Source organism: Gymnoscopelus microlampas (genome assembly GCF_963454915.1).
Source record: "Gymnoscopelus microlampas genome assembly, chromosome: 12".
Classification (NCBI taxonomy): domain Eukaryota; kingdom Metazoa; phylum Chordata; class Actinopteri; order Myctophiformes; family Myctophidae; genus Gymnoscopelus; species Gymnoscopelus microlampas.
Genome location: NC_139949.1, coordinates 38,973,559 through 39,045,647, shown reverse-complemented (window position 1 = coordinate 39,045,647; position 72,089 = coordinate 38,973,559). Strand labels below are relative to the sequence as shown.

At 41.7% G+C, this 72,089-nt stretch overlaps 3 protein-coding genes and 1 long non-coding RNA gene across 8 annotated transcripts in view; 1 reads left to right on the top strand and 3 right to left on the bottom strand.

Annotated features, from left to right (window-relative positions):
- Positions 1-6,165: 6,165 nt before the first annotated feature.
- LOC311057573 (uncharacterized protein) lies at positions 6,166-11,406 on the bottom strand. 2 transcript variants are annotated; one of them, XM_084074560.1, is made up of 4 exons: positions 11,268-11,406; positions 9,061-9,165; positions 7,797-8,063; positions 6,166-7,522 (listed from the first exon to the last, which is right to left on the bottom strand). In XM_084074560.1, exons 2-4 carry the CDS (start codon positions 9,128-9,130, stop codon positions 6,567-6,569), a joined length of 1,293 nt encoding a protein of 430 aa, XP_083930686.1. In that variant the 5' UTR covers positions 9,131-9,165; positions 11,268-11,406; the 3' UTR covers positions 6,166-6,566. The 2 variants fall into 2 exon arrangements, with proteins under 2 accessions (XP_083930686.1, XP_083930687.1); XM_084074561.1 differs by having other exon boundaries at positions 6,166-7,519.
- Positions 11,407-23,575: 12,169 nt separating this feature from the next.
- LOC311057609 lies at positions 23,576-28,633 on the bottom strand. The gene is made up of 3 exons (XR_014601975.1): positions 28,494-28,633; positions 25,117-25,210; positions 23,576-24,924 (listed from the first exon to the last, which is right to left on the bottom strand). It is a non-coding gene; the product is annotated as an uncharacterized lncRNA (long non-coding RNA).
- Positions 28,634-34,074: 5,441 nt separating this feature from the next.
- Positions 34,075-59,710, bottom strand: LOC311056958 (arf-GAP with Rho-GAP domain, ANK repeat and PH domain-containing protein 1). 2 transcript variants are annotated; one of them, XM_084073821.1, is made up of 28 exons: positions 59,508-59,710; positions 58,152-58,231; positions 57,798-57,856; positions 53,685-54,111; positions 53,449-53,603; positions 53,242-53,358; positions 52,290-52,497; positions 51,597-51,719; positions 50,597-50,707; positions 49,646-49,706; positions 49,013-49,133; positions 48,330-48,487; positions 47,915-48,021; positions 45,561-45,760; positions 44,898-44,983; positions 42,968-43,150; positions 42,577-42,645; positions 42,013-42,115; positions 41,748-41,798; positions 41,346-41,475; positions 40,395-40,494; positions 38,907-39,108; positions 38,077-38,122; positions 37,756-37,967; positions 37,431-37,640; positions 36,804-36,909; positions 35,844-35,991; positions 34,075-35,580 (listed from the first exon to the last, which is right to left on the bottom strand). In XM_084073821.1, exons 2-28 carry the CDS (start codon positions 58,229-58,231, stop codon positions 35,527-35,529), a joined length of 3,627 nt encoding a protein of 1,208 aa, XP_083929947.1. In that variant the 5' UTR covers positions 59,508-59,710; the 3' UTR covers positions 34,075-35,526. The 2 variants fall into 2 exon arrangements, with proteins under 2 accessions (XP_083929947.1, XP_083929946.1); XM_084073820.1 differs by having other exon boundaries at positions 53,449-54,111.
- Positions 59,711-65,920: 6,210 nt separating this feature from the next.
- The window catches only part of LOC311057698 (platelet-derived growth factor receptor beta-like), a 33,488-nt gene continuing 27,319 nt past the window's right edge, over positions 65,921-72,089 (top strand). For 2 of the 3 annotated variants that reach the window (XM_084074732.1, XM_084074730.1), the window contains exons 1-2: positions 65,921-66,401; positions 66,783-66,889. The gene's annotated coding sequence lies outside the window, so the exon portion shown is untranslated. The remainder of the gene's footprint in view (positions 66,402-66,782; positions 66,890-72,089) is intronic. The other variant, XM_084074731.1, reaches the window with a different exon arrangement.

Sequence of the window (72,089 nt, the reverse complement as noted above, 5' to 3'; positions counted from 1 at the left end):
AGATAGATAGATAGATAGATAATATAAATATATTATACTGTAGGCTACACGGTTATAACCAAAGATAATTATGATAGGCTATATTATTATATTAGGCTATTAACATTATGCAAGCTAATTATATTTACCATGGTTACGTCAATAAGAAGACAGACAGATCTGTCTGTCTGTCTGTCTGTCTGTCTGTCTGTCTGTCTGGACGGACGGACTTACGGACAGATTGATAAGTAGACTTGATTATAGCCAATATATTATTTTATTTTCATTTACACATGCGCCTTTTCATCCAAATTGTGTGTTATATTATTTACTTGTAGCATGGTTAATTAATAGTCCCTGTTTGCATAGCCCCCAAATCGGGCTCCCCAAGTTTTGCTCGCTGTGTGAACTGTTCAAAGACGCAACAACAAGCTCCATACTAGCATATCTGCGCCAGAAGAGCGCAGATATGGTCGATGGATCGGATGGCGGACCCTACGTGGCGCTCGCGGCGCTTGGGGCGGTTTTCACGGCGGTCGTGGCGTTCGCCACAACCGCCGCGGCGCCCGCCAACGCCACATTTTGGAAGATCTGGCGGACGCGGCGGTTATGGCTGAAAATCTGACGGACGCGGCGCCGGCGGCGGAGGCGGCGGTTATGGCGGAAGATCTGGCAGACGCGGCGGTTATGGCGGAGGATCTGGCGGACGCGGCGGTTGCCACGGCGGTTGTGGCGGCCGCCACGACGGCCGCCACCCGCCGTGGCGGTCGTGGCGGACGCGGCGGCCGCCGCGGCGCACGCCACTGCCACATTTGGATCTCGCCCCTCCTGCATAATTTTGCAATGCCACGTAGCGTCTCAAACGTTTACTTATTCTTGCAAGCATGAACAGAGCGCCTGAACAGGGACTTGAACCCTGGACCCTCAGATTAAAAGTCTGATGCTCTACCGTCTGAGCTATCCAGGCCCTGCTTGGTCATTACAGCAATGAAATATGGAGCCACATCAAGAAAGAAAATTTGACAGCCAATGACATGGCATTTTTTCTTGAAGCCTTGTATTGTACAGTACAGAAAACGCACTTGTTAGTGCATGGCATTAACTGCAAGTGTAGAGGCGAAGGATCAGAATAGCCGAAGTTCTTTTCATTTTCATATTAAATCACTTGGTCAGAGGGAAGATTCCACTTAACATTTCCCTCGTGCAACTCACAGACGTAAGGGGAATTAGCTCATATGGTAGAGCGTTCGCTTTGCATGCGAGAGGTGGCGGCACCGATGCCCGCATTCTCCAGACAAGAATACACTTGACGGATGTCTGCTTTTACTCTTCAGTTGAACCAGTCAAAGACTAGATTATATTTGCAAAGTTGTCAGCGCTGTGCAGCTTACCTCAAAGACGCAACAAGTTCAGGCCAACTTTACATGATTGTAATTTTGAGCAGGCGCTAACAGCTCCCTCTGGAATCTGACTGCAACATAATTTTGCAATGCCACGTAGCATCTCAAACGTTTACATATTCTTGCAAGCATGAACAGAGCGCCTGAACAGGGACTTGAACCCTGGACCCTCAGATTAAAAGTCTGATGCTCTACCGTCTGAGCTATCCAGGCCCTGCTTGAGCATTACAGCAATGAAATTTGGAGCCACATCAAGAAAGCACATTTGACAGCCAATGACATGGCATGCTGTTGCTGAGCTACCAACCTGCTACTACCAGTCTTAAATAAATGATATTTAAAGAACCCAAGTGTCTTCATTGCTAGAAAGAAACATTACAAGCACCACATGATGCCAGAAATGTTGAATATTCAAGGCTTGCAGCAAAGACATACGTTGTGAGACCGTGAGCTCTGCGCCACTTTTTGGAATAACTGAAAGCAAGAGCAGCTCACCATTTGCTATACGTTTTCTTTCACGATATAACGTTTAAAACATGTCCTGCTTCGAGCCGAAATTGAACCAGCGAATTAAGGATATCCGTTACTCAACTACAGTCCTCCCTCTACAAGAATTATGTTGCTCTATATTTTCTACTGAGCAGCAACTGATGCCAGAAAAATTGAATATTCAAGGCCTCCAGCAATGAACTATCTTGTGTGGCCGTGAGCTATGTGCTGCTTTTTGGAATAGCTGAAAGCAAGAGCAGCTCACCATTTGCTATATCTTTCCTAGGTCGGAGCAATGCAATTCTTGAAGGACTGTGGAAATCCTCACTATCAATTCTACCAAGATCCCTCAACCTTCCAACACAGGTGTGACCAGGGAGACCCAACAGAATCACGACTGCTCTACGTGAATGTTGAGGCAGTTATTGATTAAATTATTGATGACGTTATTGATGAAATTATTTATGATGCTATTGATGACATATCCATCACTGAACAGAACAACACATATCACATGATATCACACACAACAGCGAGGACATCAATGAGGACAATATACTGACACAGCAGACAAACATGCAGTACAAAATCATGATGAAAAGGAAGAACAATAACACAGGGAGAATGTCCCAATCAGAAAGTTCCAAATAGATTATGATCAGTGTAGTGATTGAACTAAATTTGACCCAATACTGCCTTCAGTTCGGTCACGGTGGCGTTCGGACTCACCAAAAGTTTGTTTCTTGACGCGCTCGCCTTGCTCACTCCAGCCTGGCTCCTTTCAGCAGCACTTGTATTGGCAATAATAATAACACCCTTGTGTGTGTATTTCCTAATTCCTTTTGTTTCTATGTTTGTTTCCTTAATTCCTAAATGTGTGTCTGTGCTATAACGTGCGGTAAGAACTGTTGCTTCTCTCCGAGTCCAAACACACCGGGAATCGCACACGTGTGTTCATTATATCATTGAGTAGCCTAGGTGACGTGAACCACCACCAATGCGCCATAAGCTCCCTTGTGGCTTGGCAGTGCAATGACACCACCAAATAAGGAATATAAATCAAAAACACCCATATTGGCTCTTACAATCAGTCAGTCTGTGCAACAGCAAGATTCCCAGAAGCATTTCATGATGAAAACAAGCACACAGATTCTCATGTAATCACATTTGCACCTGGTGAAGGAAAAACTCCTTCACAGTAAAGATTAGGATGCCATGAAATGAAGCATCCTGATGGAAAATGCAACTTACACCATCCAAGACAAGCCTACCTGACTGATCAGTACTACTTCATTCAAGACTGAGAAATGTGGATTCAGAGATGATCCTAGCTATCTTTTTGCAGGACTTCCTATATTGAAAAGAAACAGCTTCAGAGGAATACAAATATTTCCTTCATGAGAGGAAAAAAGTCCACCTCAATATCGGGAGAAACTACATACAACCTTGAGAATGCGTTCTGTTTGATAGTAGGGCCTACCTCCAACACTCCTAGCTACCACAAGAAAGGCAAATTTGAAATGATGCCAAACTTCAACATTCCAGTTCTTCTTCACAGTCATCTGTGCAGACATGCGCTGGGAAGAATATATCACTGCTATTCTAAGATAAAAGGGTTTGAAGATTGAATATGTACTGCAAAATATGACCAAAGATAATGATGGAGGAGGAGGAGACGAAGAAGAAATAACAATATTATTGTCCATTTCAATGGAGATCAGTCTGCTCTTCCTTTACATGAATATTTGCAAACACAGGAAGCTCAGTCAATCCATGAGATTCTCAGAAACAATGTTGTGACTGCCACAAGAAATTACAAGCACAGAGTGCAGACCTTCATTAGAGAAATTATGCTGAATCCTCACAATCCAATGTCCGTGGAATACTACTCATCCAAGCTGGAGTTCCAAGGCAGAGGAGCCGGTCACAACCATAGAGTTCTCTGGGTGGATATGGACAAAATGGAAGCGAAAATTCATGATGGAATGAACCTTTGCAACATTGAAGATTTGCTTGCCAAGAACGAAGGCAAGGACGTGCAGAAAACAATCAAAGACGTTCTTCACATGTCAGATTTAGAGGTGGTACGCAGTATGTCAAATAAAAAAAAGTGCTCTTTTGGACAGTTTCAGAACCCCAATAGTTTTTGAAAACGTGTTTTTCAAAAGAGCTAAATGTGTTTATTAAGAAGAAAGATTTTCAGAACAACATTGACATTGGACATCACAAAACAATACCTGCAGCACATTCTGCAGGTGCTGCTCACTCTTTGCTGCTGACACGAAGTTGGTTGTGAGTTTGACAGTCAATCACTTCTGCAGCGCACACAGTGCGTTTAGCACATAACTTGCCCAGGAACAGTTGTTCAGTGTTGGCAAGAATGTAGCAGGACAATGGTATATGGTGTCCACTGATTGTGGTGTTCTTTACTGATGGCCCCTCCAGCACTTAGCATTGGTAAGAGCCATTCAAGGAGTTACATCACCTCCGTCCACTTCTTCGGGCCAGGTCTTCTACATAGCCTTCTATTGGCAAATAGTGACAAAGTTTACGGAATGCATTGGAGTCTATGGGCGTTTGTAACTATTTCCAGTTTACATGAACCACGTGACCGACGCCGTTTCTGCCCCCTCAATGGCGGAACTCTCTAATATAAGGCTCTGGCATTGGTCTGCTGTCGCATAGGATGCCGAGATATTTGCACAATTGCCGCCAGACTCTTCAACCGGGTAGCTCCTGTTAAATATGCAAAAGCACAACTCGTATGACAATGACCCGTAATAATAGTACATGCCAACACAAAAAAAGAGTAGATTACCTCAGTTTTCTTCAGATCAGGGTGCAGTCTTTTTACCTCACAGCATTGTGCTTCATTAGCATCTTTCATTCTTTCAGGTTAGTATGGCTACTACTTAAACATTAAACATTGTGTACAATGTTGAGATGGAAGTTGTAGATACTGTGCATAATGCACAATGTCATTATGATGACAGTATCATTAAATAAAAGCAATTAAATAAAAACAATTAAGGTAAAGATGCATACGTTTTCAGGTTACCCCCTTTAGCCATAGAAGCTGATGGCCGTTCCACCTCTAAATCACCACGTATTACAAAGATATTGTACATGTGTTGTAACAACATGGAACGGAACGGAATGGAACACTTTTATCACACAGACAGATCTGTAGGCTACAAATATTTTCTTTTTTGTTTTAAACTTTATTGAGTCAAAACATGTTAAGACAACACCTCATCAACTTATTTTTTGTGTGCATATTTTGTGCATGTAAAAACCCTTCACCTATACATAGAAAGGGGATAAACTAAATTAAATGATTTTATTCATGTATATGTATACATATCCTTTATGAGGGAACATATATAAAAAAATATAATAACAATAAACAAAAAAATCACACCCTGTGTGAAGGAAGCGGTGCCTTTGGGGCGGGGCTTAACTCATTTCAGTTCGTCCCTATTGGTGGTCTGAGTCCACTTACCAAATTTGTACTTGGTAGCATGCTGCAAACTGGAATGATGGCTGTTTAAAGCCCAGCCAATGGGCAGACAGAGGGGGCGGGGCTTAACTAATTACAGTTCGTCCCTATCTGTGGTTTTAGTCCATGTACAAAATTTGTACTCCGTAGCATGCTGCAAACTTGAGTTATGGCTGTTTAAAGGCCAGCCAATGGGAAGACAGAGGGGGCGGGGCTTCAGCAATTCATGCTCGTCCCTATTGGTGGTCTAAGTCCACATACCAAATTTGGACTTGGTGGCATGCTGCAAACTGGAGTTATAGCTGTTTAAAATCCCGTGCTCATCCCGTGCTCATACGGGCGGACGGACATAACATACGCTGGGGGTCCCTGGACCCCTCTTTGATAACTTCAGCAATTCATGCTCGTCCCTATTGGTGGTCTAAGTCCACATACCACATTTGGAGTTGGTGGCATGCTGCAAACTGGAGTTATAGCTGTTTAAAATCCCGTGCTCATCCCGTGCTCATACGGGCGGACGGACATAACATACGCTGGGGGTCCCTGGACCCCCTTTGATAACCAGTGCCACGTGTGGCCAATGAGAGGAGAGATGGCATAGGCAATCTCCAAGTCTGTGTGTGTGTGTGTGTGTGTGTGTGTGTGTGTGTGTGTGTGTGTGTGTGTGTGTGTGTGTGTGTGTGTGTGTGTTTGTATGTGTTGCTTCTTTGCCGTGCTCATCCCGGGCTCAAACAAACAGACGGACACGCAGACAGAGTCAAACGTAGAGCGGTTGGCACCACTAAAAAGACCTGGTGGCAATTTTAAGATGCGCAAAATAGGGCCCTGAGAGTCTGCAGTGCCTGCAAATGACATCATCTGAGACCTTGCAGATCTCTTCAATCAAACAGCGCATCACATCAAGCAAACAATTGCATTACAATTTTTGCACGCCACTCCGTACTAGTTTGTTAGTGTGCACGCAGATGAACTGTGTCCTCGCACAGTACCTGATCAAATTAAATGTAGCACATGCACACATGAGGCCGAATTCTAAAACGTTAGCAGAAAGTCAATGTTTGTTTTATGTGTAACAGTGATTTCTTTTTTTTTAATGAAATTTGAATGAATTCATTGTTTATTCAATTGTGTCAGGCCAGTCACTATCCACCTCCCTACCAACAAACGGGTGTTTAATTTGATTCTCCCAGTCAGCTAATTTATAGTGTAACGTTACTTCCCTTGGTGTGAATAAACAAGTGTCTTTTCAAATTACCTGAATTATTGAAACTTGTGCCACAATGTTTACAGTGGAAAGGTTTTTCTCCAGTGTGGATACGCTGGTGTGTCTTCAGTTGACCTGAGTTTTTGAAACTCTTGCTACAATGTTTACAGTGGAAAGGTTTTTCTCCAGTGTGGTTACGCTGGTGTGTCGTCAGGTGACCCGACTGATTGAAACTCTTGTTACACAGTTTACAGTGGAAAGGTTTTTCTCCAGTGTGGACACGCTGGTGTTTCATCAGGCTACCTGACTCACGGAAACTCTTGTCACAATGTTTACATTGGAAAGGTTTTTCTCCAGTGTGGATACGCTGGTGTGCATTCAGAGAACCTGACTGACTGAAACTCTTGTCACAATGTTTACATTGGAATGGTTTTTCTCCAGTGTGGATACGCTGGTGTGCCTTTAGAGAACCTGACTCACTGAAACTCTTGTCACAATGTTTACAGTGGAAAGGTTTTTCTCCGGTGTGGACACGCTCGTGTGTCTTCAGGTCAGATGAAGCAAAGAAACTCTTGTTACAGTATGCACAGTGGAGAGATTTTATACCAGCGTGGATACGCTGGTGTTTTTTCAGGTGACCAGACTCACTGAAACTCTCGTCACAATATTTACAGTGGAAAGGTTTTTCTCCACCTGGTTTAGTTAAAGTCTTGGTAAACTGTTGATGACTGTAAGATCTCAGGTCATCAGTGTCTCCTTGTTTCTGGCTGGTTGTAGAGCTGGCGATTTGCTGACAGGCTGATGAGGTGATCTGCCCATTCCTCAGCATTTGGTAGTAGGGATCATTGTGTCTCCTCCTGATGTGTTTGTGGAGCGAGACCTGAGATGTGAAGGAGTATGGACATTCAGAACAGGAGAAGAACTCAGTCTGGGAGGAGTGGGACATCACTTCTGAGGCGAGGGGGGGGGGGGGGGGGGTAGGGAGAGAGAGAGAGAGTAGAAGAGAGAGGGGGAGAGAAGGGGAGAGGCAGGTTAGAACTGGTGAGTACAGATACAACTTGATCAAACAAGTCCGTTGATTAGGAGCACAACGGCTGCCTTGTTAATATTTCTGACTCAATTGTTATTTTCATCTTCCTCTTTTATTCCTCAATTGAATCAATAAGCCAGCTCCCAATTTTCCCCACACATGTAAGTCCTGTCCCTGTGCTTAACATTGACTGACCTCCACTGGTCTCCTCCCAATCATCACTGTCTTCAGTGTCAGATTCCAGCTTGACTTCAACTTCATAGCAGTGTGAAGAGATGTCTTCATCATCAACTTCACTTTTCACTGCTAGTAATGTCAACATTGATCCACCAGGCTCCTCTGGTCTTTGAAGCAGCTCTTCCTGTTCCCCTTTAATCTGTGGAGGGTCTGGTTCCTCCTGGAGCAGACTGGGGCTCCCCTCCTGTATTGGAGAAACCTCCTCTTTACACACAACCACGATGTCTAGGAGCAGAAAAATAACATGATAGTGAATACTGTATTCCTAAAATGTACATCTATTTTTCTACCGTCTATGTTCCCTGTCCAAATTGAGCTATTAACTTTGATTGACCAAACATTTACTAACTACGGGTTACTACAGGTGTTTCTGAAAACAGGAATTCCGAAAAATCATGTTTTAGCAAAATAAATCATTTGAAATGTAATTTGAATTTAAAGATTGAGTTACTTTACCAAGCAAGTGAATGTTGTTACAGCAAATTTGAATCATTCAATTATGAAACAATATTAAACCACGTCAGCTCTGATTTGGGAAAATTAGGCTGTAGGTCAAGCGTTGTAAAACACAGGGTTCACCTGTACGTACAGTAAGTACTGTATGTATTTCCCCTCAAAAGTAGACCAATCACAGCTCATGCCTTCACCGGCATGACATCATGAAACAGAAACTTCTCCACCCATGTAGTTGGTTCATAGTTTAAAATCTAGAAATGGTTCTGTGAGTCTTTGAATCTGTTTGTCTGTGTGTTCAGGGCGAACTTGACAAACCGCTGTACCGATCAGCGCCAAATGTCTGCACAATGCCAGTAGTCCAAAGAAGTATTTTTTCACATCTGATAGAATGACTATAGTTAGTGAGCTAACCCTCTATTGTTCCACCCAGAAAAGAGATGCTAGCGTTCAAGCGGTTGAACCTTAGATCAAGAGGCAGAGAAAAAGCCTGTCAAAGGCAAAGCCCTAAAGTCGTATGCTGCCTTTTTTCCTCTTTTCTTTTTTACATTGATTCACACACAAGAGGATGTGCTTTTGGATATTAGAGATATTATAAACATGTTTTAGAGGTATTGTAATGATGGCTATACATATTGGGATATTATCATTGTCAAGAGGTTTTGTGCTATGAGCTATGATTATCGTATAGTGAAAATAAGACATTGTAGCAGCTCTACAACAGAACAGAAAAAAAGAAAACGAAAGAAAGAGAGCCTATGAAACTTACTGAGGTGTGGGTGGTCTTCAGGTTCCTCCTGTTTAATAGAAATGTCCCTGGCGGAGTCTGGAGAGTCCATCTTCACTGGCTGCAGTCTGGACTCCACACACTGGTCTGAAATTAAGCAATTGAATAAGGACTTCAATAACTGGAGACCCAGTGGTGTCAAAAATAGCAATAATATTTGCAGAATGTAAAGGCAATAAGGCCTAAGACCAACTCTCCAACATATGAATCTCGGGTGCAAAGATTATGAGGTTTATACAGCATATTAGTGATGAATAATAATAATGATTTAAATTAAAGATAATAAGTTGAAAGTAGCCCATCTGTATTTAACGTTTCTGCAGCCAAGCATCCTTATACGCCCACCTCATCACCAAGAATGATTACTATAGGACAGTTATATGGACCTTTGATGTGTCAGAGTTGTAGAAATGGATTAAACACTGAAAACGTAGGGTGCAAACACAGTTGTAAGTTATGATTACTTCATCAGTACTGAGGACAATGCGTCCAACAATTATAAAAACATATTTAAACTAGAAAACAGGGACGAGATGTGTTGTTAAAATGTTTCAAGATTCTTTTGAAAATACCAGATCTACAAGCTCACACGTTGTGAGCTTGTAGATCGGCTATTTTCAAATATCCGATGCATATAGGTTTAATGTGACCTAGTCAGTAAGAATACCTTGATGATTCTTGCAGGGGCCCTCATACAAGGTCATTTTGATTATGCATGCTCCTCATGGTATCACAACACCACCAAGGCCTTAAAAACAAGGCTCCAAACATCCAAAAACAAACTAGTAAGGCTACTTCTTGGCCTCAAACAGACAACCCATCTAACCCCTGCTCATTTTGCTAGGATTGGATGGCTTAGGGTTGAGGACAGAGTACAGCAACGTACAATGGGCGTGGTCTACAAGATACACCAAAACATTGGGATCCCCCTGTATTTGTCAAAATACCAAAACATAAATGAAGTCCACGATCACAACACCAGAGGCAGCTCCACGGATCATGTTCAACCCAGATTTGTCTCAACAAAGGGAATGACCTCGTTCTCATGCTATTCAACAAAAATGTGGAATGCCCTAGTAACCTGTAAGCTGATTGTATGACATTCTGTATAGTAGTGTGTATATCTGTCTGTCTCTTATATGTCATCATGATGTGTGTGCGTGGGAACTCATTGTAAACAAGCTTAGTGCTTTATGAGTTATCCAGTTTAGTAAACATGGTATTGTGAATTGTACTTTCGTGTACTGTTTCTCATGTCTTACTAAATAAAGTACATAAATCAATCAATCAGTCGCTTCTTTTAGGCTTGTTTTCAGACCTGGTTGCTTATTTCTCTTGCAAAATCTGGCAACACTGTACAGCATGACAAATACCTAGAAATGTTTAACTTCACTTAACAATCACATTAACATTACTGTGGACAGAGTAAAGATCCTACGCAGGTACTAGCCTTGATAAAAGACTGTCATATTATCTGACAGTCTTGGAGTAGGTTCAAAATAGTCTTTGCACTTTGCACTCTTTGCACGTACATCTACATAAAAGGCTCAGATTTCAAATATAAAGTGCTTACCTCATGGCCACGAATGTTACAATTATGTACGGGCCCTCACAAGTACCAATATTGCTCAATAAAAAGCATTTTAATCCTGATCAGTGGCCATTTTCCTCAGAGAGTTATAATGTATTAGAGTGCAATACACCTTTCAACCGATAGGGGCACGCAGTTGAAAGCGGAGAACATCTGACACAGATCGGATTAAAATGCTATTTATTGAAAAATACGGAAGATATGGGTACTTCTGAGGGCCCGAACATAATTGCAACATCCGTGGCCATTAGGTAAGCACTTTATATTTGAAACCTGAACGTTTAAGTAGATGTGCGGACCCCAAGTGCGAAATGGCAAAGACTATTTTGAAATAACTCCAAGACATATCATTATGACCGATGACCGTCTTGATCTAAGGCTGCCTACTACTCATGTACAAGCGACGTTTGCACCGCATTGCTTATATGGAGATTAACCATTACTTTGATAATAGTGAAATCAACAACATATGTAGCAACACAATGTATGAATACTGCTTTGAGTACTGGTTGTTATGTGTTTATGATCACATGAATTATAATATAAGTAACAGTCAATAAATACAAATGAAACACAACCTGAATGAGTTCATCTTTACCTGCTCTGTTTCAGTGGTTGAGCTGCTAACAAACGTCCTGCTGCTGCTTAACGACGACACAGTTTAGAAACGACACGTTTTAGTTTTCTTTTTATTCTACTTTGATATAACTCTATGGTATTCTAAAGTGTCAACAACAGTCTAGCTGTCCAACACCATGTTGTTTTCACTACTGCATTGTGGGTCTGTTCTTCTGACGACCACTTTGTCTAGACGCCAGTTGGTGTATTGCTGCCCCCTACTGTTGGTCTCGGGTACTGTCCATTGTTTATATACACTTATACCGTAACAGTACTATGTGACCTTCCAGGCCTGTAGAAAAGAGAACATCCATCACAGCTTTCATCAGTGCACATTGATGCTGCACAGGTCTGATCACATGTCTCACAGAAATTCAGGTACAACAAATACTGTACTGGCATGTATTAAACTTCATATCATTTTCAAATCAATGCAAATCACCAATTACTGAGAATAGGTGATTTAATTTATGTTTTACTCTTGGCTATTAAACCCTCTAACGGGCCATATTTTGTTATTTAGAGGTCAACTCCATAAGATGGCAGTTCCTCCAAATTATCTTATGGAGTTGACAACATATTATATTTGTTTCATTCATCAGCACAGTCATAGTGAGTAGCCAATTTAGTTCTCTTAATGCTAATAAAATGACCCATTTTAAATCATCATTTTTATTTAGTTTGGGCTAAGAAGGACTTACAGAGTTGAGGACAGACCTGATAGCAATATTATTTAATGCATTTAAAAAAGAAAAAGCTTATCAGAGCTTCAGCAGATGTCCTGCCTTTTATTTTTAAAACCAGGAACTGTGACAGGGGGCCTTAGGATACAATTTAGCTAAGCCTGTTTATGCCTGATTAAATTACAGTATGTTTTTGTAGAAATCTGACCAGGGCCAATATTTTACAACAAATATATTTTTAAACAAAGATTATAATGCGAATACATTCTTCTCCAGGAATAATAGTTGTTGCCAGGTGTAACAGCTAATGCGGATCCTAAATTAACTCAAACGTACAGCCTGTTACTTGTTCCGTGTTCCTTTCTTCTCTATTCTTTATTTTTCTAACTCTTCCTGTAACTGCAAACGTTGAGCAAGTAAAAAAAAAAATCTCACCCACTTACATTTGTAATGGTGTTATGTGACTATAAAAGGTGATTCTGATTCCTGCCTCCAGACAAATGGAGTAATGTTAAGACATCATAGCTCATGTTTAACCTAATAAACCATCAGACTTATAGCATAATAACACATCTTGCACAGCATCGTGAACATTGTGTGTGTGTGTGTGTGTGTGTGTGTGTGTGTGTGTGTGTGTGTGTGTGTGTGTGTGTGTGTGTGTGTGTGTGTGTGTGTGTGTGTGTGTGTGTGTGTGTACACTACGGTGCTTTTTGCATAGCCTTTAATTTGCAATCACATCACGCTCTAATAATGTAATACGGCAAGATTACATTAAACCATAAGATAAAAACTGTAACATTCTAGAGAAAAAAAAAAAGTTTTATCATATCAAATGTATATGGTTTACATCATTTATAGTATAAATGAATAGCAACAAAATAATTAGCAATACATGTAATGGCATCCTCTAGCTAAAAACAATTCAACCTGGTTGTCTGTCTGTGAGAATGATCTCCCCGCTCGGTAATGTTACATCGCAATCTGTAAATTGAACTGTTTGTTGACTCAAATGTAGCATTTTGTGCAAAACGGGCCACTTGACGGGTCTTGATCAAATGACTATAGAGATAATATGTACGGTACACATAGTAATAACAAATCTCTGCCTCATGGTGGTGTTATAACAAACATATTGATTGAATTATTAATAATGCAGTTAGTAATGACGAACAAATTGTGTTAACTAATTCAGTGCCAATGACGTGTAACACGTCAAAACGGTGTTTTCAGTGTTTACGCTAGATGGCACTCTTCGCCAACCTATGAGTGATCCTATGACTTCCAGAGAAGAGTATACCCAGAAATAACGTGATCACAACAAACCCAGCCCTGTCCGATCTAATGTTAAAGGATTCTTCTCTGCTTTCTTGTTTCTTTCTGCGTATTTGTCGGGAACAAGCTATATTCAACAGCCAATCACTAAAGAACGGAGGGTTGCGGTGACGCACTTTTTTTACCTGATGGAAACAGAGACACTCCTCTGTCTTTTGCGACACTCGGTGTGTCGATCGTCCTGGAGCGATATATTCTGTGGCTCTTGAAAGGTCGGTAAAAATGCTCAAAAACGCTAGCACTGGCTGACTTAATAATAATTAATGAATTACTCACTCAATGAGTTTTGATGATGTATGGACACATTGGTGTGTCTTCAGGTGGCCTGGATCACGGAAACTCTTGTCACAATGTTTACAATGGAAAGGTTTTTCTCCAGTGTGGATACGCTGGTGTGTCTTCAGGTAATATGACCGACTGAAACTCTTGTCACAATCTTTACAATGAAAACAACGTTTTTCTCCAGTGTGGACACGCTGGTGTGTCTTCAGGTGTTTCTTCAGGTGGCCTGGCTCACGGAAACTCTTGTCACAATGTTTACAATGGAAAGGTTTTTCTCCAGTGTGGATACGCTGGTGTGCCTTCAGGTAATATGACAGACTGAAACTCTTGTCACAATCTTTACAATGAAAACAAGGTTTTTCTCCAGTGTGGTTACACTGGTGTCTCTTCAGGTGAGATGACTGACTGAAACTCTTGTTACACAATTCACAATGGAAAGGTTTTTCTCCTATGTGGAGAAGCTGGTGTGTCTTCAGGGCAGACGATTGATTGAAACTCTTGTCACACTGTTGACAGTGGAAAGGTTTTTCTCCAGTGTGGACACGCTGGTGTCTCTTCAGAGAACCTGACTGACTGAAACTCTTGTCACAATGTTTACAATGGAAAGGTTTTTCGCCAGTGTGGATACGCTGGTGTGTCTTCAGGTAATATGACCGACTGAAACTCTTGTCACAATCTTTACAATGAAAACGACGTTTTTCTCCAGTGTGGACACGCTGGTGTCTCTGTAGAGAATCAAACACACTGAAACTCTTGTTACACAGTTCACACTGGAAAGGTTTTTCTCCATTGTGGACACCTCCACTTGTCTCCCCCCAATCATCACTGTCTTCAGTGTCTGGTTCAAGTTCAAGTTCAACGTCAGAGCAGTGTGAAGACATGTCTTCATCAAGTTCACTTTTCACTGCTAGTAATGTCAACATTGACCCAACAGGCTCCTCTTTAAGTAGCTCCTCCTGTTCCTTTTTAATGTGTGGAGGCTCTGGTTCCTCCTGGAGCAGACTGGGGCTCCTCTCCTGTTCAGGGGAAACCTCCTCTTTACACACAACCATGTGCAGGATGTCTATGAGCAGAAACATGTACATTCATTTTGCTATCTTCCATGTTTCATGTACAAAGCTATTACCTACTAAGACTGACCAAACTGTTACTAAATAAGTACAGATTGTTACAGGTGGTTCTGGAAAATTAAAACTAGGCATAAACGTTTTAGCAAGATTATAGCAAAATGCATATTTTAAGAAGTAACCTAAATCGATATATGTCTATATTTAGTTATATTACCCAACAAATTAATTATGGTGATGGAACAAATATTGAATTTGAATCATTAAAACAGTCATGAAACAGAAGCACCTCCAAACATGAAAGCTTCACCTGTAGTTAATGGGTCATAGTTTAAAATCTAGGGTTAGGGTGATTTTTATGACCTGGCCCTGTATGTCTAGAAATGTGTGTGTGAATATGTGTGTGTCTTGGGCTAATTTGAACCACAAACCACTGTACCAATCAGTGCCACATTTCTTGTGCATGCTGCCAGTAGGCCAAGCAAGTATTTTTTCTAATATAATGTACTGCAAGTTATGGTCATTATTCAGTTTTGTACATATTATTTAATTGCAGACTGTAAGCTTTCAAGTGACGTGTCATGCAATGAAATATGGAAATAGTTGAAGAATATATACTTATTTGAATGTTGTTAAACACTTGTTGTGACAAACTAAATTTGGCCCAATACCGCCTTCAGTTCATTCACGGTGGTGTTTGGACTCTAACACTTTTGGACCAAAAGTATTTCTTGACACGCTTGTGTTCCTTCCAGCAGCACTTGTTTGTGTATAATAATACCCCAACATCACCCTTGTGCCTATAATTATATTGTGTATTTCCTAATTCCATTTGTGTTTCTATGTGTCCTATGTTCTTAAGTTACGTGTGCTCACTCGTGTGTCCATTAAATCACTGAGTAGGTGAGGTGACCCACCACCAATGCGCCAACTGCCCCCTTGTGGCTTGGCGGTGCAATAACACCACCATATAAGGAATAATATTCAAATAAATCAAAACACCCATATTGGCTCCTACACCACTTAAAGACCAGCTGAAATGGCTGTTTGCAACCATGCAACCAACTTAATTCCCAGTGAAACAGGGGCTGGGTGGCTCACAGAGTTTTCCAGCTCAATTTATCCAACAGTGATTTAAAGTATGTGATCTAAAATCGTTGTGTTGCACACTGCAACAAGGCAGTGCCAAATTAATTGTATGTTACTGCATTGGCTATTTCTCACCTCAACATGTTTTTGGAAACATTTAATGTAACGTTTATAACATAATTAATAATGCACCATTCAGCCACCCTCTTTGTTTAGATTCAACAGAGTAGTACTGCCCTCCAGTATCTAGCATAAGATAATGAATCATAGCCGTTTGGACACAAATTGGACCTAGGTTGGATTGGGGTAAATCCCCCCAGCATAGGGATGCTAGGGTTCAAAGTGGTCAAACCTCAAATCAAGAAGCTCATAAAAAGCCTGTCAAATATCTGTGTTATCTCACACAGATCAGACTCACAGACCCATTTCTAGACCTCTGACCTCTTACAGAGACGCCATACAAATACGTTTTCATAGTTTTCAACTACTACCAAACTTTAACCAGGTATTTCTGCCGTTCATTCATGACATCATGCACTTGGCGGCTTGAGCTGTGTGACAGACAAGCCCTGCTTTGCTTTGGTCTACGGCCACTCTGTAGAAAAATATACAATGTGGTGCAGTTTTTCTTTTATATTGCATATGCAGATTGATTGATTGATTACTTTATTAGTAAAAAAAATAAAAAATAGCACAGAAGTACTGCGTAAAAAGACATTTGGCTAAAATGATCAAAACTAAAAGTCCTGGGGACTTCCATTTCCATTGTGGTCCTGACCTATAATATCCGCATATTATAATTGTCATGATATTTTTTTGCCAAGATTATTGTATAGTGAAAAAGAGAACATACTGAGGTGTGGGTGGTCTTCAGGTTCCTCCTGTTTAATAGAAATGTCCCTGGCTGAGTCTGGAGAGTTCATCTTCACCTGCAGTCTGGACTCCACACACTGGTCTGAAATGAACAAAGTGAATAATGACTTTAATTACTGAGAACCAGCAGTGATGTCAAGAATAACTATTTGCAGAATGTAAAGGCAAAATGGCCTACGCCAACTTTCCAAAATATGGATTCTGGGAGTAAAGATTGAGACTTTATTCTATGGAAATAATCACGCGTAACTTAAGATTACACAAGGAAAAATGGGTAACAGGAAGAGTGGGCACCTCTATATAAAATTGGCTATTTTGTCCAAAATGTTAATAATTGTAATATTTGGAAAATGGTCTTAAGTAATGTAAAGTATACATGATTAGAACACAATTGAACATTTGACAATTAAGGTCTAATATTTCTACAATTTCTACAAATTGCTACAAAACCTGTATATCCAATCATTTTGGGCATAAACACAAAGTTGAAGGGTAAATATAAGTCTGATAATGATGTACCATTGCATGCATGTTCACATCGTGTATACTTGACATTACTTAAGACCATTTTTTTTGTGTTGGATGAAATGGCAATTATCAAAGCGCCGACTCCTCCTTAGTGCCCACTCTTCTTGTATCCAGAAAACATTATCAAAAGATGGACTCCTGCAATGCAAATAATGGTCTTAAGTGAATACGGTGAAAGTAGCCAATCTGTATTTAATGTTTCTGCCGCCATGCACCCCATCCTTCTGCACCCACCCCACCCTCCCACCAATGGATGCAGACAGATTATCATTTTAGTGCCCTGTTCTATTTATTTTAACAGTATAGGCTACAATATTTTTTCCAATCATTTTATAGTGTACTTGTTACGAACATTCAGGGCATACTTAGGAAACATTCAGGGCATAGTTGCCAGCAATAGCCTATATATGGAGATCCCCATAGATGGAGATAATAGACCTGCAAAGTCGTCATAGAGACCCAAACGTGCCATATGTACGGAGTCTGACATCAGCGAACCCTTCCCCGAAACTCCATGTATAGACATAGCCATCACGTCCAGGGCTGAAGTCTTGATCCCATATTTGACCATAACTAACATCGGCAGCTCCATATATGGAGACGTCTGACACTATCTGACATCATCATAGTGATGTCAGGACCGCAAGCCAGCATTATAAGAAGAGGCTCGAAACCTCTGAGATTGGGACATTCCAGAGCGATTCCGAGAGACATCTTAACTCTCTCCCGAGTACCAGGAGATTGGCTGGCCTTACAACCCAGTTAATCACAGATTGCATATTCAGGACGACTAGCTGGCCTTACAACCCAACTAGGCCTTCAAAGTAGCTCTTGAGTCCGGTTCTAAAGAACCAGTCGATTATCATTGTTATATTTGGTCCCTCGTGGAGAGCCGGATTCAAAAGCTTACTGTGAAGGAGCAATATGCCAAAAGCCACAAAGAAAAGGAAACAGGCAAGAGAAGGCAGAGTTCCAGTTCCTCCGCGACCGATCAGGGTTCGGCACGCAGGAGACGCTGCTCGAAGCCTAAACGACGGTCCCATAGGGCGACCCGTTCAAGGCAGAGCTCATCGGCGACCGATCAGAGTTCGGCACGCAGGGTAAATTCCTCCTCAACCGATCAGGGTTCGGCACGCAGGAGACGCTGCTCGAAGCCTAAACGACGGTCCCGTATGGTGACCCGTTCAAGGCAGAGCTCATCGGCGACCGATCAGAGTTCGGCACGCAGGGTAAATTCCTCCTCAACCGATCAGGGTTCGGCACGCAGGAGACGCTGCTCGAAGCCTAAACGACGGTCCCGTATGGTGACCCGTTCAAGGCAGAGCTCATCAGCGACCGATCAGAGTTCGGCACGCAGGGTAAATTCCTCCTCAACCGATCAGGGTTCGGCACGCAGGAGACGCTGCTCGAAGCCTAAACGACGGTCCCATAGGGCGACCCGTTCAAGGCAGAGCTCATCAGCGACCGATCAGAGTTCGGCACGCAGGAGACGCTGCTCGAAGCCTAAACGACGGTCCCATAGGGCGACCCGTTCAAGGCAGAGCTCATCAGCGACCGATCAGGGTTCGGCACGCAGGGTAAGTTCCGCATTGAAGAGACACTTATTTACTCAAGCGTTTGGCAATTAATGTGTTTATTGTGTGTACTGTAAAGCGTCCTTGGGTTTCTGAAAGGCGCTATATAAATCCAAGTTATTATTATTAAGTTCCTCCAGCGACCGATCAGAGTTCGGCACGCAGTAGACGACACTCGAGGCGCGAACGGCAGTTCCAGAGGGCGACCCGTTCCAGGCAGAGTTCTTCTTCAACCAATTGGGGTTTGGCAAGGAGGCACCGGTCGAGAACTCCCGTTAAGCGGCGACATGGCCCTCCAGGGGAGACTTTCTATCGGGGACCGGTACCCATCATACCGGTGTTCGCCTCTCCGGATCCTAGAGAATTCACAAGATTGAAGGGAGCATTGAATGATGCATTCCCTCCCAACACCTCAGAACGATTCAGGTTCCGCATTTTATGCGACCATCTGAAGCTGGAAGAAGCCCTCCTGGTGGCAGAGACCTACGTAGATCTCACCGGGCCAGGGATTGCGGCCTACTCAAGAAATGCTCACAATGCAACCTAACCCATCTGGACATTCTCCATGACGTACGATCTCGAGAATGGACGAAAGAAGGACAGGGGCCTGGAGAGGATGAACACCCGCAGGTCTAGAGACAACCGCAGGTCGAGAGCCGTGACAATCAACCAACGACCAACGACGGATCACGACCTGTCACCAAGATCATGCATACCACCGATGGGTTCCTTTACGTGGACCATTCTCCCAGAGGATGGTTTTTTGTCTGGACAGCCTGAGGTATGACGTCTCAGAACTGTGAGGGAGCTCCAAGTTCTGCACGGGGCGGCAAAATATCCTCCTCATGGGGCGGCGGGACGCATCTCTACTGCAAGTACTGCATGATGAGTCAGAAATGATGAGCAGACGAAGATGGAGACACAGCAAAATCCTCGCCGACCAGTTCTGGAAACATTTCTGGAGGTATTACCGATCAAACCTCCAAGTACGGCCGAAATGGCAGACCGAGATGGCAGACCGAAAGGAGGAATAGGAGAAAGAAGCGGATGCTAGGGAACATCCTGGAATGTTTACGTATTTCCACCGGAAATCCGTGGGGCGGCGTATGCCAGGAATGTTCTTGAAATGTTTACGTTTTTCCATGGTAAAACCGTGGGGCGGCTGTTACGAACATTCAGGGCATACTTAGGAAACATTCAGGGCATAGTTGCCAGCAATAGCCTATATATGGAGATCCCCATAGATGGAGATAATAGACCTGCAAAGTCGTCATAGAGACCCAAACGTGCCATATGTACGGAGTCTGACATCAGCGAACCCTTCCCCGAAACTCCATGTATAGACATAGCCATCACGTCCAGGGCTGAAGTCTTGATCCCATATTTGACCATAACTAACATCGGCAGCTCCATATATGGAGACGTCTGACACTATCTGACATCATCATAGTGATGTCAGGACCGCAAGCCAGCATTATAAGAAGAGGCTCGAAACCTCTGAGATTGGGACATTCCAGAGCGATTCCGAGAGACATCTTAACTCTCTCCCGAGTACCAGGAGATTGGCTGGCCTTACAACCCAGTTAATCACAGATTGCATATTCAGGACGACTAGCTGGCCTTACAACCCAACTAGGCCTTCAAAGTAGCTCTTGAGTCCGGTTCTAAAGAACCAGTCGATTATCATTGTTATAGTACTGTTTAGCTATGTTTTCTCTATTCATTAATACTTTTTTGGTATCCTTAATTATTTTGGGTAGTTCCAATGTTTTTTAGAACACACACACACACACACACACACACACACACACACACACACACACACACACACACACACACACACACACACACACACACCCCTACACTCCCCAGCTACACTCCCCCCCAGCGTGCTTGTGTACTTGTGTACGTTGTGGCCAAAAACCTCAACGGCCACTTCGCTCCTGGGTGAGTCAAATCAAAGTGTGGTACCTTAGTTAAGGTTCCTGGACGTCGCTCAGTTCTCCATACGTCACAGGGTCAGGTTTAGCAGCAGGTTAACGTGGTATTTCACTCACTGTCTTCTCTATCTCATCCCACGTTGCAAGAGGAACTTTGAGTGAAGTCCTCCCTGGTTGCTCTATCTGGGTTGTCCTCTTTGTGTCTTCAGGTTGAAAACTACAGACTGTCCTTAAAAAACGTCCAACTGGTTTAAGTTAAACTTTCACTACAAAACCTCTGTTCACTTGTAATGGACGGACTCTAGAGTCTAGATCTAGAGCTGAGCTTAGATCTAGTCTAGACTGTACTGGTCTATCTAGCGTTCGCCTTTGAAATAAATTTGGAAATTCCCCCTGTTTTCACAACTTTACGCAGACCGTCGTACAAAGACAATCTCAGACACAAGTTACACAAAGATGTGTTCACTGCAAACTTAAAATATAACACAAACTTTCTCTGTATCACGTTCACTCTCTGCTGTTTGTTTGTCTCTCTGGTTCACACCATAGAGGTTCACTCAACCCGGACGAGAGAGGGTGACGGACATTGCACCCGTATTTCGTCCCTCTCTCTCGTCCGTGTTGCAACACACACTACTCTTGAGTTCCCGCAGCTTGTTAAGCCCACACATTCTGGTTTACATCATAAACATGAAACATTGTTTTCAACCGAACTGTTCAGAGTTTGGTTATTGTACCATCGGTTAGGGGAAACATTTCGGACCTAAAATGGTGTAACCTAATCCTTAGATTTCATAACATTATGCACCAAGTCTTAGGGCCATAAGAAGGTATAAAACTAGCCCTAGAATTATTATGTCTGTGATCTTACATACATTTCATGTATTCCAAATACACAGCCATAGATCGGTCCTATCCCCACCCGGTTAGCAGACTGATCTCTGCGGCATAAAAGTTCTCTGCACTGCATGCATGTGTACTCACCTAATAATGAATTCCTGTTAAGACTTGGAGTCAGATATTGTCCTAGTTTCGTATCCATTTAAAAGTTCTGGTCGAAAAAGTGTGTTGATGACATTCGGATGACATTCTCTCCGAGTGAGGGGCCAGAAATTAGTGCAGAACTGAACATCCTTCCTTTGGGATGCACAAACCTACCTTCTATTCTTCTAATATCTGACTCTTAGGAATTAATTATTGGGTGAGTACACACGCAGCGCAGAGAACCTTTATCAGTTAGGACCGATCTATGGCTGTTCATTTGGAATACATAAAATGTATGTAAGATCAGACATTCTAGAGCTAGTATAAAACAAACCCACAATCCTATTTTGTCAGTTCTGTCTGCAAACATGTCTGCGCAATTGTGTGACACAGTTGTATAATACAAATGTACTGTATATAACCTACATCATTTATACTTCTTAAGATGCATATACCATATCTGCTAAGATTTTTTGTTATACTTATTGTTCCTTTCATCTATATTCTTTCTCTGTTTGAAGTCTTCCTATAACATCCAAAATGTAGTAATGTTAAAAGATCATAACGTATGTTTCACCTTCCTGATAATAATCCATTACAATTATGGCATAATAATTTAACATCTATGAATTGAATACCAAGGCCCTCATTGGAAACAAGTCCGCAAGGACTTTTATGAACGGACCTGTTAGACAAAGTATTCTAAATGTAAATGTGTTGTTTTACATTTTTTGCCTAATACAATATTCAATCAAAAACATCTTGTATGTGTGCACAGTGCACACTATAGTGCTTTCCATAGGCTTTCATTCGTTATCACGCTAACCTGGACTCGTGGCAGTTCGCATACCATCAAAACCGATCCACCGATGACGCTATTGCCATGGCTCTCCACACCGTCCTCTCGCACATGGATAACAAGCGGTTGAAGGACAAATATGTACGTATGCTGTTTGTGGACTACAGCTCAGCATTAAACAATAAACACCATTGTCCCAGCAAAACTTGACACAAAGCTCCGAGATCTAGGGCTACTCCCAAGCATGTGCGACTTGGATACAAGACTTCCTGTCAAGCCGACATCAGGTGGTGAGATTGGGCTGCATCACATCTCTGACTCCCTGACCCTCAACACTGGAGCACCCCAGGGATGGAGCTGCAGTGGAGAGGGTCAGCGAGTTCCTCGGAGCACACATCGAGGAGGAGCTCAAATGGGAGACACACACCACAAACGTGAGGAAAAAGGCTCAGCAGTGACTGTACTGGCTCCACCGCCTGAAGAAGTACAGAGTAGGACACCGCATCCTCAGGCTGTACTACAACAGCTCAGTGGAAAGGCCTACAGTGAGTGGTGCGATCGGCAGAGCGCATAATGGGAGGCGAGCTCCCCTTGCTCCAGGAAATGTACAAAAAGCGATGTGTAGTCAAAGCCAAGTCTGAGGAGCCCTGGCCAATGAATTTCACCCTTCTTTTACTGTAAAGCGTTTTTAAGGTGTGACAATAAAGTCTTTCTTATTCTGAACAGCTTCCACCCGGCCACCGTCACACTGCTGAACAAGGCACCTTCTCAGACTTTTGCTTTTCTTCATGGACCTACTTGCGGACCAAACCATGTGTCAGTTTACCCTGTGGATTATGCGGTCAACACGCGCTGATATTTTGCACCTTAATCCCATGTACAACGCGCTGACTTTGCTGTGTGTTTTTCTCGCACCCTAACTAACGTCCACTCCATAGTATATCATGTACAGTATACATCTGCTGCTATGCTCACACACCCTTTATATAAGATACTAAATATATAGATAATTTGTATGTTTCTTTCGTTCCTCTCTTTTCCCCCTTGCCCCCTTCTTCTCCTTCCCTTTCTTTTTTTTCTATGGAAATAACAAAAACGATAGAAAAACGAATTTCACCCTGTGATGTGACAATCAAGCTGATTCTGATTCACAGCCCAATTTAATAATGTAACAACTAAATAATGATCATAGCCATTCCATTAATTGTATCAATTACTGTCATAATTCATACCAAAGAATACATGACCGAGTATTGTCCCCTCAGTTAACTGAAATTAAATAAGTGAAATAATTGAAATGGTGCCCCATTCATTGGGCATGTAATAGAACAAAGCACAATGACATCAAATCATGATATAAAAACTCCAAAATGCTAGTAAAACAGTCAATTAAACAGTTATATACAATTGATATACAATTGATATGGTTTACATGGTAATTTATAATATGAATGAATAACACCAAAATAATTAACAGACAGGAGCAGTATAAATCTCCATGACATTTTTTATTTGATCCTCCCAGTGAGATAATTTATAGCGAAACGTTTGTTATAGTGGAAACTGACTGAAATTCTTTCACACTGTTAACATTGTCTTTCTTTTTCTTTTTCCTTTATTAAAAAAAACACATAACAAGAGTGTAACAAGAGTGTTCTCCAGTGTGGACACACTGGTGTGCCTTCAAGTCATCTGAATGACATATAGTGGAAAGATTTTATCCCAGTGTGGACATGCATGCTGGTGTCTCTTGAGACAATATGAACGGCTGAAACTCTTCTTACAGTGTTTACAGTGGAAAGGTTTTTCTCCAGTGTGGACACGCTGGTGTTTCTTGAGGTTAGATGAATGACTGAAACTCTTGTCACAATGTTTACAGTGAAAGGGTTTTTCTCCAGTGTGGACACGCTGGTGTGTCTTCAGGTCGCCTGACCGACTGAAACTCTTGTCACAATGTTTACAATGGAAAGATTTTTCTCCATTGTGGAGAAGCTGGTGTCTCCTCAGGTGATGTGACCATTTGAAACTCTGGTCACAATGTTTACAGTGAAAGGGTTTTTCTCCAGTGTGGACACGCTGGTGTGTCTTCAGGTCGTCTGACCGACTGAAACTCTTGTCACAATGTTTACAATGGAAAGACTTTTCTCCATTGTGGAGAAGCTGGTGTCTCTTCAGGTTACGTGACTGACTGAAACTCTTGTCGCAATGTTTACAGTGAAAGGGTTTTTCTCCAGTGTGGACACGCTGGTGTGTCTTCAGGTCGTCTGACCGACTGAAACTCTTGTCACACCGTTTATAGTGGAAACGTTTTTCTCCACTTGTCTCCCCCCAATCATCACTGTCTTCAGTGACTTCATTGTCTGATTCAAGTTCAACTTCAATTTCAGAACAGTGTGAAGAGTCTTCATCATCTTCTTTTTTCACTGCTAGTAATGTCAACATTGACCCATCAGGCTCCTCCTGTTCCTCTTTAATGTGTGGAGGCTCTGGGCAGAAAAATAACATTATAGACCACAATTTGTTACAATAATGTTTAATTTGTATTTAATTGTACTTGATGTTGAAGCACAATCATTTCACTTCCCATAGTGCAGCTAACAAATGTATTCTATGTGTATGTGATAATAAACACCTTGAAGCTAGAAAGAGGGAAGAAAGAGACAGACTGTGGAACTTACTGAGGTCTGGGTAGTATTCCGGTTCCTCCTGTTTCATTGAAACTGGCTGGGTCTGGAGAGTTAATCTGCACCTGCAGTCTGGACTCCACAGAGTCTGGAATGAAACAATTAAAATCCCAGAGGAGTTTAGGATTATCATCTCATCGTCATCTCAGCCCTGCACACCAGTGCTGCACTGAAGACTCCAAGAGAGACAATCAGGGACTGAAAGACAAAGTGAAGACATTCACTGCCTTCTCTATAAACACCGACATGACTCATGAAGCTCAAATGGGAACATCCGTGTGCTGATGCGTCACTGATGACTTTGTGAAGCTGGATGCCACGTTAAGGAACACAGAAGTACGAAACATAGAATATGTGAGGGTAAGCAATCAAAACTTTTATTACGGATAATTAATTAACTGAATCATTGGTCATTTGAAGCTCTTTTACAAGGCCTAGCCTGCCACACGCAAGTAAAGATTATTGAGCCTAGCTCACCGGACCCCTTCACTCACAGAATGCCTGGCTGCCCGAGACGTACAGAAACTAAAGATAACGAGGAAACACACAGCAGGAGCTAATTAATCAATTAGGAAGTGAGACATCAAAACAAAGCGTGGGAAAAGCCAAACAAAAATGAAATCCATTCTTTGCACAGGTCGCATGGCTCAGGGTTGAGGACAGAGAAGGAGAGAACAGGGTAAGATGAACCTCTGGGTAAATTGAACCACCCCCTGTATCTTTAAAACTATACACATGAGTTGTCATGTGACCTTAAAATCAGGACACACCCATCATTTTCACCTGGCTGTGAAGTTGAGAGACACATGGGAAAAGTGATAAGCATATTTCTACACAAAAAAGTGTTTTTTGCCGGTCAAAGTTATTTTTTTACTTTTCTGGTATAATGATTTTTTATTTTAAAGCAAATGTACCCAGGTCTAAACGTACATATCATGCATGTTGGTGATATTCCAATGTATAAAACCATGTGAATCATTTAGCTAAAGATTAGCCTGAAGCATTAAGCTAGCCAGGTTAGGTCAAAATGGTGGCCAACCTACCCCTTGCCTGGGGCAAGTTGAACCACGTGACCACTTTTTTTTTGAGAACCCATATTTTTACAGCCCTTTGTCATTGATGCACACTCATCTTACTACTATATCTTACTATCTTACTACTATATAATTGACAAAAGCTCTGAAGTTCGAAAGCGATTCGCAAGCACAGGTTCACTCCACATGCCTCCAAGACCCGTCACAGACTGTTGATCAGAGCTATGGCTATGTTTTAGGCATCTTACCCCACCTCGATCAGTGATCGGACTGGACTCTCGGTTTGATCGATTCTCTGATTCGCCTATCAGACCCTCAGCCTGATCTGGGCAGGTTGCCATAGCAACCAGATACAGGAAGTCTGACCTCTTTATCACATGACCAAGGTTGGGAGGTTGTGAGGTTGGGACTAGAGGTTAGGGCCGCAAAGCAAAGCGGGGAGGGAGGAGAGGAGAGGAGAGGCCAGAGGGCCGGTCTTCGCATGACGTGTGTGCAGAGTGACTGGACCAACCTCGGATCTGGCCTAGATGTGAGGGCCGCAAAGCGGCCCTGACATCTACTTATTTCAATTGATAGAAGACAATCTTGAAGTTTTAGTAGATGTTTAGATTTGACTTCCATCTAATTTTTCCTTGCCTAGAGGTCAACATAAGTAAAAAGTGGTTCATCTTACCCCGTTCTCCCCTACAGCAACTTACAATAGGCCTGGTCTACAAGATACATCACAACGTTAAGATACCCATGTACCAGTCAAAGTACTTCAAAAACGTAAATGAAGTCCATAATCACAACACCAGAGGTAGCTCCACTGATCACGTCCAAACCCAGATTTGGCACAACCAAGGGGTTGAATTAGTTCTCCTGCTATGCCACCAAAATGTGGAATGCCCTAACAAAAAACAAGTCGTGAAGGATTGTAAAACCCCTACTCTCCTTCAAAACTGCCCTAAAAGAGTACCTTCAGGTGGCTGCAATTCGAAACATGGCCCCTGTAAAAGTCATAGTCATAGAATAAATATCTCTAAAACACTAATATGTCCCGGTTTTCGGTAGAATTAAAAGAATAATAGTTGCTTTTAGTGTTTGCAGAGAAGTTTATATTGTTTAAAATATCCGTGGGTCGTGGGTTAAAATACGTCGTGGGTTCGAGCCCCACGTTGGGCGCAGAATTTATGTTTAAAAGGCGGATGAATAAATAAACAAAAAGCAAAGAGATGAATGTGTTGTGTGTGTATTTCAAAAACACGGGCTACGTTAGCTCCGACGGAACCTCTCCCTCCGCTGTATAGCTCCGAGATGAGGTTCCTCGTTAGTTACTGCCGTCTGTTTTCGAAATGGTCGCACGTCGTCCACTTTACATGTGTCTTACCCCTTTTTGCACATCGTATCCAAAAAGTAAAGCATTTCCGCCACTCTCTCAGATGTTTGAAGTTTTAACGCGCCATAAAAGCCATCCAACGGGTTGAAGAAAGTATTTAATTTGCCTCGGTTTTCATCCGGTTACATGGTTTTTAAGACATTGCGCAAGAGTTGCGCCCGTAGAGATAACATTACTGGTTACCCTACTGGTCAAATGTTGAATTGCATCTTCTAATGCAAAATATTATGGAACCGGATGAAAACCGAGGCAAATTAAATACTTTCTTCAACCCGTTGGATAGCTTTTATGGCGCGTTAAAACTTTAAACACCTGAGAGAGTGGCGGAAATGCTTTACTTTTTGGATACGATGTGCAGAAAGGGGTAAGAAACATGTAAAGTGGACGACGTGCGACCATTTCGAAAACAGACGGCAGTAACTAACGAGGGACCTCATCTCGGAGCTATACAGCGTACAGCGGAGGGAGAGGTTCCGTAGGGGCTAGGGCTACGTATACTCTAATAACTGGAATAGAACATAACTGGTATGTGTGGTCTTGTAAGACAGTTTTATTTTTATTTGCAAAGCTCCGTTTACACATTACTGTAATTCCCTTCAATTGTCCATAAATGTCTTAGTTTTTTTTTTTTTTACACTTTCTTTGGAGATGTCATGTCTCATGCCAATAAAGTGCCACTGCAATATATAACTTTTGCACCTCTGTATTAATTGACCATGCACCATCTGAGGAGTACGAAACTATTGAACAGCCCGCATAAAGTAAAGTCACTGCGTTCGCCGGGAATCGAACCCGGGTCAACTGCTTGGAAGGCAGCTATGCTCACCACTATACCACCAACGCTCACACGACGAATAATTTACAGTGAAAACAGAGCAATGATCAGACATAAAATGTGCTCCATGATGGAATCAAGCCATCAAGAGAAATGGAACATTTATCCGTTCATCTTCACTTACCTGCTGTGTTTCAATGGTTGATATCAAACGTCTTCCAAATACATAACAACGACATCTTTTTGAAATACCGTTTGTTTTACCTGCAGCAGTCAGTCAAAAACAACAGTTTAGGGACTATTTCTTTTTAACACATTACAGTGTTTCTCTGTTCACAACAACAAACACAGCACTGCATTGCATTGTGGGAATGTTCCTCTTCTTCTGAGTTTGTACAGTCTTGGAGTTTCTGGCAGACGAGACGCCAGGCTGACGTACTGCTGCCACCCACTGTTGTTCTTGGGTAGTGCCCATCGTGTATCTACGACTACAAGGTAACCAGAAGAGTGGGCACCTTCACTCACTTCTTTCTTTCTTCCTTTGCAGACTGGGCACCTTTTGGGGAGAAGACTGGCACCTGAGGTGGATTTTGGGATGGAAGAACGGCCACTTCTGATTAACAAGCCAAAAACCCATTGGTGTAGTTGGACTCAGACCTAAATTGTCATTATTAATGACAATTTAGGTCTGAGTCCAACTACACCAATTTAGATACAAGGGTGTACCATTCCATAATATATGCTTCATTTTTGCTACATTGCCTGACTTGGGCTGACTTTGTAATCGTGTTAATGACTCATTAACACGATTACAAAGTCAGCTCAAGTCAGGCAATGTAGCAAAAATGAAGCATATATTATGGAATGGTACACCCTTGTATCTAAACATGCAGTAAACTCCAAATTCCATTCCAAATTCCATGCCAGGTGTTTTGCTACACCACCAAGGGCATATCACACTGGAGTACAAGTCTCATTATGGCATCCATATTAATATTTTTTTTTTCTTGCATTGAGTGAATGTCAGCATTGGTCCCATTCATCAGTTTAAAGTAAGGATGGATAGAGGTTTTAAATCAGTTATGTTGTTGGTTTTCCTATAAAGTTAATTTCAACAAGAGGATACTGTGAGACACAAGCAGAGAAGAACATAATAATATGAATACCAAGACCTACTATTGTACCAAGAGTGGTAAACTTAACCACTTAAACCCTATACTTGGTTGAGTGGAGTCCCGCAGGGCTCCATACTAGTGTCATTTCTGTTTTCACTCTACATTAAATATCTTAGCTGAAAACAGCCGATCTACAAGCTCACAATAAGTCACATTGCAACACGGTGTGAGCTTGTAGATTGGCTAGCTTACTGTAAGTGGTTAAAGGGGTATTTAACTTCTGGGGTCATTTTCACATCTACTCAGCCTTTTGTGTGCACCCCAGACATTTTTTTCCAAATGCTGCTTACATTCCTATTTATCCATTTTGTTGCAATTCATTCATTGTTCGATTCAGTTTACAATATTTACATATCCTTGCCATTGTTTAGATTTTCTTGTTCCTTTTTATGTACAGATAGAAATAAGCTAATACAAAGTTGCGGGCTTTCAAATCTAAATTCAACAAAAGTCCATATATCTGCATTCATCAATAGGTATCATTCGAGTTCCAAAGAAACAAAAGCAACAATAATATTAATTATTATTTTGATTAAGATTATAATAATTTGAAAAAATAAAAAGTTGGGAGAAGTGTCCTCTATGATGCAAGCACTAATGCTGCTTGCACTCCTTGTAAACTTTAACATCCCAGAGGCATCTGTTGCAAAATGTGTATGGCGTTTCTGGCCATCCCGGCACCCTAGGCAAGATCACCAACCAGCGCCGGTATTTGTTACTGACGTGAGTGATGTCTATATATTACACCACTCCCCCAGACTATGCAGTGCAGCACTGCATTGTATCATTTTACACATTTAGCATGAGTAAGAAATGTTTATATGAACAAAATCAATAGCCAAAAACAATACATAGTGAAGTACTTTCCAAAACATTTGATTAATTCCAAACCTTTTCTAGGCCTGGAAGTTTTTCCCACATCATTTTCAGGGAACTTGACTCATCGAAACTCTTGCCACACTGTTTTCAGTGGACAGGTTTTACTTCAGTGTGAATACGCTGGTGATTCTTCAGGGAACCTGAATGGCTGAAACTTGTGTCGCAATGTTTACATTGGTAAGGTTTTTCCCTGGTGTGGACACGCAGGTGTGTATTCAGGATACCAGACCCACTGAAGCTCTCGTCACAATATTTACAGTGGAAAGGTTTTTCTCCGGTGTGGACACGCTGGTGTGTCTTCAGGTGACTTGACTGCAAGAAACCTTTCCCGCAGTATTTACAGTGAAAAGGTTTTTCTCCAGTATGGACACGCTGGTGTGTCTTCAGGTGAGCAGACACACTGAAACTCTTGTCACAATGTTTACAGTGGAAGGGTTTTTCTCCAGTGTGGACACGCTGGTGTTTCTTCAAGTCACATGACTGAAAGAAACTTTTGTGGCAGTTTTTACAGTGGAAAGGTTTTTCTCCCGTGTGGATACGCTCGTGTATCTGCAGACTACGCGACGCAATGAAACTCTTGTTGTCACAATATTTACAGTGGAAAGATCTTCCTCCAGCGTGGACAAGTGTGTGCCTGTTCAGGCCACTTAACTGGCTGAAACTCTTGTTACAATTTTTACAGTGGAAAGGTTTTTCTCCAGTGTGGACACGCTGGTGTGTCTTCAGGTCACCTGACTGAGAGAAACTTTTGAAACAATGTTTACAGTGGAAAGGTTGTTCTCCAGTGTGGACACGCTCGTGTCTCTTCAGGTCACTTGATAACACATAGAGCACAACAACATGTTCAACAACATGTTGTTCATCTTACCTGTTGTGTTTCATTGGTTGAGCTGCTAACAAACGTCCTCCTGCTGTTTAACGACGACACTGTTTTGTTTTGAGGGACTATTTCTGTTTAATATATTGAACCGTGTGTTTTCAGTCAGTGTTGCCAGATCTTGTGAGAGAAATAAGCAACCAGGTCTAGGAAAACAAGCACAAAAAAAGCAATTAGGTTTTATCTTTTATCACAACGCGTCTCATCGACGCGTTGTGAACTTGTAGATCTGCTATTTTCAATTAATCTTGAAATAAGATGTGGAATATTTTAGGAGATTTTGTAAACATTTTGTAAACAAACAACACAAAGCCCAAATAAACAACTTACACTTTATAAACAAGCCCAAATAACTTAAACAAGCAACTACACTTTAGAAACAAGCCCAAATAACTTAAGCAAGCAACTACACTTAGAAACAAGCCCAAATAAACAACTATGCTTTAGAAACAAGCCCAAATAAACAACTACACTTAAGCCCGAATAAGCAACTACACTTTAGAAACAAGCCCAAAATAAACGCAACCACTAATATTTACAAACAACCACAGAATAATATGCCCAAAGTCGCTTAAAATAAGCGGACATGGCAACACTGACTGCGTTGTGGGGGTGAAAGGGTGCGTTCGGAAAAACAGCACTAAGCGCACTGGCCATTACAAACTAACAGCGAGTGCGCAATTTCCAAACGCACCCCTCAAAAAAAATCATATTTGAACTGGGGGACCACCCAAAATAATCATATTTGAACTGGGGACCCCCCACCCACCCTGACAAGCACTTGGAATTGTGGGAGATAACTATTATGAAAACAGAAGATAGGCTCCTTTAATTTCCCACTGAGCATTTTTTGGTCTATTAGACGTCTAAAATACGTCTAAGGGGTAGGCTAAAACAGGGTTATAAATGGTCTACTGGTGAAAGTTTTTTAGCGGTCTAGGCTTAGCCTAGACGTTGATTAGCTGTTTTTTAAACGTTTATTTATAGACCGTCTATATTATAGACGTTGAAATGACGTCTATAATATAGACGGTCTATAAATAAACGTTTAAAAAACAGCTAATCAACGTCTAGGCTAAGCCTAGACCGCTAAAAAACTTTCACCAGTAGACCAATTATAACCCTGTTTTAGACGGAGGTCTAATAGACGACTATGGCTCAGTGGGTTATCTTTTGCCTCTTTCTTATATTATTTGTCAATTTGATCAATGTCAGACCAGATTACATAATATAGTTTGTTGTATAAGCCTATCGTGTCAGCTTCTCATCTTTTTATATTTCTTTATACAAATAAGGAAGCCCCGCTGGTTGGGCAGGGCATCAAAAAATTAGTTGATACTCATAATGTTCCTCTCCACGGAAATCTTTAGTAAAAGGCGAAAGATTTGTACGATCTGAAGAGAAACAAGAGTTTACTACCGAAACGTGCAACCTGGACATAAATGATTTATTGACATAGCACCTTCGGAAATGTTCTACAAAAAAAAAAAAAACTTTAAACATGCACACTCTACTGAGAGTAAATACAATAACCGTAACACATAGAATGCTGCGTTTAAATACTACAACAAAACGCTACAGATACTATAACATGTTAAAATTAAATTCGTTTCTCAGAGGCGCTTTGCATGATGGGAAAAAAACAAGCGTCACCAGTCTTTATAACCATAACAACACAGAACACACCCCATGTTTCACAACTGCATTGTGGGTATGTATTTTCCAGTGTTGCCAGGTTTAGCGAGAGAAATAATCAACAAGGAATGTATGGGGAGGTCCCTGGCACAACACATTTTGAGATGGGGGTCCGTGGACAAGTACATATTAATTTGGGGGACATTAATCATGAAAATGTTTGAGAACCACTAGTTTAAACAAGCCCTAATAAGCAGTAACACGTTAGAAACAAGCCCAAAACAAGCGACTAACAATATTTACAAGAGACTTTACAGAAAAACAAACCAAAAAGTCGCTTATAGTAAGCAGACCTGGCAACACTGGGTATGTTCTTCTGACCAGTTTGTCTAGACGCCAATTGGTGTATTGCTGCGCCCTACTGTTGGTCTCGGGTACTGTCCATTGTTTATATACAGTAACAGTACTATGTGACCTTACAGACCTGTAGACAAGAGAACATCCATCTAGGAGTGCAACAGTTCATCAAAATTAATGAATTATCAAAAAAAAAAGAATTTATATAATCAATAATTTAATCCTTATTTATCCCTATATCTCTATTTTAGTCATGTCATTGTAGTCATTTAGGGCGGCTATAAGCCGTCTGGGAAGCCAGAGGTCCCAGATTGGATTCCAGGCCTCAGCAATGTGTCAAAGTGTCCCTGAGCGAGACACTTACTTAACCCCTAACTGATTGATTGTAATGGATGTATTGCACTGGGTCAGGCTGACCTAAAATGGTCTTAACTAATCATGACATTTCATATTAGGCCTTATTGTGTGCCAAGATCTAGGGCCACAAAAGAGGTATAAAAACACGCCCATACAAACGTATATATACTTCTGAAAATGCATATACTGTACTATTTTTCCTTTTATTTGTTGTTCCTTTGTTCTATATTCTTTCTCTATTTTAACTCTTCCTGTAACTCCAGATGTTGGGAATTTGCACAAAAAATCACACCCACTTGTACATCTGTAATCATGTGACGTTATCATGCATGTGACTAAAGCTGATTCTGAATGATTCTGTGCCTGCAGACTGAACACTATATTCTTTCACTGCCATTCATCAAAACCAAGTGAAAAACAGTGATGTGTCAGGTAGGATACCTACAGTATGGTGGACAATGTCAATAAGCAGATGGAGCACTGGATTGAACTAGATTCACCGCCATGTTTATTGTAGTTTTTGGACATCATTGCAATTACCTCACTCAGGAGAGACAAAAAACTTACGTACGTTGTAGTTTTAAAACCATTAAGAAAATCTTGAAAGACAATAACCTTACAATAACCAGGGTATGTACAATAATATGGGGATGCAAAGATCCTGTGTTCTCTCACATTCTTATAGTTATAGTTTCAGCCATGCATCATTTGGGACCCCAGCAGATGGCAATTGCCACCCCCTAGCATCGCATTTAACCTCAAATTTAAATTATTTTATGCATATTTTCTGCAGTTCGACACTGGTTGCACGTCAATTCACGCCCATCAATCAACCTGTGACATGTGACACACGTCATAGACACAAGCTTTCTTGTCTCGTTGTTTTCATAAAATAGCTGCAATAGATCTACAAGCTCACAACGAGTCATGACGCGACACAATGTGAGCTTGTAGATCAGTTTTTGAAATGGAGCTTAAGTAGTCGCTTTTTTGCCACCCTCTAGTTTCTTCTGAAATGATGCCTCTGGTTTCAGCAACTATTTTGCAGAAGAAAAAACAAATGCAGACAATTCAAATGAATCACCTGGCCGTACTGGCCTTATTACGCACTTAAAGAAAGAATACAATTATTCCCTCTCTCACTTTTTGAATACAAAAGAGAAATAGGTGAAGCACACCAGATAAATGAAAATCAAACTCTTTGCAGTTGCTGGTGGCCGACCATTGGCCTCAGTTCCATGCTTCCATTCTCAAACAATTGCATACACAATTAATAGAGTGCCCCATTTAAAAAGGGACCTTTAGCTCATTTGCTTGCTTTCTTAAGGCCAGTCCACACCAACGCAACTCCTTGCAACAAAACCGTTTTAAGGCCAGTCCACACCAATGCAACTCCTTGCAACTGCCATTTGGGATAATGGTTGCAAGTATATAAGGTGTTGCATGTTGCAAGGAGTTGCGTCGCGAATCATTGGTGTGGACTGGCCTTTAGAGTGCTGCTCACCCTCGGCCAACGCAACTACCACTTGTTGTTTTGGATCTGCTTTTATTCAAGGGGATTCTGAAGGCCTCTATTTTGACCGAAATCCTATTAACTGCTATCTTATGTTTCAGACTGGCACGTCTGTCTAAAAACAATATATTTCTAGGACATTCTGTAACTGACTGTCGTGCTCCTTGGTTCAGGTTATGTTGTGTAAGTATCATGGAATAGATAGAGGGATTTTCATATTTTCATATTTTAGTTGCATTGGCAGAAGAGCTAAAGGGCTCAATTGTAAATGTTACTCCTAACCTCCACTGCTATAGAATATACTGTGTATATATATATACTGTACAGCCCACTCAGTGCATGGACAGTCACATTCATCCTCTCCATTTCTCTTCTCTTTCTCTTGGATATTCTCCTCCCCTGTTCAGTGCCGTATCTGGTGATCTTAGAAGATTGTGATCTGTTCTTCTCCCTCCACTGCATGGTCATTCCCAGGGCTCTGTAGAGAGGAATGGCATACATGGCATTAAGAATACTACAGCTTTTGTCTAGTTTCAGGGGAGTTTCTTCCTTTGTTAATGTGCATGCTTCATTTAAAACAGTGGTTTTCAACCTTTTTCATGCCAAGGACCCCTAAATTGATATACATTTGGCCGCAGACTCCCAACTGAAAATGTATTTCTAAATTGCTGTATTGATACTTTTACTTAAGTAAAACATTTGGGTACTTTTCCTCAACACTTTTCGCACACACACACATACCAGGAACAGCAAGGTGCGATGGATGATGAGTTCCTTGGTGAGGCGGACCAGCTCTGGGTTCATGGCCAGTTCCTGGAACAGCGTGGGAACCAGAACCACAGCCAGGTTATGAGACGTCATACGGTTCTCAGAACTGAGGATCTGGACCCTGGAGGACAGAGAGAAGACAGGAGAGGAGGAGGGGGCAAAGCAATGTTGATTTTGACAGCAAATCTTGATTCAGTTTTATTCATAGTCTTTTGAATCAAATTCCATTTAGTTTTAGTCATATTTTAGTCATCTGAAATGTTTTACTGTTAGTCTAGATCTATTTGACTAAATATCATAAGATTAGTCGAATAAAACTACAGTTGATTTAGTCGACTATAATGTATTTTGGCTGCCTTGATGGCGTCGTAATGGCTGATTTTACACTTGGCTGCATGCTGAAAATAGACTGCAACGCGTTGTGAGCTTGTAGATCTGTAGAATTTTTAGAAGTGAGCAGTGGTGGAAAAAAAGTACTGAAATATAAGTAAAAGTCCAGTATTTAAAATGTACTTGAGTAAAAGTACAAAAGTATTGGCATCAAAATATACTTAAAGCACCAAAAGTAAATGTACTCATTTACTTTTGTAATAACAATCAAAATCTACAAAGTAACTAAATTAGTAACTAAAGTTTTCAAATCATTGTAGTGGAGTAAAAGTACAATATTTGCCTCTGAGATGCAGTGGAGTAGAAGTAAAAGTATTGAAAATTGGAAATACTTCAGTACTTACTACAGTAAAGTAAAATACCTCAAAATTGTACTTAAGTAAATGTTCTTACTGTAGTTACTTTACACCACTGTGTGTGTGCGCGTGCGTGTGTGTGTGTGTGTGTGTGCGTGTGCATGCATGTGCGTTGTGTGTGCGTAAGTGTGTGTGTGTGTGTGTGTGTGTGTGTGTGTGTGTGTGTGTGTGTGTGTGTGTGTCTCACATGTAGAAGTGTTCACAGAGTGCGTTCAGGGTAGCTCTGTTGTCGCAGGGAAGTTGCTGTAGTAACCGCCTGTAGGCCTTCAGTCTGGCCCGCTCATCTGTCAGAGCTGAGGAAGAAGATTTAAAATCATAATAAAATAGAATCATAGAATTGAAAACATGGTTTAATTTGTACCCAGTAAACCTGCTTTGTTTTAACCACTTTCAACCTGGTGTTCCTATTCTGGTCATGTTATTACAGAGTCAGGATCATAATTGTTATTATTAATTATGATTTATTAATTTTGTCCTATAATGATATGCCCAAAATAGGGAAACTAGGCAAAATAGGGAAACTGTTAGAAGACATTTGTAGAATCCCTCAGAAGCAAAGATTTGAGTTCAAAATGTTAAAAAATGACTTTTCAAAAAATAGCACATCTACAAGCTCATAGCCGCTATGAGCTTGTATATCTGCTATTTTTGAATAGACAAAGTATAAGATAATGGTTAAAGTGGTTAAAATCTAAAATGACTGATGATTTCCCAGTCTTAATGGGTGAATGCGAGGCATTGTGAGCTATTAGATTGGCTTCTTTTGTACATGGGGCGAAGTATATAACGCTCATGTGGTTAAGAGGGCATTTACCTGCAGCCTCCACCCACAGTTTCCTTTGGTCCAGTGGTATGAGTAAATCCTGCCGGCGGACAATTTGCTTGAGGGCAGAGGTCGTGTCCAGGATGCCCTGTTCGTCTTTCTCCAGAGGGGCGGTGCTCGGCGAGGTCATCAGGGCTTCCACCAATTGGGTGACTTTGGTGACGAGGCCACAGCGGCGGTACACGCCCTCCACCTTAAGGCCTGAGACAAGCATCACGATCCAAATGACACAACATTCAAAACTTGAATGTGGAGATAATACTGTAATGTGCTACCAAGCGGACTCACAGACAGACAGACAGACTGACTGACTCACCGTGCTGGGTTACATGCGAGATGCAGCGTTCAATGGCAGGTGGCACCTTGCCCCAGGTGATGCCATTGGGTATCAGCTGGTACAGAGAGTCTCGTTTGGGCAGCAGAGAGGGGGACTTAGGGGGAGCGGACGAGTTCTGACTGGCTACGTCCTGAAGTTGGCTGAACCAGGACTGGCAGCTGTGGTCTTCTTCAAAACACAGGGACACAGTCCTGGAATGGGAAGGACCATTAACTTAACATGGAATGGATCATTTAATATCATTATTATTATTATTATTATGTGTATATTGGTATTATTATTATTATTATTTCTGCAGACCTTTCTCCAGTCACCAGAGCTATGGTGTGTTCAGATGCATCCATTGCTTCAGGAGAGATGAAAGTTAACATGATCAACAGATAGACCTTTATTTGTAGTTGTCAGAGCTGCATTTTGGGCAGGAAAAACATTAAGTCTAATGGTCACACTGGCCAAGCACACCATTTAATTCACTGGTCACTCTCACAATTTTACCAAATAGCATGTTTTAAGCTTCCAAGAATGGTGGTTGTTTAGTTGGTTGGTTCAAAACAACTGACCCAAGCATTGATGTAAGGATCTTTATGACACATGCTGTATATGCATGGGTTTCTTTGAGAATGAAACCTCTCGTCAGTATCCTGAACCGTAGCTTTCTCAGTGAAGTTCCTACTGTGAAAGTCTCACCTTTTTAATCAGTCAGCACCAGTTGTTCCACTGATGTGTGCCAAACACATCAACTTTACTGCATATACACATTAACATTTTCCACAGTTAAGCTAGAGGCCAAAGTCTTGTTTTTCAATAGCACAGGATTTGCAAATGATGGTTCAATAAGCTAGTATGATACCCACACTTTACAAACACAAAGTTGTCACAAAGTTGTGCTGCACAGTAAAGTCCAGGGTTAATTTAACTCTGAAAAGTGTACAAATGGAACTAAATGCACCTTTAAGGGTCTGGTTGGTTTCATTTTGTACACTCTTCGGAGTGTAGGCCCATTTTGGTGTGGTTGGTGGCTTTTGTTAATATCTTATAGCTTATATAATACCAAATGCAGCACATATATATATTGTAGATGTATATCCAACAGAAACATGTGCGAGTGCACGTGTGTGCTTTGTACTCACTGTAACATCTCTGCATGTCTATTGTCAACCTCAGTGGGTCTTGTGCACCCATGGGAGCAGGGTAGATTATAGCTCCGCCCTTGTGGAGGACGGCCCATGCTTCAGGATGCTCCAGGGCTCCGCCCACTCCCATGACGCTCACCTTGCTCAAAGCGAGGACCGCCCCTAGCTCTGCTTCTGACACGCCCCCTGAGAGAATCACCTGCAGAACAGAGGGATGCATTGATGGATGGAGGGATGGATTGACGGAGAGGTGTGGAGGTGGATAGATGGATGGATTGATGGATGACAGAGTTTATGGGTTATTTAGTTGGTTCTCCTGTTTACAATGGCTTGAACTGAGCTTGCAGGATTATGCAAAGGCTAAAATGTAACTTAGATAGCATGTTATGTAGACAGATGCCAGGTCATTGTTGACCTGGTGTCCTATAGTGTGTATAGTTTCAATGTAGGCTGATGATAGGTTCTTGGTTTACGTATGCAGTAGTTATTATTAGATTATTGGTTTACTTAGGTATAACTTTATTATCAGATTACTATTTTTATGCATTTGATGTATTACGTGTATTGATGTATTATGATGTATTTTCTTGTGTCCTTTCTTAGGCTACTGTAAATCGCTCTGGATTAAGAGTGTCTGCTAAATGCCTAAACTGTAAACTGTAACTGTAATCTTGTTTCAGTGAGAAATGCAAATAACGAGCAGTTTTTTATTTTTCCAGTGGCTTTAAGGGTGCACAGAATCTACGCAATAAAAACATGGAATTTCTAACCTTAAAAGTGCTACTTAACTTGTTATGACAGGTACCGCATGTTATCACACGACATACGTTACTGTATGAGCGCTCACATTATTTGAATGCATGAGCGACAAGGGCTAATGATACAGTTCATCAGCACAAGCATGCATGGCATGAGCAGACGGTACAGAAGGTTCTGTACCTTCACCAGTGGTGGAAAAAGTGCTAAATGTTTTTACTTAAGTAAAAGTATCAATACTGCAGTGTAGAAATACTCTGTTACAAGTAAAAGTCCGGTAATCAAAATTTACTTGAGTAAAAGTACAAAAGTATTGGCATGAAAATGTACCAAAAGTAAAAGTACTCGTTATGCAGAATGTCCCATTTCACAAGTTCGTCGTGTATAAAAATCCTTTTGAAAATAGCAGATCTACAAGCTCACAATGCGTCGCGATGCAACGGATTGTGAGCTTGTAGATCGGCTATTTTCAAATGGCTGATATGTATACAGGGCTGAAGTGGTTCATGCATGTTTTGTAATAATAATGTAAATGCAAATCTAACTGCAAAGTATAGAGTAACTAAAGCTGTCAAATAATTACAATGGAGTAAAAGTACAATATTTGCCTCTGAGATAGAAGTAAAAGTATTGAAAATGGGATATACTCCAGCATAAGTCAGAATTCCTCAAAAGTGTTCTTCAGTACAGTACTTGAGTAAATGTGCTTAGTTACTTTACACCACTGACCTTCACGATGTGGAAAAAGTGAGTGAGAAGCACCTCCTCTGAGTCAGAGGCACAAATCATGCGATCTGTCAGGGTCACCATCTCAAACTCATGACTGGGTCTAGATAACCACACACACACACACACACACACACACACACACACACACACACACACACACACACACACACACACACACACACACACACACACACACACACACACACACACACAGAGGGTGGCAGTGTTGATTTTGACAGCACATTTTGATAGCCAAGTTTTAGTCATAGTCTTTTGAATAAAATTCTGTTTAGTTTTAGTCATATTTTAGTCATCTGAAATGTTTTAGTTTTTGTCTAGTTTTAGTCGACTAAATATCATAAGATTATAGTCGCCTAAATGTACAGTTGATTTAGTCGACTAAAATGTATTTTGGCGGTGCCGTGATGGCGTCGTAATGGCTGATTTCACACTTGGTTGCATGCTGAAAATAGCCGTCGCAGCAACGCGTCACAGTGAGAGCTTGTAGATCTGCTGTTTTCAGAGAGCAACTCCCGAGCGCAACCAAACATAAAATAGATGTATCTTTTAGTTCTACTGGATCTCTTCTCCACTCGTTTCTCCCTAACATTTTAGACTAGTTTTTATTTGTTGAAGAAATTGTCAAAATAGTCTTAGTTATAGTCATCATACAGTAGCTTAGTTTTTATTATCGTTTTTATTTGGTTTTCGTCAGTGAAAAAAGGTAGTCGACGAACATTTTTCGTCATAGTTTTAGTCGACAAAATCAACACTGGAGGGTGGTTTAGTCAGACCGAGGGTAATCTTTCACTTTCTTCCCCCACATTTTTTGTGGCCAAACAGAAACACATCTCCAGATGTTGCTTTTGAGCATTCACATCTGCAGTGTGCCTTTTCCCACTGTTTGGGTCTATAGAGGGTTGAAGTGATTAAATGAAGCAGTGTGTTTACCCGTGTAGTCTGAACACAGACAGGACCTCTCGTAGGTCCAGGACGTCGCAGGCTGCAGATTCATTCTCTAACGAGAACAGGAAACGATCGCCTTCCAGTTTACCATGAAGCTCCTCATCCTCCTCAGCATCTGCAACACACACGCACGCACGCAGGCACGCAGGCACGCACGCACGCACGCACGCACGCACGCACGCACGCACGCACGCACGCACGCACGCACGCACGCACGCACGCACACACACACACACACACACACACACACACACACACACACACACACACACACACACACACACATACACAGACAGAGTTACATGTGAATACACTCAATACAGACATTGAATACACGCTCATTCAGTATGATAGACAGCGGTTTCATCCAGTAGTAGGCCTGTATACCTGAGGGGGTGGAGTCACGCTCGGCCGACTGAGGAAGGTGGGGCGGGACCTCTGGAAATAAAAATCACATGAAGACAAAAAAAAACAATTCATGAAGAAATCACAGTGTGTGTGTGTGTGTGTGTGTGTGTGTGTGTGTGTGTGTGTGTGTGTGTGTGTGTGTGTGTGTGTGTGTGTGTGTGTGTGTGTGTGTGTGTGTGTGTGTGTGTGTGTGTGTGTGTGTGTGTGTGTGTGTGTGTCTGTGTCTGTGAGTCTGTGTGTATACCTGTGTATTCATTGTGTCTGAGCAGCTCAGTCTGCAGGGTTCGTCCTGCCTTCTCAGCCAGAGAGGTGGGAGAGCCACCCTGTGTCTCTTCCCCCTGACACACCTGTAAACACATGGCGTTACACTGTACTTACTACAGTTACTTCATCCATACACGTACTACAGTGTAGTTAGTACATCAAAACTATAGACTGTATGAAGTTGCACTATAGTTACTACAGTTACTTCATCCATACACATACTACAGTGTAGTACATCAAAACTAAAGGCACATAACAACTATACTGTAACAATGTAACACTGTAGCACATCTATAAATGGCAACTTGAATTTAAGAATTAGCTCTTACCCATGCTGAATAACGTATATATTTTTAAAGTGTACATTATATTTTACATTTATTGAAATATATATATATTTTATAAAAAATATTTTTGGGATTTCATTACATATATCCTACACATCCTCTGTAGCTGTAACTATAAAATATAGAGTAAAATAGACTATACTATCTATAGGCTAGAATAGAATAGAATAGAATAGATAGAAGATCGGTGTTCAAACCTTGGCTCCAGAGCAGATTAGGGACATGGTCTCTTCTACATCGTCACTAGATACAACCTCACACAGCCTCTGGATAGACACACAGAGATACATCATTATACAATACTTTCTCTTCTTTATGAATTGCTATTTTCTTTTATGTCTGTACAATCTTACCTATGTATGCACACTACAGAACACACATGGATTAACGACTGTTGTTATATACATCCTTCCCCTAGAGACACACACACACACGCACGCACGCACGCACGCACGCACGCACGCACGCACGCACGCACGCACGCACGCACGCACGCACGCACGCACGCACGCACGCACGCACACACACACACACACACACACACACACACACACACACACACACACACACACACACACACACACACACCTGATTCAGTAGTCTTTGAGATGAAGCCAGAGGGTGGGCTCGTCTGTAGCGCCCCCTGGTGTATTTGTCCCAGATAAACTTTGTCCTCTGCTCATTGGAAGATTCGGGAAGCAGTTGTTCCGCTGCTGGGATGGTTGGAGACCAGATCTGATTGGCCACCCTGTTACCGTAGCGAACAAACAGCTGGGGGCGGAGGAGGGACAGAGAAGGAGAGACAGAGATTGTGATTAATATGGGGAGACAGAAATAAATTAAATTGGCAAGATATATGAGAGAGAGAGAGAGAGAGAGAGAGAGAGAGAGAGGGGGGGGGAATGTTTAGGGAGACTGACAGTCATTGTGATTCCCTCCGTGTCAATGTTTTTAATTATGTTGTAAAATTGTACGTAACGCAATATGTTCCCATCGAACATAAATGTTGATGTCTTCACTCTTCGGTTTGATTCCGGTTGGAAACCTGTAATGGAACTTTACACCACTCTGTCCCCGTCTCCACACTGTACTTTACTTGAACAAATATAATAAATAAATACATATTTTATAAATGATATTTTACCAATGAAAAAGGAATTTCAAAAAGCTGACAGTCTCCTGGTCATCTTGACCTGAAATTCAAAGCTTCTGATTATTAACTAATAATTAATCTTAATTGACATGTTTAGTACACATGTTTTCTTTCGAGGTCTGTGCAGGTTGCTCGATCGGTGCCAACGGGCAACGGCTGCACCAGTGAACTGTAATACTAGGCCATGCGAGCGCATGGAAGTCGTTTGCCCTGCAGGGCTTTCTGTCAAAGAGTATCAATTCACCGGTCGCACAACTTGCATCCCAGATGAAACCACAAGAACACAAGGGTGAAGTTAACCCCGAGTGCTTTCTGTTAGCCTTCACCAACCGCAACCCTAACCGCGCCAAAACCATGCTTCAACTTCCTCACACTGTGTCTAACCTTTACTCAAATTAAGTGGGTCTCCCTGTCTCTCCAGCTCTTATAGTTCACCCAAACAATTACTTATTGTCTATTAATTACACACCCCATGAAGCCTTGAATTCATGGAGATTTGTTTTGTTTTTGTCAAATTCCTAAGCCAATCATTTGATGACTGGCGGGAGACTCAATGGAGAGTCTTTGAGTTTAGGGGTGAACTATGCCTTTAAGTAAACAGAAAATGGATTTTCAGGATAGGATACCAATTTTATCCAATCCAATCAAATCAAATTGTATTTATTCAAATCAAATCAAATGGAATTCATCAGGAGAGAGTATACAGGATAAATGGTAACATTTGCTCAACTGTAATTAACGCTTAATTTATGATTACTTGATACATTATTTAAGCATTAATTAAGCATGAATTCCTCATGAATTCCTTGTAATTCATGTATTAAGTAACTTTGCTTAATTTGTTAATGCTTAATTAATGCTTAATTAACGCTTAAATCATGTATTAAGTAACTTTGCTTAACTAATGATTAACTAATGATGCTAATTAATGATGAAATTACAAGGGATTCATGATGAATTAACGTTTAATTAACACTTAAATAATGTATTAAGTAATCATAAATTAAGCGTTAATACCTTATGAGCAAATGTTACCGGATAAATCAGTGAAATTGGAAAACCAACTGAAAATGTAGTTTCTGTTTATTAAAGATTGGAAGAGACAGGAAGGCATTTTTCACCCTGTGCCAATGCCAATGCTTCTGGGCGCTACTCTCCCTCTGCCAGCCTGGGGAGAGCCCCGAACTGAGCTCATGCTTCCTTCAATGCATGAGGAGTTAGCAGACCGCTTCTTATCACCTGACAGGGGGAGTTTCCCCGGTAGGACGCAGCGCATGGAAGGAACACTTTATTCCACCCAGTTCCTTTCCCCTCCATCGGGCCTACAGCCTACAGATGGTACAGCCCAATCAATTTCACCCTCACCTGTATTAGTGGTTCAGTCCAGACTTTGTCATCCAACTTGAGGCTCCGAACTTTGGACACACTACTGCCCATTGCACGATGCTGCCCTGTGAGTGTGAGAGAGAGAGAGAGAGAGAGAGAGAGAGAGAGAGAGAGAGAGAGAGAGAGAGAAAGAGAGAGAGAGAGAGAGAGAGAGAGAGAGAGAGAGAGAGAGAGATAGAGATTGCTCTGTAAACCTAATGATGCAGACAATCTTTAATTTACCTGATGGATTTCTTAGCCAGCTATCTTATAGTATTACAGATCACCTCTGGCAGCTGGCCACTGTTAACAGTATAAAGTATTACAGATCACCTCTGGCAGCTGGCCACTAAGGTATTATTTATCTGTTTATGGTCAAACTGGTTGGTTGGAATTCCAATGGAAACCTGTGGTTCAGTTGGAATGCAGGAATCAGTTTGAAAGGGAAGTGAGGAAACAGGTTAGTTGAAGAACAAAATAAATCTACGTAGTTAACAAGGATATAGTTTAATATTTGTGTTGTTATAGCACCACAATCTCTCCATTGAAATGTGTGGTTGTGTTTCCTATATGTAAGTCAAGCAAAGCACTGATAGAATCTTTTAACATTGACAGTCATATGCAGCCAAATGGGGTTGCTGGTTGGGATCCTATAACTCTTACCGGCACATGGCTCACAGAGGAGCAGGAGCAGGTTGACGGAGGCCCATTCAGGGTTCGCCGCTCCACAGTCACCACAGACCTTGTTAAAGGGGCTCTCCCACAGCCGTTGCGCCACCTGGCTGCAGGACAGGGCACTGCGGATGGTGGAGTTCAGGCGGTCCAGCCAGACAGGCAGGTCCTTGGACGACTCAACAGAAAAACTGAAACAGGAAGACAGTTGCGGAGTCGAGTAATGATCATTAAAAGAGACAGAGGAGAAATTCCAGGAAAGCGAAATCTAAAGGAAGGAAATAGAATCAGAGCAAGAAAGCAAAATTATGACAGACAGACAGACAGACAGACAGACAGACAGACAGACAGATATAGATACCTTTATTGATCCCGCAGTCGCCCAGAGGCAGCACAGCAGTTAAGAGTTACAAAGTTACAGATACAGAGTAAGGAAAGTACTGTCATACAGCAATACAGAGGTAAGAAATAACAATAAGAAGCACCATCAAACAGTATACAAAAGAATACACCTAGGCCAGTGGTTTTCAACCTTTTTCATGCCAAGGACCCCTAAATTAAATTGATATACATTTGGCCGCGGACCCCCCTTTGAAAATATGTTGTGCCAGGGACCCCCAGAAGCAAAGATTTAAGTTAAAAATGTTCGCTTTAAAAAATATGTATTTTCAAAGATATGCACACTTTTTCAAGGTTTTTCAAAAATAGCGGATCTACAAGCTCATAGGGCGGCACGCACTATATCTGCTATTTTTGAATAGCCAAAGCTAAGTGGTTAAAAATGATTGTGACGCTAACTAACTAACTAACTTTGCTGGGGACCCCCTGGTACCCCTCCAAGGACCACTGGTGGTCCCCGGACCACTGGTTGAAAACCACTGACCTAGGCTATATACAACTATCCTGCACTATGCAGACAAACAAGAACAACCAGAGGTTACAGTGTCCTCACAGTGTCCCGCCCCAAAAACAAATGAAAGTGTCAGTGACAAACTGTGCAAGCAGTGACCCACAAACGTGTCCGCGACCCACTGTTTGGGAAACAGTGGTCTAATTGAGGCTGTTATCTGGATGGAACCAGTGCTGAAACGTGTCCAACATATAGGGCTAGAAGAGGGCCAGCTAAGGTCATACAATTGGCTGAGATCTGGCCATGTCATGCATGGGCCATAAGTGGCACAGAAATCTGGCCGAGATCTGGCTATGTCATGGGCCATATGTGGCCCAGAAATCTGGCTGAGATCTGGGTCACTCCCTGAGTGCCGCCATGCAATGCCTTATGTGGTCTTAGTGTAAGTGGTCTGTGTGGCCCGGCCAATTTTGCAATGTGTGTATGATCATAACTATAGTAATATTTGTTTTAATACATTTTACAAACAAAATGGTTCATAAAATAACTAATAGTTGAAGATGAATTATCGACAATTTTCTGTCGCTAATTCACGTTTTAAAATGTTGTAGAGACAGCACACATGCAGGCAGTGAGCAGGGGAAATGTCTACCTGGTAGGCCATCATTTTATGGCAGCACTTTATGTAGTTAGGCCCTGCCCTACCATAAAGTGCTGGCCTCTGCAGAGAGGTCAGTGTCACTGTGAACAACAGTAACACCCTACTTGATCATACTACAGGATCACACAAAAGCATCAAAAGTAGCAGATCAGGTCGAAGCACGGCGCTAAGTGGCGCGTTTTGAGCTTGCAGAGCTGCTACTTTTGCTGTTTTTGAATTTGAATCCTGAAAAGTAACAGATTTAACAGATAACAGACTCAAAGGAAACTACATTAGCATCTTTCCTCTGGTAATCAAATTATTGGCTTGGGAATGCGCCAAAAACAAAAAAATATCCATGAATTCAATGCTTCATGGGGTGTGTAATTGATAGAAAATAAGTAATTCCTTTGGGTGAACTGTCTGCTAAATGCCTAAATTCTTGATTCTAGATATTAAAGATATCAGAACTGCAGCTAAGAGATGATGAACTATGAACAAGCATTTGGGACAGACACAAGGCACAGGCTAAATACATGAATAACGAGGTGATGGGGGACAGCTGGTGGAGCAGACTGCAGGACACACATGGGGGAATCAGAAGGGCATTTACTGGCCAGGGCAGACAGGAGAGCACACACACAGAGAAGGAAGGCACAGTCGCGACAGAAGAAAAGACACATATTAAAAAGAAGTAATGATAAAAGAAAACCCGATGATTAAGAAGAGAGGAGGAGAAAATAAAAGAGAACACCAAATAAAGAGAACAGAAGAACGATGACGAAACCTGAGAAGAAATGAGATGAGGTGAGAAAAAACTAAATAGACCGAGGTAGCTTGTATGTTTACACGTACTTGAATATTTTGTATGGAGTCATCAGGCTGAAGCTGTGTTTTCCGGTCTGTTTCACTGATGCCACCTTCAGTGAAATGAAGAAGGAACCTACACCCAACTGGTAGTCCTGGAAACAAACATAAACAATGGGTAGCCCCACCACAAAAAAAATAATTATGGCAATGGTGACATATGTTCAGTCATCAATTGCATTTGCTGTTCATTGACTATGTAAATACAACTTAAAATAAAAAGTTGTATTTATGTTTTTCTAAACCCTGGAATAAAGGAGACCTAAGATGGGTTAAGAAGGTTCCAAAAAGCTTACTATCCATCTAACCCTTCAAGAACATACACAGAATACAGACAATTATTTTTAACCAACAACAATGGCAACTTTAATTGTTTAAAAACATTGTGTTCTTGTGTATTTACCTCCTTATTATGGTAAACCCAGAAGTCATGACCCCAGATAGCAGCATATGCTCGGCTTCGAGGATCCTTGATAGTGATTGGCCGATGGAGTTCTGGAGGGGTGGGGCTAGCCTGGCCACGAGTTGCGAGGAGAGAAGATACCCAGGCTTCTTGCACCGCTAGAATGAGGGGAAAAAAGCAAATGTTATATTCTTTAATTTACAATAACAATTTATACATTTAGCAGACGCTCTTGCGACACATTGCAAGATTAGAGCAAATTATATTAAATGTTAAATGGTCATGTAAGTAAAGTGATACAAGGTAAACATCAAACCTAGCATCTGTCTTATACGAACATCTAAATAACAGAATTGACCTTTAAAGGTCAAGGAAAACAGTACTATCTACTGTATATAACATACATGTCATAGCATGTTTGAACAAGTAACCAACATACATCTTCATAGTATAACTAGAAACTATCAAAAATAGGCGACAAATCATGATGCAAGGAGAGAAGAGTGCTGGTGAGGTGGAGTCTGCAGAGGTGATAGTTTTCAGACTGCGGCGGAAAATGGGGAGTGAGTTTGTCAAACTATTTAAACAATTTAAAGACTGGCATTATTTTAAAAAAAGAGGTCACAATTTTTTTTATTTTATGGAATCTCTAGAATAGAACCCAGTAGAATAGAATCTCCTACCATCACTGTGGGCCATGAAGTCATAGTGTTTCTTCCTGAAGTAGATGGAAAATCGTCCCTTGTCCTGCTTCTTTATGTTGGTGATATTGGAGACATGGAACACCACCTCACTGAACTTATCCTGGAAAGGCAAAACAAAACTGTTGGTGGACAGTCATGGACCAGAAGGCAAAGCCGGTTCAGATTTTTTTTTAAAGGGACACAGTAGTTTTAATGGGCATTTCAGTTATGTTTCTATGGCTAGGGTTACAGTACACTATTTAAGATACAACCCATATGGCTTTTATAGACTGACTTGTGATTCTATGTCACTGGAAATGATGACGCAAGACTATACTCACCAAAAACTATATAAAAGCTGAAAGATCTACCTTGAACATGCACTTTAAATGTATCATATGAAGTAAAGGTTTTTGTTAAAATATTTTAAGTAGTTTGTGCGTGGCCACTTCATTTCGGGTTTGCACTAAAGCAGAACCATGTGGGCAATTACAGAATTATGGTCCGATGTAAAAAAAAAGAAAAAAGAATAGAGTACCACAATGGTTATTTTTAAAGCATAAAAATGTAATGGCCCAGAATTACTTAGTTTTAGACAAAGTGTCAGAGACACACCCAGAGAAATGTACTCACTGTGCGCTTCTTCCACAGAGACATGAGTTGTCCGTCCAGCGTTGCCCAGAGGACACTGTGTCTGCAGGACCAATGCAACGGACAATGGAAACAATTACATCTCGGCTGTAAGTATTTGCACCATAACAGGGGTCTTCAACAGAGGGTCCGGGACCCCTAGGGGGTCCTCAGAGTTACTAGATGGGGGCCGCCAAATCTTTGTGTGATAGGATACTTCTTTTTACATTAACCACTTTAACCTTAGCATCCCTATTCTGAGGGGAACCTTAGCCGAAAATGGCAGATCTACAGTTTTGGTGTAGAGGGAAAAAAAGAGAAGACCAACAACAGAGTGAAAGGCTTTACTAAGTATTGGGGGTTTAGGTGGTTAAATATCTGAAAATACATTTAACATGAATCCAACATGATAGTGCTGTCAAACAAGTTTATGAAGCTATCTATGAAAACAATGAAAAAGTCTAATCTGCGGCACAATCGTATACAGTATGTAGTGGGGGGGGGGGGGTCCTGCTTCATCTCTCTCAGCAAAGGGGTCCTTGGCCTGAAAAACGTTGAAGACCCCTGATCTACAGTATATGTATCAGACTATGTAATGTCTATATCTTATCTTATCTATCTTACTGCTTGTCTGTATATATCTGTGTGTTGTGTGTATTGTTTTATTGGATCTTGTTTAGTCGATACACTTATTTGTTTTAGCTCGTGCTCATTTGATTTTGCCATTTTTGTCTCATCTGTTTAAGAAAGTAGGTAGCTGATATATTGCACTTTTACCTTAGCGCTAGGTATACTCTTGGATTGCTTGTTTTTGCAGGAAATGCACTTAACACTTCTGGTGATTAGTAGTTTTCGTTCCCTACCTATGTTGAATACACTTATTGTAAGTCGCTTTGGATAAAAGCGTCTGCTAAATGACTGTAATGTAATGTAATGTAATGTAATGTGTCATACCTGAATCCTTTCCACACGTCCAGCCAACTGGTTTGGGACACGTCACTTTTTTTCACCTCCTGCTGGGTAGTCGAACCTCCCTTCTTTCTTGACACACGAATTGTCGCAGCCCTGGAGGCCAGACATGCAAACACACGCAAACGCACGCACGCACGCGCGCACACACACACACACACACACACACACACACACACACACACACACACACACACACACACACACACACACACACACACACACACACACACACACACACACACACACACACACACACACACACACACACACACACACACACACACACACACACACACAGGCGTTGAGAATACTTCGTTGAGAGTACTTCGATGAAATTATGATATTGTTTTGTTATGTAAACACAGGGCAAAGTTATACTATGCCTTTAACCATTTAAACCTGAATTATACTTGTGTTTAATTGTGTCACATGGCATAAATAGCCATTCTATAAGTTCACATATACAGTATGTATATGTGAGCTTGTTGATTGGCTATTTTTGCCGCACGACACCGGAATATGACGGACTATGAATTAAAGCACATATAGGCCTATAGCTAGTTGACAATTTTCGGCTATAATGACATGCCCAAAATAGGAACCCCAGCAGGGTTCATGTGGTTTAACCCTAAACCTAATCTTAACCCTACACCAAGCTCACTGAGTCAACATGGTCTGCATGCGAATGTTTTGAATACTGGCACACAGTCAGACAGAAAGAAAGGGGAAAGACTGTGAAATAAATTTGTGTGTGGACATGATCATTGAGTGGAACTGTGTGTGTGTGTGTGTGTGTGTGTGTGTGTGTGTGTGTGTGTGTGTGTGTGTGTGTGTGTGTGTGTGTGTGTGTGTGTGTGTGTGTGTGTGTGTGTGTGTGTGTGTGCGCGTGTTTGTGCGTGTGTGTGTGTGTGTGTGTGTGTGTGTGCGTGCGTGTGCGTGTGCGTGTGCGTGTGCGTGTGTGTGTGCGCGCGCGCGCGTGTACCTCGGGGTCTTCTGCTTGCGGGCATTATTGCCCTGCCCTTGTGATTGGTTGGCAGTGTTGGGAGGGGGAGGGGGTGCCCGTAAGGGTTTCAGACGCGTGCGATCCGATTGGCCGCTTGGAGGTCTGCAACATAAACGGTGCACGTGATTTACAGTAGTTGCACACACACACGCACACAGGCGCACACACACACACACACACACACACACACACACACACACACACACACACACACACACACACACACACACACACACACACACACACACACACACACACACACGCACACATGCATGGAAACATACAGACAGTGGTTCACAACATTTTCTCAACATAAAAATCTCAAAAGCCTTGCATAAAAGTTTTCTTTTATAGATAGACAGTGTGTCACAGCGACAGAACCAGACCCACCCATCTGCCCATTTAACACGGCAGCCGTTCAGCTGCCGTGTTAAGTGGCCAGATGGGTGGACCACATGCATTCATTTTCAGAGCATGCTCATTTTTATGATCAATCAATCGATTGTGTTCCGGCTTGGATCATCTACCATGACATTTTTTACATTAATTTTTCTTATATTAAGCTTATTATATTATCAATACATTCTCAGTATTTTGCCAATTATTTGGGGCAAATTTGCAATGGGCCCCAGCCCACATGTTGGGAATCGCTGTCCTATCTGTTTTATTTACCCATTGGTGTTGGCAGTACAAGGCGGGACAGGACTTTTTTCAAGTTCTCCTGACGTCGGCCTATCAGCTTCAGAGGAGGCAGGGACAGCTCCTGAATCTTCTTCCTCGTTGGACGACTCGGTGTCGGGTTCCTCTTCACCGCCCCAACTGGCCAGCACAGTGATGTAGGGATCCTGACCTTTTATGGTCATGGGGGAGGGACTGGAAGCTACAGTAAGCACAGAAAACAAGTAGGGGTCAGACAGCTATAGGAGCCAAAAGCCAGTGGTTCGCAAATTGCGGTCCGGGGACCCCCAGGGGTCCTTGAGTGGGTTCCAGGGAGTCCCCTGCAAAAGTAGTTAATAATTTATGCTTTATTATAGCATCAAAATCAGTTCAACCATTTTAACCCCAAATATTGAAAATAGACGATCTAATAGCTCACAACGCGTCGCATCGCTTAAAGATCTGCTTTTTTCCCCCCTGCTGGTCATTGACATGAAAAGCCACTGCCAAAAGCAACACTTCTAGGATTAGTAAAGTAGTGCATAACTAGAAAAAGTTCACCTCGGAACACAGCTCTCCACTAGGTCAGGTAGGTTATTGTGGCCTCCTGGTGGCGCTACAATAGGCCAATGCAAAAAGGGTGCCATTTCTTCCTCGGCCTAGTGAGGATGTGCTGCGTTCATGATTTGAGGCATTTTGTTAAAAACGGACCAATCCTGCAGACTTTGGAAGCCAATGCAATGTTAGCCAATCAGGATGGAATATGAAAAATCGGACAGATCCATCTTGATCACATGACTATAGAGATACTGTGTACTGATTTGCGTGATTTCTGGACAGAATCTGAAGGAGTAATATTAAAACATTTGTTTTGCAAAAATCGGCCTCTGGTGGTCGGAGGGACAGGGTGCAAAACATAGTCTCGGCCACGCTTTCGGCCTGGCAGAGACAATTAATTATTCAATACCTTCATCCATTGGTCCAGGACTGATGGGGCCCTCTGCAGGTGGGAAGTTCAGAAGCGCAGTCTGGTCCATGGAGGGGTCCAATGTAGCCATCACCATCCTGGACAAGGCCTCAACATCTGGAACGGTTTATTATTATCATCATCATCATTATTCTTATTCATTTATTATTCTTATTGATTGATTGATTGATTGATTGATTGATTTACCTGTGTGGCTGCCGGCCACAGGCGTAGGGAGAGAGGGAGGGCGATGCATCTGGTTCGTGGGAGCAGTGGTTGAGGGCATGGTCACTGAGGGCATTGTGACCGCCATAGGACCCAGGTTAGGATGATGAAACATGGCAACATTAGGGTCGTAAGCAACGCTAGCAGCCCCTGCCAAGCCTGGCATATGGGTGGGTATGGAGCTATTGAAGCTAGCTGCACCTGAGTATGGCCAAGCATCGGTACTAGGGCCATGAACGGCATTGGGTGGCATGGCCACTGTGGGGCAGGGAACGATCCCTGCAAAGCTTGGAATATGGGTGGCCAAAGAGCTAACTATGTTGTCTAAGCTAGGTGCATCGGAGCCAGAAGTAACAGGGTCAAGAGTTGGTGCGCTAGCAACAGTAGCAGGGTTGGCGACAGAGTTAACAACCCCTGCTAAGCTAGGTATATGAGTTGCTACACTGCTAGCCATGCTATCTAAGCTAGGCGGACCTGGGCTTGGCGTAGCGGCAGCGGATGGGGGGTTGGTAGGAATGCCGGCGATGGAATTAGCAACTCCAGCCAGACTGGGGATGTTGAATGAGATGAGGTTTGCCACGCTAGCCAGGCTGAGGTTGGCTGGGTCCGACCCGTTGATGAAAGGAGGAAGAGGATAATCGATTCCTGAGAGAGAAGGATGGAGGAAAAGTTCAGGACTTAAAAACACCACATGTTATGCTGATCATTCCAACGAGAACTGAATGGAAGCACTCAACCAGTGTTGATTTTGTCGACTAAAGCTATGACGAAAAATGTTCGGCGACTACCTTTTTTACTGACAAAACAAAATAAAAACTAAGCTACGATTACTAAAACTATGACTAAATATACTGAAAATGTTGTCAACAAATAAAAACTAAACCAAAATGTTAGTGAGGGACTAGTGGAGAGAAGAGATCCAGTAGAAGTCATTTTATGTTACTTTGCGCTCGGGTGTTGCGTTCTGAAAATAGCAGATCTACAAGCACATAACGAGGCGTGCTGCGACGCGTTGTGAGCTTGTAGATCGGCTATTTACAGCATGCAACCAAGTGTAAAATCAGCCATTACGACGCCATCAAGGCACCGCCAAAATACATTATAGTCGACTAAAATCTTATGATATTTAATCGACTAAAACTAGACTAACAGCAAAACATTTCAGATGACTAAAATATGACTGAAACTAATTCTATTCAAAAGACTATGACTAAAACTAAATCAAAATTTGCTGTCAAAATATGCTGTTTGAATATTTCGCCTATAATGACATGTCCAAAATAGGGATGTCAGGTTGAAAGGGATTACAGTGTTACGTTATCAGTCACAGCAAACAAATAGGGATGCATAGACAATAAGTCTTAAAATCCACAATGATTTAATATTTCTTATTAGGCTTTTTGTATTGTATATAAAACACAATGTAAAAGACATTGTAATTGATATTTCACCAGAGAGCTATACAGCATTTTTTTTTTAAACAGTAATTCTAACAGCATCTTTGTTATTTTTGTGTATATTTTAATATACTGTATGACAGCATACTCAGTCAGTTAATAAGGTAAAAGTAACCATTACTTCAACGGTTAAGACTTGGTTGGTCTGTAATTCAGCAGTGTACTGCATATACAACATTTCCCAAGAGCTAATAGAATTTACAAGACAATTATTTGGTTAGAAATTGTACTTTCATTGCCGAAAATGACTAATTTAGATTATTTTTGTCGGTCCTTAAATCAGTTGTTCTCAAAGTGGTGTCCAGGGACCCTTGCCTGCCTTAAATCTCTGTGTTTTTCTTAAACTGGTTATAACTGCATGCCAGTGAGTTATTATCATGATGACACATGATGACTCATGCTAATGACAGCGCACTAAAGGCTATAGTTCAGAAGCTGTCAGTGGTGGAAAGTAACTAATTACATTTACTTAAGTACTCTACTTAAGTAAATGTAGTACCATTTTGAGGTATTTGTACTTTACTTCCCAGAGTATTTCCAATTTCCAATACTTTTACTTCTACTCCACTACAGCTCAGAGGCAAATATTGTACTTTTACTCCACTCCAATTATTTGAAAACTTTAGTTACTAGTTCCTTTTCAGATATAAATTATGATATTATGAAACATTAACCACTTTAGCCCTATTTTATACCTAGGCTATTTGAAAATACCCGATCTACAATCTCACAACGCGTCGCGACACGTTGTGATCGTATGACGAAGTATAAAATAGGACTTATGTTGTTAAAAGCCAATCAGTTTTAGTTTGTGACAATACACATGCTCAAAACAACCAAATGAAAATTGGAATTGAGTCACACGACACAGGAAAGAGAAAGAGAGAGAGAGATGGCATGCATCAGTCAAGATGGAAAAATAGAAGGCTAAATTACCACCTGCGTAAAGCTGTCTTTCTATGGATAATCACCTTTGTCTGGCCAAAACCGGTTTGAATGTTTTATGAAAATACTGTTCAGAAGTTAACCCTTGCAAGGGTGTTTTGTTCATATTCAACCAAAAGCATACTAAGGCCACATTAATGGCAAATTGAACTCAGTTCAGCACAGTCCTTATTCAACAAGGCCTAGTTATCAACACATAAAGTTAACCACTTTCAACCTGGTGTTCCCATTTTGGGCATGTCATAAAAGGCGAGAGTCATTTTATAAAAATAGTTAAAATAGTTGATGAACAAGCTCACAAGAATACCTAACAACCAGGCCAGCTGGCTCAACTTCAACATGCCTTGCTCAAGGGAATTTGATGTTGAGAGAGTATATAGTTGTTGAGAGAGCTTTAGGTGAGATGATTAACAGGATGTAGGCAAATCGTTTCGATGTTAATGAATGCATCTTCGTCAGGTCATGAAGATGACCGGACGAACATGTATTGCCATCGAAACGTCACGTTTATTTGCCTGCACCCTGTTAATAAAAGAAAGGCTTCAATTGTCCGAGTTTTCTCCAGTGCCTTCTTTCTCCATTCCCTACGAGTAGCTACTGCTCCTGAGATGCACCGGACCAGCCTGAACCTTGCTGGCTTGAGGCGCGGTGGAACCCCTCATTGTTCCAGAGCTTTAGGTTACTTTGCTGTGATTTTTTCACATTGCCTGTGGCTCTGAATTGATAACCCTCAATTAGGGTGTCATCTCTCAAATTAGCTTCTCTGTCACACATGGCACTGTTCCATTACTCTCAGCTGTTTAACCAGCCGAGCTGGTTTCATAATTCTGCTAAAGCTACTGTATGCAACAGGGTTGGTTTGGTACAGGTATGTGACTTCTGCCATGTACTCTGCTACAATTTACTGCATATCTGGATGAGATGCTGTCATTAAATACTCCATGAATTCACTTTGTAATGTAAACTAAATTATTTCAGGTCCACTGCTCTTACTGTATGTCTAAAACAGAATGCACTTCAGTAAGTATAAATACGTACGTATAGTAGGTAAAGCTGGCAGGCTAGAGTAACTAGTGGACTGGTTATTTGTGACTCTCCAGCTCCTCTGTAGCGTGACAACTAGCTGGCATGACATGACATTATCTTTAAGCTCTAGAGAGAACAAGAATGGTGGCTGACACTGTTAACAATCATGCTTGCCAGCCTGACAACTGTTATCATTGACATTTGGAATGCTGGAATGCATAATTTATAGGGAACCGACTGAGACATTTTAGTCGCCAGTCCAGCTGCTTATGTGCGCAGTACAAGCAATTCATAGTTAAGAGTACAACAGTTTAGGCATTTAGCAGACGCTCTTAATCCAGAGCGATTTACAGTAAGGCTTTAAAGCCTAAGACAACACATGCAACATATATTCCTGTGTCTCTAGAATGGACATGAATGATAGAGATTAATAGATTAAACACTGTGTAAGGTAAAGAAGCATATTTTTTTTGTTTTGTTTGACTCCAAGGCAATAGACAAACAAGACGGAGTCTAAATGCTCTGCTACTAACATTAGACCAGCTGATTGTTACTGCCAACAGGCCTGCCATGCCCCCAACTCTCACTGAAGGGATATATTTAGGGAACAGTTGGTGAAATTAGTGTCTTTATGTGTATAATAAGTGCATCACAATCCAAGTCTGGGAGAGACTATTAATGCATTTTTGTAAGTGAAGACCCGTGTGCGGGACTTTTTCCTCTTCAAGTTCATTACTCCGACGCACCTGTCCGTCTCCGTAGGTGTGCAAAAGTCTTTTTCTTCTAAAAATATTACATGGAAATATTTGTGCGTGCGTGCGTGCGTGCGTGCGTGCGTGCGTGCGTGCGTGCGTCCGTGCGTGCGTGCTGTGCTGTGTTCTGTTTGTATTTTATATACTGTACCTGTGCTGCTATAGACACCATTAGATGAGGCAGGCTGCAAAATATCACCAGTCAGGTCACTGTGAAATAGACAGGGGACATATAAGGTTTCTGTGACTCAATAATTCAATCAATAATTGTGCCCAATAATACGCCTTGTTTACACATTTGCATTAAAAAACTAATTTAAGTAAGAACGTTTTTTGAAAATCATCTATTTGATCAATTTGCAATTGTGTTGCATTTTCAATTGTGTGTATGTATTTAGTGCACTAAAGGCTACTTATAGTGTACTTGACTAGACTACCAGTACTATAGACATCAATTTCACCAGTAAGTCAGTGTTGTGTACATGTAAATAAATAGTGTTTGGACCTTTCTAGTGACTGCTGACTGTTCATTCTGTCTCTTTTATATCGAGCTCTTGGCTTTGGAACAGGAAGATCTGAAGACATCTGTGGCACAGAGAGAGAGAGAGATAGAGAGAGAGAGGGAGAGGGAGAGGGAGAGGGAGAGGCAGGCCAAGGGAAGAGAATTTATTAGTGGTTTATGGCTAAACCAGGAACCTGTTAAAAACCACAAATAACTGTTGTTATCACTGTTACTTTTCAGGGGTTCTCAAATTGGTTTAGTTTTTATAAAACCCACAGACAGATTTAACCATTTTGTTAAGTGTGTCGTACACACTTGTACGACACATTTCTATCAGGAGTTGTTATAAGTCAAGAAGAATAGAATCGATCTCTCTGACAAGGATTTAATGACATCACAGATTTTTTTTGCTATTTGAGTTATGCCTATTCACAACCAAATTGAGTAATGCAAAATTAATGTTATAAGATCTTTGCTTTAATATTATTATTATTTTAATATTTATAACACTGTTTTATTTTGGGGGGGGGGGGCTTTTATGCCTTTATTTATAGGACAGTAGACTGACAGGAAATGGGGAGAGAGATGGGGAGTGACACGCAGCAAAGGTCGTCGGGACCGGGACTCGAACCCGCAACACACTGTCAGGCTGGCATTGCAGCCTAGGGTGCCTGGACCGCCACGCTCAGCCCAGGCCAATATACTAATATTAATAATTAATCATTAATTTATAATATCAATAGCACAGAGGCTGTCAGGTAGAAATAATAAGCGTGTCTTATTCAAACTGATATCTCACAATGTACACAAATGTATCGGTATACATGATGGGTAGCAATGAGTTATTCAGTTACATTTACTTAAGAAACCTTTTGAATAAATTGTACTTCTAAGTAGTTTTAATGCAACATACCTATGACTTTTACTCAAGTATATTTGTAGTCTACATTTTTCAAATGATTTGGCTACATTCCACTTACTTTTTATCAATTCTTATGAAATGCATGTTATAATAATTGTTTCATTCGCTCAGAGATAATTCAGCCAAATTTGTATTTCGTATGACATACAAAGCCAGTACTTGAGTAGTCTTTTCACTATAGATATGTTCTTACTCAAGTAAGATATATTATATATCATTATCACTATATCATTATGTTAGTATTGTATCTTTATTTTTTATTATTGTCATTAATGTTGTTGCAGTATGTTTCCTTTAGCATAGTATTGCTGACCTTCCCACAGTTGCATTTCGCTGCCTGTAGTACCTTTATTAGTATTGAGAAATAAACCTTGTTGATTCTTGATTCTTGTTCAAATAGAGTTGAATAACAAAAAGTGGAAGATTCTATTACTTACTTTTTTAATCTTTTCTGCTGTCACTCAATGTTTAGAGTTTGGTTTCCTTTTCCACACAAACACCACAGCCACCACTTCTCTGTCAGAACTGATTTCCTTGTAGTACACTTCAGAAGGGTTGTTATCAGAACCTATAGCTTCCCACTCTTCCGTATGTCCGCCCTTTGTCTGTGAGCTTGTTTGCTTTGCTTGTTTTGTCTCTCCGTGTCTTTGTTGTCTGTGAATGAATCTGTCAGTCAGCCAGCTGTAAACACGTGGATCCACCTGTCTTACCTGATGATGTCGTCAGTGCCTGCACTGTAAAAAATGTGCTCTGGTGGAAAAACGCAGCCCACTGGCCTTTTCTCATGCAGATGAGCTGAAACGTGACTCGGCAAAAACAAGATGTGTTGTTACAGTATGTATGTGCATCAAATGATTATTTTCTTAGCGATTATACTTGTTGTGATTAATCAAATAATCAAGGAGCGTGGTTTTGGAGATTTTTTTTTAAATATCAACAAATCAACACAAACATTGTTGATTTTATATAATCGACCAAATTGATCAGTCTGATGAACGGCTTGTTGAACTTCCTTGTACAAGTGTCGTGCAAAAATAGCAAACATTGCTGATACAGCTACAAGCTCACAGTTTTATATGCATTAGGCCACAAACCCCCATTTTATATTTTTTCTTAAATGGAATAGAATTAAATGGAACCTCAATCTACACTGTAAACGGTGTTATCTCTCAGTGTACAAAAGGAACCAAATGGACCAGTAAGGGACGCGTCCATTTGGACCTTGGTGGTTCCCGGATCCGAAGTTGAGAAACAGTGGTCACAATCCAAGCCGGTATTAGACCTCGTCTTCTTTTCATCTCTGTCTTTGTCATTTCCAGGTCTATCAGTACTAATCAAGTCTGAATTAGTTCCTTATTCAGAAGAGAAAACTTGTCAATTAATTTAATTATTTAAGTAAAGAAACATACTTCTGTAAATCTGATTCATTCCAATTTACAATGTAAGCCTTTAGCAGACACTCTTTATCCAGAGCGACAGTAAGCAAGGTAAACACACACATCAAATGCAGAGAGACATAAGTACTGTATTCCCATAAGTGTACTTTTTATTGTAAAACCGGTTTCATTTGATCATTCTTTCAAGGAGTATTTGCCGACCTAGATTCTTTTTACAGTGTGTTGATAAAATCACTGAGGCATAGATAGCTCCACTTGCCCTACCTGTTAAGCAACAAGTAGTGTTGGTATAAAGGGTGTGTGTGTGTGTGTGTGTGTGTGTGTGTGTGTGTGTGTGTGTGTGTGTGTGTGTGTGTGTGTGTGTGTGTGTGTGTGTGTGTGTGTGTGTGTGTGTGTGTGTGTGTGTGTGTGTGTGTGTGTGTGTGTGTGTGTGTGTGTGTGTGTGTGTGTGTGTGTGTGTGTGTGTGTGTGTGTGTGTGTTCTCTCACAGCTCATGGAACAGGATTGTTGTGCAATGGGACACATAAAGTGTCATAAATTCCACAGCAGTACAGCATTATGCTATGCAGTAAAATTTGCCCCCGTGTGGCAAACATACACAATTACAACTTCACTGGCAAGTGCTGTATTATCAGAGTCATTTTATTTGATTAAAGGTCTCTCTCTCTATTACTTTCTCTCTTCTTGCTGCTTTCTTCTAACCACCGACAACCCTGCAGTTGTGGAAAAAGTACTCACATGTTTTACTTAAGTAGAAGTATCAATACTGCAATATAGAAATACTCTGTTACTACAAGTAAAAGTCCGGAATAAAAAAATTACTTGAGTAAAAGTACAAAAGTATTGACATCAAAATGCACTTAAAGTAGAAAGTACTCATTATGCAGAATGTCCCATTTGATGTTTTCAAATGCATACAAACTTCTAGCAGATCTACAAGCTCACAATGCGTCGCATGGCCATTTACTTAGTTACTTTACACCACTGCAACCCTGCCTCTGCCTCCCCCCCTCTCTCTCTCTCTCTCTCTCTCTCAGCTGAAAGAGCCCTATGTGCATGGAGATGAAATCCTAGTTTAGCTCCACATCCGGACACACGCACGCACATGCACACAAAGACGCACACATACACACAGAAAGATACTTACAGTATAAACATTCCACAATATTCCACATATTTATAATCTGCCGAGTATGCAGGCTGCAGCACCACAGAGTTACTCACATGTATGTACTCACACGCACATCATGCAAACATACTGTATGCATTGTCAGTTTAATTAACGTTGGTGCCATTACACTTTTACTGAACTCCATTTATAATTGCACACTCCACTTCAACTCTCACTGTCTGCATTTAAACTCACGTGTTGTTGGAAAATGAGACACCAGTGAGATTAAAACGGTCTTCTTGGAAGAAACAGTATATTTTATTTCATTTTATTACACGGCTTGTTTGAATGCTTGATTCTGATTGGTCAATCGCTGAATTCAGCTGTGTTATGTCTGGATAATGACCGATGAGCTCAATAACAGACAAACACAAACAGCTGTCTAATCAAAGGCTCAGAGCACCTGCTCATATCAACCTAGCGCTGTTGGCCATTTCCTTTATCCACCTGTCCAGCTATTCTAATATAAGTGAGTCTATCGCCTCGAACATTGATCAAGGACGTGTCACCCAATGCACGTATTCCGTATTTATGCCAGGTGCGGCCGTCCGTCCAGGGCAACACGGTCGCCTCGGAAAACAACAGGAAGTGTTGATCAAATAGAATCAATTCTCTATTTCTCACTTCAAACGGTTTCATAAACATTCTTGAGAGCAATGTTTATCCAATCCAATCCAATCCAATCAGTGATTGACCAATCAGAATCAAGCATTCAACCAAGCAGTGTAATAAGCATTAATAGGCCACAGACCCCTATTTGATGCAATTTGTTTTCTTTGGGAGAGAGGGTCCATTTGTACACTCTTTGAGTTACAGACCCTGGTGGTCCCAGTGGTGTGTTCTAGTTTTTTTTCGGAGGGCATACTATAATTTTTCCCTCCCACTTATTCTTTGATATACAGTATATGAATGTTTTTTCTAATATAGGTCAGGCCACATTTGATCAAATACTTATACTGTATATCACATTAAAGGCAACTCTGACAAGTGACAATAGAAAATCTGTTCACAGCATGTGCATTGTACTGTATATTTTGTCAATATTTTACGTTTGCAAATGTACACTTCATTTCAGTTCATCTGCATTTATACTGTTTCTTATTTGTGAACATGTAAAAATATGGAAATACAGAGAGAAATCTACACATTAATTAGTTCCACTATTTCCTTTGCTGCAGCTGAGTTATTGCTGTTTTAAGCAGAAATCAATCAGCTTGTTCAGGTTTCGTCACCCAGCATTGGCCTGATTATTGCGAGGGTGAAATAGGCTAAAACATTAGAACAGTATACCGTAGAACAGTATCCCCCTCCCAGTGTTGCAATGCTGAATTGGAACGTGGTTGCACTCTATTTTAATGACGTGACGCGCACGTCGCTTAACACAGTTAACACTTTACAGGTCACACAATGGACAATTGATATGCATCTAGGCTCATTCCTATGTTAATCCACCTGGTGTGAGTCCGGAGCCTTTGTAAACTTTGTTGAGGTGTGAATCAGTCGTTTTAAATCTATGCGTGTGCCTGCGCGTACTCCTGGTCAAATAGGTTCCTGCACGGTGTGCAAGACCGTCCCATACGCTTTGCAACCCTGCCCCCTCCCCTCCCTCTCCCTCTCTTCCCTCTCTCCCTCTCTCTCACTCTGTCTCTCTGTCTCTCTCTCTAGTCTGACGTCTCACACAACAGATGCCATTGCCAAAGTAACAACACAGATGTGCGCTGTCAGTATAGGCCTACTGTGATGTTAGGTATGTGTCCATATGTGAAAACTGTCAGAAAAAGACCCGCTCGCTGCATAAACTATTAAGGAAGACCCCTAAAGGCCAGACCGCACCAACACAACTAGTCGCAACTCCTTGCAACAAAACAGTTTTAAGGCCATGTCACACCAATGCAACGCCCTGCGACTACCATTGGGGATAATGGTTGCAAGTAGTTGCATGTTGCAAGTAGTTGCAAGTAGTTGCATTGGTGCAGACTGGCCTTTTAGACAGAGAGTAAAATTTTTACATGCTCATAAAGTACTCTGTGCTCAAGGCGAGAGGTGCAAAAAATTAGCAAACGTTTCGGTCCTGGGACCTTCGTCAGTGCTATGTGTCCATATGTAGGCATAATCTGTCCAGACAGACAACTTTAATTTCACAGATGTGGAAGACTTTGTCTGCGTTTATGATCGTCTCTAAATTGGTCAATGGGTGTTAAAAATGACGTGTTACAATTGTCTCAGAATTCATAACGAATGAATATATTTTTTCCGTGTTCAATGTTTCATATTCGAAAGATGCCTTTGAAGGTTCAACCCAGCTTGATCGATCCTCATCCCCCGAATTGAAATCAGCTGTTGAGGAACCGAGATCAGGAAATGCCACATCTGGCTCGATCAAGTCAGACGTCAAGTTTAAATTCAAGATATCTTCAGCCAGCTTCTCTGGAATGCACCCCAGGAATGTGAATGTGTGTGTGAGTGTGTGTGTCAATGGTCTAATAAAAGGTGATAATGTCCCATTCAATGCATTGATAGCATCCGAATCAGGTGGTGTGTGTGTGTGTGTGTGTGTGTGTGTGTGTGTGTGTGTGTGTGTGTGTGTGTGTGTGTGTGTGTGTGTGTGTGTGTGTGTGTGTGTGTGTGTGCGTGCGTGCGTGCGTGCGTGCGTGCGTGCGTGCGTGCGTGCGTGCGTGCGTGCGTGCGTGCGTGCGTGCGTGCGTGCGTGCGTGCGTGTGTGTGTGTTGCACATTGTATGTGTTTACTAGCTCTCTCCACTGTATGCTATAACATTTGCATTGTTAATTTAGTTAGTGGTGGCTGAGAAATCCTTGCATTGCATGCAGGTAGAATACTAGCAGTACTGACGACCTGAGCTATTGTTATGTAAAGTAGCCAGGTGGGTATACTTGGCGCACGAATCGAGTGGACCGCATTCTTGTGTGCACGCGTCCACATCTGTGCGTGTGCGTGCACGTGCTCCTGCTCAAAAGGTGGTGGGACATGCAGCGTGTTACCACGTCCCATGCCCAATGCATCCCTGGTCCCGGGGAGACAGAAAATGTCTCTTTTGAGTTTCGAGCTAAAAAGTTTGGGAGCCACTGCTATAAAGGACCCCATGTTGTGGGTATAGGGACAACATGCCCACATAGTGCTGCCACAATGGGGCAGTCCCTCATTTTCAACGGGTGAGAGGGTTAGGTTGAACCCTCGAGCAAGAAAGATAATGTGTGAGTAGGATTGTAAGACCACCCTGAGGACCCCAGGAGGTCCCTGCGCCTCACTTTGTACCGCTCTTGTGGCTAGAAGGTTTAGTCATCTATTGATTCAACTGATTTATATAGCTATTCAGACTGTCCAGTCTGGCTAATCTCTCTCTCTCTCTCTCTCTCTCTCTCTCTCTCTCTCTCTCTCTCTCTCTCTCTCTCTCTCTCTCTCTCTCTCTTTGTTTAATCAGCATTCTGACGAATACTGGAATGCTAATGAAACCGCCTCCCTACACACACACACACACACACACACACACACACACACACACACACACACACACACACACACACACACACACACACACACACACACACACACACACACACACACACACACACACACACACACACACACGCATGCATGCATATACACACAAACACGCGCACACACACACACACACACACACACACACACACACACACACACACACACACACACACACACACACACACACACACACACACACACACACACACACACACACACACACACACACAAAGAGAAGGAGCTTATGAAAAAGACATGAGGAGACCCTGCTTTCCTCTCCTCCTCCCTCCCTCCGTCCCTTTCTCTCTCTCTCTCAGTCTCCCTCTCTCTCTCTTATCCAAACCCCTTTCTCAACTCTCTCTCTCTCTCTCTTTCTCTGTCCCTAGTTTTACCCGCCTTTCTTCATTTTTATTATTTTAACTCCTCTCTCCTCTCCTTCATCCCCCCTTCCTCCCTCCTTCCCACAACAGTAAAAGAGAGAGAGAGAGAAAAAAGGCCACAAAAAGCCCTGTTTCTTTTTCTGTCTGTGAATGTGTGTGTGTGTGTGTGTGTGTGTGTGTGTGTGTGTGTGTGTGTGTGTGTGTGTGTGTGTGTGTGTGTGTGTGTGTGTGTGTGTGTGTGTGTGTGTGTGTGTGTGTGTGTGTGTGTGTGTGTCTGTGTCTGTGTGTGTGTGTGTGTGTGTGTGTGTGTGTGCGCGCGCGTGCCTGCACATGAGCGTGCTAGCTGAATTCTCAAGCACACCGTTCACATCCTGTGAGGGGAGAGGAGGGGGCTGGCCAACGACAGAGAGACAGATTGAAAACAGACGTTGGCCTCTCTCTCTCTCTCTCTTTCTCTCTCTCTCTCTTTCTCTCGCTGACTCCATCTCTCTCCCAGTCTCTGTCTGCCAAAGGGACTGACCACATCTTTTCTTTCCATAACGCTAGACCACCTCTCTCTCTCTCTCTCTCTCTCTCTCTCTCTCTCTCTCTCTCTCTCTGAGTCTCTTTCTTTCTGTCCCTTTTCATTTATCTGTCTCTAGAGGAGAGAAGAGAAGAGGGGAGAGGAGAAGAAAAGAGAAAAGAAGAGAAGAGAAGGGAAGAGAAGAGAAGAGAAGAGAGGAGAGCAGGAAAAACAGACGGATATAATGCTTTTTCAAGACTTTTTCAGGCTTATTCAAGATTAAAGATTCACGATTGTCTCCGTACGTCTTCCTCTAAAAGTTTTTACTTGCACCTTCTGAAGGACACTGGACGCTCTGTTTGGTCAGTAGAGGCCGTATTTAGAGAAGCATCGACTCACTTACGTTGCGCTTTATTCCCAGGGTGGAGAATGTGTAAACATAACACACTGGAGGCTACAGTAACGCACATTTGCAGTGACTTCATAGTGCATTACGCACTTACATTAGCTTTGCAGAACATTAAATGTCAGCAGTTTCACAAGACAGACATTGATTGTCTGCACATTTCCTCATTTTTGCACCACATTTACATTTATTTTCTCTACTTTCACTTTTGTACTTGCATTTTAACACAACTTACTGCTTTTGCTTCTGCTTCTGCATCAAATTAAACAATTTTGTTTTATGTCTCACTTTTAGCAACTCTTTGTAACTTGTTCTTTCTCCAATTGAAACGTTATAGATGTCACAGCCGGACAGCTTTTATTCTGATGAACAACATCAACTGGACATTTAGAGGCAGAGACGACTCACGATCTTCATAAATGGAGTAAAAGATACAGCTGACCGGTAAGATATGAAGTGAAGTGTGTGTGTGTGTGTGTGTGTGTGTGTGTGTGTGTGTGTGTGTGTGTGTGTGTGTGTGTGTGTGTGTGTGTGTGTGTGTGTGTGTGTGTGTGTGTGTGTGGGGAGATGCAGACACACACATGCTGATGCTGTGTGTCTGCATCTCCGGATATATAGCTAAACTTGGAGCCCGACTTGACAGATATAGAGCTCTTTCAGCTGTGAGTCAGTGTGAGTCTCTCTATGTGTGTGTGTGTGTGTGTGTGTGTGTGTGTGTGTGTGTGTGTGTGTGTGTGTGTGTGTGACTGTGTGTGTGTGTGTGTGTGTGTGTGTGTGTGTGTGTGTGTGTGTGTGTGTGTGTGTGTGTGTGTGTGTGTGTGTGTGTGTGTGTGTGTGTGTGTCAGAGAGAGCAAGACAGAGACACAGAGACAGAGAGCGAGACAGAGACAGAGACACAGAGAGAGACACAGACAGAGAGAGTGAGTGAGATTCAACCTAATGACCTTCCTGACACGAACCAGCTCTTTAACCTCTGGTTGTTGCCGCCCCTTTTGTGTGTTGCCAGATTCCAGACCGCTGACTGTGACAGCTGTTTACTATCCTATCTGCAAGCCCCACTGAAACCGGGCTAGCCTAGTTTGCACTTTTGCATGTTTGTGTTTTTGAGTCATTTCTCCTTTATTTAGACATTTAATCAAGGCAAGAATGGTGGTACATGCTGCCAGGAACCCTTAACCAAGTGCGCTAAAAACACATTCTCAGTTGATTGCAAACACATTGTAATTGCAGGGAAGGGAAGATTATACTTTTTTTTCTGTCTCCTTCTTGCAAACCATAAACCATATCATGCTAGCTGGCAAAACACTCTATGAATGAATGTAGATTGAGCTAGGCTATGTGATGCTACCAGGATATCCTCACCATGTAAAGTAATTGCCAGATGCTAATGTTTTTCTATTAAAGTGACAGATGAATATCTGCATTAAATCACTAATCACCTCCAGTACATCTGCCTAAAAGCTTATTGACATAACACATACTATACGTGTACACTGTAAAGATTATCACCCAAATATTTGAGGCTGCAGATACTGAGGGCAATGTTGAATGCTGGCCGATAATTATTTTTAATCAAATACCCCTAGCCGTATTTATTAACAAATAAATAAGAAAATGGCATTTGATCAACCTTTTATTTGAATAAATAGATTAACTGAACTGTCAACAAGGGCCTGGTCAAGCGAACAAAACAAGAGTGGTGCTCGGATTTCCCAACGGTGTGGGGAGGGAGTTGACTGAAATCATGGCCGGCGTCGCCATTATAAAGCCATTCTGTAAACCATCAAAGTTCACTGTTTTCCGGACTATGTTTTGGTTCCTTTGTGCCCAGATAAACAGATAAAGTGTCTCCTCAGCAACTGTATGCTGGAATCTGAGGCCCCGTTTAGACGTCAACGGTCTGTAGAGAAAACGACAACATTAAATATCAGATGTGCCCTAAGTTTAGATGGCAATGGCATATTCTGGAGTTGAAAACAAAAAAAAGTGAAACCCTTCCAGAGCGGAAATCTTTGAAAACGCTCCGCCTCGCGTCTCCATGTAAACAGGCAATACGGGGGACCGGCAAAACGTCGGCTCAAGCCGCGTATGCTATTACATCGGTGTAAACCACTGTTTATCAACATCAGGTCCAGGGACCACCAGTGGTCCAAATGGACATGCTTGTGGGTCTGTAACTCTGAGAGTGTACTAATGGAACCAAATAGACCCATAAGGTTCGATTTGTACACTCTCAGAGTTATATTAACTTTACAGTGTAGATTGGGGTCGCGGAGATATTATTCTTTTTATCAAATGCGGGTCCATGGCCTAATGTACGTACATCAAACTGGGCCTCCTGGAAATTCAAAAAGATTGAGAATCTCTGGTGTGAACAAACAGCTGTGATAGGAAGTAGAACGGAAGTGGTTCTACGCATGCGTGACTGGAATATCTGGCAGCGCGTCCACACCGCCACCTATAGCCACCTGGTTACGCAAATAAAAGTTTTTTGAAAATAGCGCTCAAGTGGTTAAGCAGCGACGTCACTCTCAGTGACAGTTCAGGATGATGTAAAACAGCTTGCACTATTTGGTCAGCTGCCATATTAAACCTACAGTGCAGTAGAGCTGATATACAGTAGTTAGTTTGTACTGAATGGCCAGCTGTCATATTTCCCCCCCAGGAGAAAAATGGCAGCTGACAAATCAGTGTAAGCTTATCACCCTCTCTGCCCTCTCTTATTAACCCCTCACCCAGGGTGTATTACATATGCCTAGTCTTTATTTGATCTATATATTAAATCAAATATCCAGCCTCTTTTATCCTGGGTGAGAGGAGTGAAAAAGGAGTAGGAGGAGGTGATAAGCCACTTCCACCTAGAGCTGATAACAGTTACAGCTGTCCAGTGGTGGAAAAAGTATGTATGTTTTTAATTGGAAATACTCAAGTAAAGTACTTGAGTACATGTACTTAGTTACTTTACACCACTGCAGCTGTCTGACCAAACAGAGCAGCAGAAGTGTCACCTCTGAACTAGCACAATGAGCGACATAAAGGACCATGTAAAACATGGACAAAACTCAACCCGATAAATCGCCAGAGGACAAATGTTGCTGTTGTTTCTGCATTGCAACTTGACATTTCAAGGCAAGCAGCAGTTAGCAGCGTCTTTGCTGCTGACTCTGCACCGAGTTGATAGGCACCAGTGGTATAGAGTAACTAAGTACCAATTTTCTGTACTTTTACTTCTACTCCACACTACGTCTCAGAGGAAAATGACTTACTAGTTACTTTGTGGATTTTGGTTATTATTACAAAACACACATTAATCACTTTAGCGTTATATACATTTCGGCCATTTGAAAATAGCCGATCGATGCAACGGACATTTTTAACAGAAATGTTCAAGGCCAAGTTGGCTAACCAACAAAAACAACAAGGCTGCAAAACCATGACCGCCAACAAACACGGTTGCTGTAGCCTGGCATTGCCAGACTGATCATGTGGGATCAGGCACACGTTTTCTCCACGTGAGTAGATCCCACGTGTTCAGTCCTGGCAATACCAGGCTATGGTTGCTTTGTGGCGGAGGAGACCCTGGAGTTTATCCATGTACAAACCAACTAGAGCAAGACCAATATATTGGCCTGCCAGTGTCCTAGCCTGATTCCAGACCTGCCATTGCCAAAAAGAATTGCCCAGTGATATTAGTCTGGCCATGCCAGGCTACCAGTGTCCTACTGCAGTGGTTCTCAAACCTTTTCATGTCAAGGACCCCCAAATTTAAATATATATTTGGCCGCGGACCCCTTTATATTTGGCCGCGGACTATTTTGTGTCAAGCACCCCCAGAAGAGGAGATTTGTGTAAAAAATGCAAAATTATTCTAAATTATTGAAACACTTTAAAGATTTTTCGAAAATGTTCAAAACCGTGCCGCGCTGCGAGCTTGTACATCTGCTATTTTTGAATAGCCAACATATAACATATGGATAAAGGTAAATGTATTAGCAAATTTAGCTGGGGACCCCTTGGAACCCCCTCAAGGACCCCTGGGGGTCCCCAGACCCCACTTTGAGAACCAATGTCCTTATTCTCTCCGCCAGGAGAGTTTGTTTTCACTTTCTGAAACTGGGACTAACATTGGTCAAGCCTCACGTGACACGTGACAATACGGTGAAATAGTGTGATCCGATTGGCTAGTGACGTATAGCGGCCTATAAAATACATGTGTCACTTTGAACGAGTCTGTGCCTCGTTCAAAGTGAGGTAAGACAGTTCCAACAATCCTGCATGCAAAGCAGATACTTTAATTAAGCTAAAGCCTCTCTAGATGGGAAGGCCTCGATCCTACAAATGCTTAGTTAACAGCTAAGCGCCCAAGCCAGCGAGCATGATTTCGAGTTGACATGGCTGAGAAATGGACAGATAGGACACTTACACAGACAGGACGGATAGGACACTTACACAGACAGGACAGATAGGACACTTACACAGACAGGACGGATGGGACACTTACATAGACAGGACGGATAGGACACTTATACAGACAAGACGGATAGGACAGGACACTTATACAGACAGGACGGATAGGACACTTATACAGACAGGACGGATAGGACACTTATATAGACAGGACAGATAGGACAGTTATACAGACGGATAGGACACTTGTGTCATGTTACTATGACAAGAATTAAGAATAAGAATTAGAACATAAGAATTAGAACATTCCCAACATTCCCAACACAAGTCTGCTGGCGGAGAGTTGTGCTCCGAGGAGCACTTTTTCTAGTTATTTATTGTTACTTATTGCTTATAATTTGACTTATTTGACAATGTTGACAATTATGCAGCCGACGAGTCCCGATGTTTAACCACATTCAACCTGTTGTCCCTATTTTGTGCATGCAGATGAATCTTTCCCAAACTTTCCAGACATTTAAAATAAATAGCAGGTCTACAAGCTTCCGGTGTTGCATTGATGTGCTGTGATACATTGTGAGCTTGTGGATCTTTTTTATTTCTTTTTTTTTAATTGATTGATGACTTTTTGACAAAATATCAGTCGAAACATCAGTAATCATTGGGTATTATAGGACTCTCCAAAATCAGGATCGGCATTGGACCAAAAAAATATGGCATCAGACCCTAAAAGGAACCAAAACACAGTGGAAAACAGTGACCTTCAATGGGTCACAACATGACTGTGTAATGACCAGGCCTGTTAGCCAAATAACACCTGCCATTTATTCAATAATTTCCCCTATTGTTGGTACTGTTTAATCCAGTGATTCTCAACCTTTTCTGGATCAGGGACGAGTTTAAAACCTCGAAAGTGTCTGTGGTCCACCCATCTGACCACTCAACAAGTACGTGGTCACAATGACACAATTGTTCACCCCCAAAATTACTTTTTTCTAATCGATTAGTCACCCCATGGAGACTTGAATTCATGGATATTTTTTTGTTTTTGTCGCATTCCTAGGCCAATAATTTGATGACCGTGGCAGCAGTTCCGGTAGGAGACACAAATATACATTTCGGCCATTTGAAAATATCCAATCTACAAGCTTCTGGATCTGCTATTTTCAAAAGATTTTAACAAATTTGAAAACTTGAAATGGGACATTCTGCATAATGAGTAGGCTACTTTTACTTT

What these genes read in the sequence shown, in the direction of transcription:
- LOC311057573 (XM_084074560.1), bottom strand. Translation starts at nt 9,130, where the DNA reads ATGGACTCTCCAGACTCCGCCAGGGACATTTCTATTAAACAGGAGGAA. An exon ending in TGAAGACCACCCACACCTCA is followed by an intron (nt 8,064 to 9,060) that starts GTAAGTTTCATA and finishes TTCTGCTCCTAG; the next exon opens with ACATCGTGGTTGTGTGTAAA. An exon ending in TTGGGAGGAGACCAGTGGAG is followed by an intron (nt 7,523 to 7,796) that starts GTCAGTCAATGT and finishes CCCTCGCCTCAG; the next exon opens with AAGTGATGTCCCACTCCTCC.
- LOC311056958 (XM_084073820.1), bottom strand. Translation starts at nt 58,231, where the DNA reads ATGTCTTCAGATCTTCCTGTTCCAAAGCCAAGAGCTCGATATAAAAGA. An exon ending in GGACTGAACCACTAATACAG is followed by an intron (nt 43,151 to 44,897) that starts GTGAGGGTGAAA and finishes CTCCGCCCCCAG; the next exon opens with CTGTTTGTTCGCTACGGTAA. An exon ending in GCTCTGGTGACTGGAGAAAG is followed by an intron (nt 37,968 to 38,076) that starts GTCTGCAGAAAT and finishes TTCCCATTCCAG; the next exon opens with GACTGTGTCCCTGTGTTTTG.